At 38.0% G+C, this 72,089-nt stretch overlaps 3 protein-coding genes across 3 annotated transcripts; all 3 read left to right on the top strand.

Annotated features, from left to right (window-relative positions):
* Positions 1-2,190: 2,190 nt before the first annotated feature.
* Positions 2,191-3,377, top strand: LOC125231224 (enhancer of split mbeta protein-like). Its single transcript, XM_048136604.1, has one exon. It carries the CDS (start codon positions 2,214-2,216, stop codon positions 2,955-2,957), a length of 744 nt encoding a protein of 247 aa, XP_047992561.1. The 5' UTR covers positions 2,191-2,213; the 3' UTR covers positions 2,958-3,377.
* Positions 3,378-31,802: 28,425 nt separating this feature from the next.
* LOC125231104 lies at positions 31,803-34,794 on the top strand. The gene is made up of 3 exons (XM_048136453.1): positions 31,803-31,903; positions 32,210-32,354; positions 33,293-34,794. The coding sequence occupies exons 2-3, from the start codon at positions 32,217-32,219 to the stop codon at positions 34,361-34,363; spliced, it is 1,209 nt and encodes a 402-aa protein (XP_047992410.1). The 5' UTR covers positions 31,803-31,903; positions 32,210-32,216; the 3' UTR covers positions 34,364-34,794.
* A 2,321-nt stretch (positions 34,795-37,115) lies between these two features.
* LOC125231030 lies at positions 37,116-49,435 on the top strand. The gene is made up of 3 exons (XM_048136371.1): positions 37,116-37,454; positions 42,910-43,130; positions 48,289-49,435. The coding sequence occupies exons 1-3, from the start codon at positions 37,337-37,339 to the stop codon at positions 49,195-49,197; spliced, it is 1,248 nt and encodes a 415-aa protein (XP_047992328.1). The 5' UTR covers positions 37,116-37,336; the 3' UTR covers positions 49,198-49,435.
* Positions 49,436-72,089: the final 22,654 nt, after the last annotated feature.

The raw sequence follows: 72,089 nt of genomic DNA on the forward strand, positions 1-72,089 counted from the left end.
TTGAGTCTCACGCGTTCGAATTCAGGACGCGTGAGACTCAAAAATCGGCCCGGTCAAGTGTTCGCGTGGATGATGCGATGTCCTCGATCTTATAGATTCCGCATTTTATAGCTCCAGTTATAAACTATATACGTGATAGAAAAAATAAGGAGACAGGGTCCGACCCCATGCTTACGTCACCGTCAACAAAGGTGCCCACGCGCTAATGTATTCAACGCAGCGATTGATGAAGTATAAAATTTCTTAGTACCGTCTCACTCACAATGGAATTATGATAATTTATCGGTTGGCTTGTGCCGGCCGAGTGTGTGGGAACGCGCGCGGCACGGGCTTTCCCACGACGCCTGGCGGCGGCGCGGAACGTCTCAAATTGCAAAGGAAGTCACGTCTCTTACGCCTAATCGCGATTCGCTTGTTTTAACCTACTAATACTTAAAAGGACTTAAGAGAAGAGTGCTAGCTACTTCTTGCCGGCTTGAAAGGCGCGTGTTAAGACTTAAGACGTTTTAAGTCTGTGGTATGGTAGACAGAATTGGAGTAAGTAGCGTCACGGCGGTGTCGACCGCACAATGGCCGATGTCGAGCGACTAGCGGTCTCGAGTCTCACACCTCCGCGGTGATAGTCAATGTTATTGTTTTGACTGACTAATTAGGTATGTTTTATTTCTATCCGGTTTAATACTGGCTAATCTTAAGCTATAGTTACAATGTCAAATTTAAAGCTAAGTACTTACCAGACATAAAATTCCAGTAACATTGTTGCAGTAGAATCATGAGTTAGGTTTTATTAGTAGGTCACTCAGTTGTAAATGATTGAAGTGGGTAGCCTAGGCACAGGGCAGTAAAAAGTTAGTGCGTTTGTATTCGTCACCGTTGTCTGTATGCCGCGGAGGCGATAACGTAGTGTCGCGCGGACTTGCGCCCGCTGCCGACCTAGGGTTGTCATCTACCATAATATATTAAATACAAAGTTATAGAAGTGAAATATTATATTTGTGTATACCCTTAAAGCGTTGTATCTAACTATATGTTTAATAATATCATTTTGCATGTTTAATGTGTGGCTAGAAAAACATAATTATGTATGAATAAAGAATTATGCCACCTTGCCTGCAAAGGTGTAAAAGTAATAACAAACGTGTGTCTTAAAAGTACCATAAAATTTTATCTTTATTTTTTTTATATTACCATGTCCAAAAAAATACAAAATCGATCTTTCTGCCGAAAAATTATAATAATATTAAGTCCTATTTAATTTTTTTCGTATTCTTTAACTAAATTGTACTGTAACGTCTTTTTGTCGGTAGGGGAAACGCGTGCATTGTCAGTGCTTTAATAAATTGCCACGAGTCTGTGACGTCACCGTCTTGTCGTGAGTTGTGACGCGCGCGAGGGGAGCGCGCGCCGCTAGCGTGGGAACGCGTGGCCAGCTGAGCTTGACAGCTGCTTGGACTTTAACGGTACGTTAAGAAGGTTGGAATAATAATAAGTTTATGGCTTGATTTTAATAATAAATTTAGGACGTCTACAAAATTACAGCTAATATAATTACCTGTCCAATTATGCTCCACACTACGATCACACTTTGTTTTTAAAATGTGAAAAATAATTTAATTAATTACGTTTGATTTAATACTTATACAAGAGGTATTTATCATATTAAACCAGTATAAATACTGGTAATGTAGTAAACTACATCTGGTATTTTATAATTTATAAGTTTAATAGTACTGTAAGGGTCAAATTTAATTAACTTATTAATTGATACCTATTATACTTTAAGGTATTACCTGTAATTTTTTTTAAATATTACTTTAAAATAAATCATACAAAAAAATATTGTTACTTTTTATTCGAAAACCCTAGTTCATTTAATTCCGGTTTTATGCGGTATATAAAAAATACCCAATTATATACAGACAACGTATTTTTATTTCGCAAGCATTAATTATTTTATTATTTAAATCAATTATTTTAGAAAATTAAATACAATCATGATCATAGTTTATCGATGTACCCTGTGACAGAAAATATCTAATAATATTCCATAAGACAGCTGTTACTTAAATCTTCAAATAAAAATACTAATATTCTCGTGCGTGGCACCCCTGCTTTTATCACGGGCGTTTTGCCACAATCGGTGTAGGGCGCATAAAAGCGGCGCGATGGTCGGCGCGCGCTCCATTCGCTCACAGGCCGCCGCGCGCGCAGCAATGATCCTCCCGCGCACCATGTCCCCGCCGCACGGCGCCTTCCACCCGCCGCACGCGCACCCCGACGAGGAGCCCGTCTCCCGCACCTACCAGTACCGCAAGGTCATGAAGCCCATGCTCGAGAGGAAACGACGAGCCCGCATCAACCGCTGCCTCGACGAACTCAAGGATCTCATGGTCACGGCCCTCCAAGCGGAAGGAGAGAACGTCTCCAAACTAGAGAAAGCGGACATCCTCGAACTCACCGTCCGACACCTCCACAGCCTCAAGCGAAGGGGCCAGCTAGTGTTGAAACCCGAGATGTCATATGCGGAACGCTTTCGTGCCGGATTTACACAGTGTGCTACTGAAGTGTCACAGTTTATTGCGAACGCAACATTGGCCGCTAACGCGATGCAGCGTCAAGGCCCAGTGGATCCTCAAGCCGGGGCGAGGTTATTGCAGCATCTTAGTGGTTGTATCAGGAGGTTGGAGAACCCTCAGGTGGTGCAGCCTCAGCCGATCGCGCCTAATGGAGTGGCGCGGCCGACACCGCTGCCGGCGGTGGCGCAGGGCCAGCAACCTCAAGCCCCTCAGCAGGGTCTGGAGAGGACGCTGCTGCACGAGCGAGGGTTGAAGAGGCCGGCGGAGGCGCTGGTGGACGTGGAAGCGGCGCTGGCGAAGCGCGCGTACGCGCCGCCGTCGCCGCCCCACAGCCCCGCCTCCGAGCCTGACCCCGCCCAGTCGATGTGGCGGCCCTGGTGACGCTACCACCAACACCTCAGGACTGTGTGACCGTTTAGTGTGATACGAACGTTGTTGTTTATTTATTGTACGTTCCTAAAATCGATGTGTGTTATGGTTAATCTTTGCATGGTTAGTCGTTCTGCTCGCTTACGCTTGTTGAAGTTTGTGTTTGGAATAATAAATAAGGTTTTTGTTTTTAATTAATAATTTTGTTATTTGATATCCTACTTCAACACGTCTTCCGCGTCGGGAAATAGCATTTAATACTTGTTTAGTTACATAGACTCTTAATGGTAGACTAGAATAGTACCTAAGTTATCTCTGTGATATTAAATGGTCTTAAATCATGGAAATATTTTGATATGCAATAGTAATTGACTAGGTTTGATCCGCAAATGTTAATTAAGAAAGAATAAACATCCTGTTATGATTCCTAAACTTTTTGTTTTGTTTAATATCGATAAGATATGAGATACCCGCCATACCCAAGGCTCAGAAGGAAACAATTTAAAACTACCGACTTAATAATGATAACACCAAATCTTCTTACTCATCTAGTTCTGATATTTTTGTTATAATTACCTACTTATACAAAATATTATTGGTAAATTTTTTATCGCCTAAAGAAATAACACTCATCATCATCATTACCCAGGCTAGCTTTTTGTGATTGTTTTGATGGTTCATTCCTAACTTACAAAAATTAGACAACGTTTTAAAGATTAATTGGACGTAGTTACGCAGAAACGTTCCAATCCATCTGAAATTTGTCATTGAAATCAAAGACTTGTTTTTCATACAAGGTCTAAAACTTAATGACAATTTCATGTGGAATGGAACGTTTCTGCGTAACTACGTCCAATTACAAAGACTCATAGCTGGGCACCGTTAATCAAATAGTTAACTTCGTTAATCGTTAATCCGTTACTAAAAAAGTTAACTTCGTTAATCGTTAAAGCGATACATTTCGACAAATTTAACGGAAGTTAAAGTTAATCGATAATCCGTTAACACGTGATAAAAATTAAATTTTACTTTCATCAATAATCCATTATATTGTATTATGTTACTGTTCAGTACAGCAAAGCCTCTTAAAATATCCCTGATGTCAATAGGGCAAAACCCGAAATGTTCACAAATGTAAGCGTGTTTATTAAAACGTCCCACTTTTACCATTAAGGCGAAATTTACTTGTATATTTATAATATATGCTGACAAAGTGAGACGTTTTCCAAAGTAGGTACCTCACAAACATCGTTTTGAAGTGAATGTGGCCATAAATTGTGCTCCAATTAGCGGCCCTGACACAATCGCCATGGTAAAAACCTAGGATTCACTGAGTCAACGTTGGTAAAAAGCGAAGCGAAGAGAACAATAATAGCTTATATATAATTTCGTATTTTTAACGATCGACATCGGGTTTTTTCAGCAGCGTTCACAACGTGTTTTTCGCTGCGCCGCTGGCGCCTGCCATGCTAGATTAACGATTAACGGACTAGGATAAATTTAACGGAAGTTAACGAATCCGTTAACATTTTTTAAAGTTAACTTAAAAGTTAATCCGTTAATCGAAATGTTAACTTCGTTAATTAACGATTAACGGATTAACGAGTTAATGCCCAGCTATGCAAAGACTATAAGGTATACAAACCTATCGATCGCACAAAAGTAAAGTGTGATTTTCACATGATCAATAACTGTAATAATCTAATGATTCATCAATTAATTTGTCGGTTCCCAATGCTGTCATTTAGCAGCTTAGACACAATGGGCGATAAAATGATCAGTGCGATAACATGATCAGTGCGATAGATCTTTGATGAAATGGTGTAAGGAGTCATTGTGTTGGCGAAATGTCAGTTCTCAAGCACTGCCCTGAGGAGCGCTAAGATTGCGCTGAGCATCAAGATAATTCAGAATATTTCGTGTTGAGAAAGAAGGTGAAAATGTTTCATTGGCAGATGCCAAAGTTAATAGATACATATTACCCTGTGTCATGATTTTGTAAATGATGTTTAAAGAAATTACCTAAAATATAGTACTTTACTGACAGATTTTGAGGTAAATAGTAATTATCGTATGACAACATTATGAAAAACGTGTTTGAGGTGGAAGGGGAAAACGGAATCTAGAAGTAATGGTTGTGCCGGACGGCACTTTGGATCGAGACGGGCTGATGGACAGACGTAAATGGCACTAGTTGAGGCTGTTGATGAACCTGCCAGAAGGGGCTATAATATCTCAGAAGTGTCTAGAGATCTTCACGCTCATAACCGTCGGTCTATAAAAACAAAGTGTTTCAATTCTTGTGTGATTTGTGATTACCTACATCTTGGTTTAGATTTTATCGTTCAAAGTGGTTCAATGGGATGTTTAGTATAGTTTAGTGGCATATATAGTCTTATAATAATGAAAACGTGTAACAAAAAGTATAATTCAAAAATATATTCTAATTCTATGGGTACCTATTGATATTTTTACACGTACCTACCCGTTTTTAACTAACCGTTTTTGACTGAGTGACGGTTATTTTTAGTGTTATTTTATTTGTTTCGATTATTTGTAATAATGTTTTACCTAGAATACCAACTCGTATTTTAAAATATTTGAGGGTAGCTAACTAACAGTGGACTTTTTAGTAGAATTAAATGATAGCATTTTAATCTTAACCGTTACTGTCCCCACGTCTAGTTCTAATTTCCATCCATTTTATTTGTTTTAAATACGTGCCTAATATATTTGCTGTGCCAAACATCCCAACCATTGCAATAATCCCCATGCAATTAAAATCAACGACATCTCGTTTAATGTTTCGGGAATACATGGGTGGTGGTGATCGATTGTTATTAGGGATTTACACACAAAAAAATGTACATTGAAAAGTATTGGTCGGCATGGTATAACCGTCACCGTCACGTACCAAAGACAGGTGTCTTTTGTGTGACGCAGTGGCGTCTTATATGTGACACGGAGGTGTCTTCTGGTTGACGCGGTGGCGTCTTATATGTGACACGGAGGTGTCTTTTATGTGACGCAGTGGCGTCTTATATGTGACACGGAGGTGTCTTTTGAGTGACGCAGTGGCGTCTTATATGTGACACGGAAGTGTCTTTTGTGTGACGCGGTGGCGTCTTATATGTTACACAGAGGTGTCTTTTGTGTGACGCGGTGGCGTCTTACATGTGACACGGAGGTGTCTTTTGAGTGATGCAGTGGCGTCTTATATGTGACACGGAGGTGTCTTTTATGTGACGCAGTGGCGTATTGTATGTGACACAGAGATGTCCTTTGTGTGACGCAGAGGCGTCTTGTATGTGATACGGTGATGTCTTTTGTATGACGCAATGACCGTTTTATGTGTGACATTTTGTCTTTTGCGTGAGGTAAACACGTCTTTAAGAATCAATATGTCATTATTTCATTAACAAGGCAAGAAGTATAATTTCCTGACTTTTCGTGGATACACGTGTGAAGTTAATGTTTTTTTTGATAGTTTTGTGAAAGTACAACGTGTTTTTATTGATTTCCGTTAACTTTAAGGGAAGATTCTTTAGGTGAAGTAGAATCAAGTTTTTTAAGAAACTAGTGTCGTAACTCTGTTATCGAGTTATTCAAAGAAATAATTTATTGACTTAATAAGTGTTGTACGGCCTAAAGGTTACTACTTCTTAGGATTTTTTTGTTATGACGTAACGTCAGTTGCTTGACACTAACTTGAATGGTACCTATTCCTAAGGGTCTCTCACACTGGTTAATTAATTTTATTATGAAATTACGAAAATCATAAAAAGAAATCTTTTTCTCCAATTTCACAAAAGTGGCATGCCGAGTCGGATACTTAAACAAAAACTTAACCTCCCGAATGTCATGATTGTTTAGTATAAATAAATGTGTTCAATGTATATGTGAAAAATCTGTAATACTTGATTAATTGATGCCTCATAATTATATTCAAGTCTTTCAGTTTATTCTAGAACTGGTAAGATTTTGGTTGTGTGGGGCGTGCGCCAGGCGACTGCACGCTGTCGGATGGCCGAATGTCATGATTTTGTAAATGATGTTTAAAGAAATTACCTAAAATATAGTACTTTACTGACAGATTTTGAGGTAAATAGTAATTATCGTATGACAACATTATGAAAAACGTGTTTGAGGTGGAAGGGGAAAACGGAATCTAGAAGTAATGGTTGTGCCGGACGGCACTTTGGATCGAGACGGGCTGATGGACAGACGTAAATGGCACTAGTTGAGGCTGTTGATGAACCTGCCAGAAGGGGCTATAATACCTGCTACCTTGTAGTGACCCTGCCTGCTACGCCGCGGTCCCGGGTTCGAATCCCGGTAAGGGCATTTATTTGTGTGATGTGATGAGCACAGATATTTGTTCCTGAGTCATGGATGTTTTCTATGTACTTATACATATAAATATTTGTATATTATATATATCGTTCTCTGGGCACCCACAACACAAGCCTTCTTGAGCTTACCGTGGGGCTAAGTCAATCTGTGTAATGTCCTATATATATTTATTTTTTTACTTTATATTTCAAAATGAGCATCAATGATGATGATATTGATGATCGTATCATTAACTTATTTGCTATTATTGGTACTTATTAAATTAGTTGCATAACATTACGACAGACAGGAAAGAAATAAATAAAGATGGGGTTGTTGCTTTATACTGAATACGTACATACATATAAAGGCATACAGGACGTTCAGCGACCCCAATAAATAAGCTCAAAGCGATTTTTTAATAATTATAAGAACTTCTTAATGCGACACCATCCTCCTTGCGTTTTCCCGGCATTTGCCACGGCTCATGGCAGCCTGGGGTCCGCTTTGACGACTAATCCCAAGATTTTGCGTAGGCGCTAGTTTTTACGAAAGCGACTGCCATCTGACAACGTATTAAGAACTTTTTATTATGTTGGCAAAAATCTACGGGATTTCTTTCCACTCCATAGACTGTTTTACATCATAAAAATACCTGTGTGTGTGTGGATTGAGTGAGCACCTTCCGAAAATAAAAAAAAATATGCTGATCATTTAGTAAAAGTTCTAAAACAATTGTAAAACGAATCTCTGAATTTGTAAAAAGATAAATCAAAAGATACAGCCATTAACATGTGCTCACTCAGTTCTCACAAACTACCAACGAAAACAGTGAATATATTCATTTAACATATAATATTTATATACTAACATTTAGTAAAAAATAGGCCAACCTACCTCTATAAATATTAGATCACCTAGTGACGTATTAAATTTTTTACAAATAGTTTCTTATGCTCACTCAATCCACACACTTTTGAAAAGCCGAATTTTGATGAAAAACATAAGATTTAGACCGCTATTATATGTGTATAGTTTAGTAAAAGTGAAATGGGAATTTGTAAAATACAAAACGAACCACTAACGTGTCAGATTTTTTTACAATAAATTTTTGTAAGTGCTCACTCAGACCACACGTTTTGAGAAAGTTAAAAATGTAAATATCTTACGATTTGTAGCACCTAAGACACTCGAAAGTACTTCAACATTTAGTAAAAATTTTTACTAAATATCCACCATCTAATATTTTATATTCATTGTCTGGTTTTAAAGATATTCAGACATAACTTTTCTCATACAAATGTATCAAGTAGGGTTACTACACTATGTCGGCTCCTGATTTTCCCCACCTTCCCATTGTCATATTGAGATTGGGGAGTTTCGTTCGTTCAATTTTGATAATATTAAACTAATACCATATTAATTATCCATCTGCAAACTGTTTTTAGGTTATTATCTTGGCCTAGTGATGATGTGTATTGTGTAATTTTTATCGACGTCAGGATAATAACCATATCGACATGCATGCATTAAAAAGGACATGAATGATAAAGCTAGGAACATACTACGCGGACGTCCGTCGTAAAACGACCGCGACCGCGACCTATCAGTGTGCACGGAACAAAACATCCAGAGAGCCAGATTTCGATCGGACGTCCGTGCGCTCAAGGCCACGTCCGCGTCCGTCGACCGATAGTTTGCACGGTTATGTGTATTTCCATTGTCCAGATTCCCGTCCGCGGTCGATTTACGACGGACGTCCGCGTAGTGTGTTCCTAGCTTAATTGGTAAGAAACAAAGAATATAATACTTCACTAGTAAGAAACCAGAACCTGGTAATCTAATCGCGCTAACAGATGAGCGTACCGGATTTGTAAGTGGGAGCGAGAAATAGTTATTCTTTTCTCGCTCCCACTTACAAATCCGGTAAACTATTATCAAAATTGAACGAAACTCCCCAATCTCAATATGACAATGGGAAGGTGGGGAAAATCAGGAGCCGACATAGTGTGGTCACCCTACTTGATACATTTGTATGAGAAAAGTTATGTCTGAATATCTTTAAAACCAGACAACGAATATAAAATATTAGATGGTGGATATTTAGTAAAAATTTTTACTAAATGTTGAAGTACTTTCGAGTGTCTTAGGTGCTACAAATCGTAAGATATTTACATTTTTAACTTTCTCAAAACGTGTGGACTGGTGAGCACTTACAAAAATTTATTATAAAAAAACCTGACACGTTAGTGGTTCGTTTTGTATTTTACAAATTCCCATTTCACTTTTACTAAACTATACACATATAATAGCGGTCTAAATCTTATGTTTTTCATCAAAATTCGGCTTTTCAAAAGTGTGTGGATTGAGTGAGCATAAGAAACTATTTGTAAAAAATTTAATACGTCACTAGGTGATCTAATATTTATAGAGGTAGGTTGGCCTATTTTTTACTAAATGTTAGTATATAAATATTATATGTTAAATGAATATATTCACTGTTTTCGTTGGTATTTTGTGAGAACTGAGTGAGCACATGTTAATGGCTGTATCTTTTGATTTATCTTTTTACAAATTCAGAGATTCGTTTTACAATTGTTTTAGAACTTTTACTAAATGATCAGCATATTTTTTTTTATTTTCGGAAGGTGCTCACTCAATCCACACACACACAAATACCGGGCATAATTACAAATAAGTAGGTGTATAAAATATTCTCCACAATGCCCTAATTCACGGAGAAAATTTTACTACGTTTGTAAGTAGTGGTCTAAATATACCATTTTCAACCAAACGGGTGCCCGTTAGTAGGTTATCAATAAGACGCTAATTACACAGAACTTATCGATAACCGACAATGTTGAAAACATCACAAATGTTTTTATAAACAAATTTTACTTAATCACTAAAACATACAGGTTGCGTTTCCATGCAAATTAACATAAAATAAAGTATACAGCGACAATATTAAATACTGCTGTCACTTATCTTATCTCTCCGTGTAGATCAGCGCGCATGAATGATAAATCCGCGTCGCATATCGCATCGCATCGCTTAGGACTAGGTTGCATTTGCATCGCGTCGCGACGGCGCTTAATTAGGAAACGGATAACACGGTGGCCATTTGTCAAGAGCGACATTTTATTACGCCGAGAACTATACAGTGTGTATCTGAACGAAGAGCAAACATTAAAACTCGTTTATGTGTAAGTAGGTCAAACTAGTAGGTAGACCAATACTAGAATCGCGAAAAAAAATTAAGCTCCCATAGAAAAATTAAAAATTTGAAAAATCCCCCGACCGCGACATAGTGGACCGATTTTCATGAAACACGGCTAACACTTCCGACTAACTCAGCTTTCAAACAAAAAAACTAAATCGAAATCGGTTCATCCGTTCGGGAGCTACGATGCCACAGACAGACACACACACAGACAGACAAACAGACAGACACATCAAACTTATAACACCCCGTCGTTTTTGCGTCGGGGGTTAAAAATTTAGCTTCACAGCCAAAATGTAAGAAACAGCCAAAATTTTTATTCGTAATTTCGGGGTTGGTCCCATAGTAAAAGTCGCTCAACGTGAGCTAACCGTTTTTTATTTATTTATTTAAAAGTGTGTACCTTACTTACATGTACCTCATACAATTTATAATTCTAAGTGTTTTGTAAGTCTCTTCGTTCAGATACATAATTTATAAATTTTACTTACGTAACTTTTATGAGAACCAACCAAAAAATAGAAATAAAATGTATTATTTGAGTAGCAATACGTATCAATACGTACGCTGCTGCTGCGTGCTGAGCAGCATCCTCATTCATACAGCGTGTGGATTCCATACGGGCGAATAATGTACCCAGTTATAGTATCTGATCATTTTGTTGTGTTATTAATTAATTGTAATTATTTTTATAAATCTGTTCAATGTACGCCGTCCAACTTAATTTTACATGACATAAACGTCATGCCGTAATGACGTAGGTACGCTAATTGATGTCGACATAACACATTGCGTGCTGAATTTTATTATTATGTATGAAAAAAAAAATCTCATCTACTTATTTAAAAAAAACCATGTAGTTAGGCTCCTTAGGTCCGATACTAAGTAATCGTTATTAATAAAATGTTCGCCCGTACGGAATACACACGCTGTATTTGAAGGGTGTACAAAAAATCTATCTTGGCTCAAAGTACGCTCAAATGACGGTAACCCTGCAGAGCCATGGCCGTGATATCGCCGACATGCTGGAATTAGTTCGACGAGGTTCGACTCACTCCGATTGACGCCTTTGCGTGCGCGACCGTGGGAGCCGGTGAAAATGATCACTGTTATTACATTGATCATTCATTTGAGAGTATAACATTTAGTATTTATATGTATTACCTATATTTAGTTTGTAAAAGGTTCGAGATGGGAAAATTCTTTAATTTGTTACGACGAGTGTTTCATGTAACGGGAACAAAATTTATAATTGCTATAGTAAATTTGTTTGACTTTATGTACTTGTAACACTTTTACCATAATTATCTATATTAAAATAAACGGATGTCCATGGGCGGCAGTGATCGCTTACCGTCAGGTGACCTGTCCGCTCGTTTGCCTCCTATCTTATAAAAAACACTGTAAAGTTAAACAAAAATCAAAACACACAACTGAACTAATCCATGTTAGATTGAGGGGACAGTCTACAGCCTTACATTATTGTCATACTAGCTTTTTCCCGCGGCTTCGCTCGCGTTTGAAAGAGACAAAAAGTAGCCTATGTCACTCTCCATCCTTTCAACTATCTCTACCTAAAAAATCACGTCAATTCGTCGCTCCGTTTTGCCGTGAAAGACGGACAAACAAACAGACAGACACACTTTCCCATTTATAATATTAGTATGGAAGTATGGATTACATTTCAATCAATATGAAAGAAAGACAAAATGATGTACCTAAACCTTCCTAAAAATTATTCTATTCATAAGTGAAAACCACATGAAAATCCGTTTAGTAGTTTTTGAGTTTATTGCGAACACACACAAACAAACGCAATGGGTGGCGTTGTTTCATAATGTGTAGAGACTGGCCCTCTTATTCATAAATGTTCACTAAAGTTATCATATCAAGCCGATAAAGTCAGTCCCTTTCCGGCATATTGGTGTGATAGAAAGGGACAAACGAACTTTATCGGCTTGATAACTTCAGTGAACGTTTATGAATAAGGAGGTATAGGTGAAAAACTTAAGGAAGTCACCTGTTGTATATGTGAGTGACGTGTTCGAATAGGCGTTTGTTTTGTTTGTGTTACTAATTTTAAATATATGTGCTCTATTCGAACACGTCACTCACACATACAACAGGTGATTTTCTTAAGTTTTTCACCTATATGACTTTAATAGGCTTTAAAACTACGGTAAAAAGTTATCTTATAATCTTGACGAGATCATCAGTCTACCCAGCCTTGTTAGGAGCTTTCTCACCATTGTAAACCTTTCTGTAGTTACCCATCCCACTTACTCACTAAGATCTCGATTAGGTACCTTTATTTTCAATATTATTATACTTAATGCGGTAAGTATTAATTTCTATTTTCGGTAGCTTACTCACCGGATCGTCCCATATAAGGTACGGTCACATTTTGGGCCTGTCAACAAACCAGTAGCATATAGGTATTGAGTTGGACAGTAGTGCTGCAAAAGGCCAAGATACCGAACTATATTTCATAAGGATCGTTCGAAGAATGAGCATGCAAAATATCAAGTTTGGTTAAACTAAATTGATTAATAAATAAACATTAAATAAATGTCATATACAAAGAAAAAGTGACCAAGGCCTCCAGTGTTCCGAGCTGGAATCGAACCAGCGTACTCCGCTAACCGGGCGAATGCCTGAAAACCAGACATTCCCGAAGGCTCGTGGCCCCCTCTGCCATCCCTGGTACACAGTTAGAACAGTGTGGTTCGAATGTCATATACTTGGAAATTTCGACCCTTGCTTTCGTGCACCGTGGCCGAGTGGTTTTCAGGCATTCGCCCGGTTAGCGGAGTACGCTGGTTCGATTCCAGCTCGGAACACTGGAGGCCTTGGTCACTTTTTCTTTGTATATGACATTTATTTAATGTTTATAATATAATAGTAGTGTTACTACTTAAAAAATACAAGTTAAAATATTTTCTATGAAAATAATTTAATTTGTTCTTAGAGTGTGATTAATTATAACCTCTACTACAAACTACAAGTCAATAAGTGGTACAAATCAAGATCGCGATCCGCACTGTCTCCCGCGCACCTAGAATTTACTTCGGGCGTAATTGGCCGCTGTTGGTACCGTATCAATGTGGATGCGACATCTTGTTCGAAGTCCATCCATGCAAAATATCAAGTTTTCTTTTAAGCTGAACAGATTAATTATAATTTCTACTACGAGTCAACAAGTGGTACAAGTCAAGATCGCGATCTAAGCTCTCGCATCGACTCCCGCGCACCTAGAATTAGTTCGGGCGTAATTGGGCGCGTTGCGTGCGCCACCGTGGGAAGCTGGAAATGCCACGGATCGCCGCAATTTGAATTTAGTTATGGCCGAGAGCGCTTTGTTACCCTTTTTTCTGGCCTCTGGCCTTGTAGTAGTTCTTGGTCGAGTAATGGATCAATTTGACTTAAACTTTCACGATTTTTATACACATACTTAAATCGGTGATGTCTTGCCCGAATCCCCGGGGATAACGCCGTCCTTGAAACGTCGGAGTTTATTACATCGCTTCAACCACCAACAGAGCCGAGACCAGAGAAGTACATTCAGTTGAATCAATTTTATCAATCATCATCAACACCCAACAATGTCACGCAGAGAAAGTTATGGGCAGAAACCATGGATGGATCACCATCATCATACAGGTGGTCATGAACTTTGATAAATAAAATGAAATGGTATTGAAGCGCTGGTGGCCTAGCGGTATGAGCGTGCGACTTTCAATCCGGAGGTCGCGGGTTCGAACCCCGGCTCGTACCAATGAGTTTTTCGGAACTTTAAATGCGAAATGTCATTTGATATTTGCCAGCCGCTTTTCAGTGAAGGAAAACATCGTTACCCTTCGGGTTGGAAGGTCAGATGGCGGTCGCTTTCGTAAACACTAGTGCCTACGCCAAATCTTGGGATTAGTCGTCAAAGCGGATCCCAGGCTCCCATGAGGGATAGCCGGGATAACGCAAGGATGATTAAAATAAAATGGTATTATTGTGATACTGATATGTATAAAATTATCTAGTCCTTCCTCATTTATATGAGCACCTAAATTATAAAGCTCTAAAATTAGTCTACTAAGTCCGTTTTCACATGATGTCGGAAGTATTCCAAAGGCAAAAATCAAAGATGGCGGCTTAAATGTATGGGATATCGGTCCTACATCCGATATCGGATCGGATAACGTGTAAACGCACTAACAGTCTTAGAGCTTTCTCATCTCTCGACAAAGGTAGAAATCATAGTCATTCCAACTGACACGATTCAAATTATTTTAACTACTCCGATGGCCTTTGATGTCTAAATTAACAATAATGACGGGAAGGGCTTCGACGAATAGGTCATGGTTCTCCTACACAGCTTCACTTGACTGAACAATATCGAACAGGCCATTCCCAGACTTAAGTTATTTCGCAAATAATTTATTCTTACGACCTTTTAATGTAACTTAATTAGATAATTGTTGTCTAAGTTTATTTATGCATTCTTGTGCCCCACCTTGGTGCGTATAATTCTATTGTAAGGGCTTGGTCCTTAGCCCATTTAGAATTGTACGGTGCACGCAAAAGAAAGACAAAACGTAACTACTGGCCTAGGCCAAGTGACAATCGTTGATGCTAAGAGGCTATCGAACGAAACGCAGTCTAACTCTGTCACCCCTACAGAAGAGCGATAGGGAGAGAGCAGCTATGAAGCGTAAGCGATTGTGATGTTGGATAGGTATCTTGTACTTTACGATTGCGTGAACTTGTCAATAATAAGTAATCGCTATGATTATCGTGATCGAAGTTGCTAAGTTGATAGATGTCAATGTCAAATAAACAAAGTACAAAGAAGTAGATTCTAGAGTACACCACCTTACTGAAAATCGCGGACAATTAACACCATTTCATGTTATGTGTTCCTGTCGGTGAATACGGTAGCCGGAACTCAATGAGAGTGCAATCGGACTTATAATTATGTAGCCTCTGCTATACGATTTATACAGTTGGTTCAGGACCGAAAAGACAATGACTAACTTTATATTGCAACAAAGTAAGACACAGATCACTGTAGACGAACGCCTTATTACTTTTTACTATTATCCGCTGGACACGAAGTTTTCTGCTTTTCATAGTTGATGTATGTTGTGTTGTTTCATTTTAATATTTTATAAGTTATTAGTTGCAGTCGTAGTCACATTGACCAAACACAAATCTGTCAACCGGTTGAATTGTACTCTGGCACAACGATGTATGTTATTGGTTGCCGCGATACAGGCGTGCCTAGTGCGGTTACCAATGTTAATCAACTTGTTATGTACTCTTTACTATCAAAACGTATTTATTCAAAACCAATTCATGAATTACAAAACAACAACATAGTAAAAACTTACAACTAAACACTTATTAAAACACTATTAAGTAATAAATATTTTTTCATTTTCATTTTTCATTGATTGAGGGCCATTTCTTTTAAAATCTACCATTCTTTGTCAACAACTCTGCACGTGTCCAACGGCTATAAGGCCTAAGTAGTAGTAAGTAGTATGACGTCGTTTCACAGTGCGGATCAAGCTTTTCAATTATCAGGTATGTATGACTGTATGAATATGAGACTGAGGCGGTTATAGTAGTGATTATACTCCCCTTCACTTCGTTTTGTCAAAGCAGAGCAAAATTAGCTTAGATGGACTTCATTAAACAGTCGTTAAAATGTTATGCTGGGCAATCACATGATCGAAAGTATCTGGTTCAAGAGAGACTACCCGTCCTTTTCTTACTGTATTCATTAGTATAGGACAGGGTAGTCTATCGAGCGAGTGAAATACTCTCGCGCCTGTCATATGTGCTTGCGCTGTTCCTTACAAAGTTGCTAACATATCAATATATTTACACATTTCCGTACAAAGTTACATGTTCTATTAGTTACTTGAAGGTTAAGTCTATATAACAGTCATAAAATCACTTTATGATCCACAATTAGAATTTCTTGATGAAGTATTACTAAAGTAGGTTTAGTTAGTCAAAGAGAAGTGCACTACTTTGATGATGTTACATACACGTCATCGTCCTCTAGGGTTTTCTACAATCTATGTGTTTGTGTTGTCGCCATCGAAAGGTTCTGGACATCATTATACGAGCATATTTTCTATTAATTTTCAAGAGACTCATTATATGTTGAAACTTTTAGTAATACCGTCACGTATTAAAGTAGGTATACCTATAGTTAGCAAATAAATAACTTGAAGAAAAAGGGATGCAGCTCCCGGACCCTTTAGCGCAACTTGCCTTGTCGCGCGCGAGTCCAAACATCATCAAGCGCGACATCAAGTATGGACTCGCGCGCGACAAGCTAAGTTATGCTAGAGGGGCTGGTACAATACAGATACGGTTTATAGAATTTGACGACCGGTCTGGCGCAGTCGGTAGTGACCCTGCCTGCTGTGCCGCGGTCCCGGGTTCGAATCCCGGTAAGGGCATTTATTTGTGTGATGAGCTCAGATATTTGTTCCTGAGTCATGGATGTTTTCTATGTATATAAGTATTTATATATTATATATATCGTTGTCTGAGTACCCACAACACAAGCCTTCTTGAGCTTACCGTGGGCCTCAGTCAATCTGTGTAAGAATGTCCTATGATATTTATTTATTTATTTATAAAATGACTTTCATAACGTGGCTCATTTCCAACAATTAAGTAACACAAAGTATTTGTTATGCTATAAAAAGTAAAAGTTTGACTTGAACTCGTGCCCAAACAGTGCATCGAATCTGCTTTATGTAACTCTGTCAATACGCCTTTCATCTCGTCAGTGGAAAGATACCTTACATCAGCTTTCCTGCGCATCATAACTCGGTAACCATGATCGGTTAGCTATCCATTTCGGACTTTGTAACTTCGTCTACATTGTAATCGTTTAAGAAGTCATCAATGTATAATGAGTCATGAATTGCTGTGAGTTTACGGAAGCAGTCACGATTGCTGACGTCACGATCTGTTTTTGAATCATCCGGTAGCAATAAATGAGTGAGTTATGCTTCGGGGAACTGGCGCAGAGATTCTTAGATGCGTTTTGACACGAGATGTAAGCTCATAAGTATCCGTTGCTTGTTTCTCATCCTTTGTGGCCTTGCAGAATGTCCTTATGCTTCATGATAAGCGTCTTCTTATGAAAACCACGTTAGGTTAAAACGTCTTTTTTTCAGTTGAATTGAAGCATAGAAACGCTTTAATCATGGCACGCAACAAGTTCACTCTTCTGACGGTGCCTAATTTCATATGTATTGGTCATTGAAACAACAACGAGAAAATCGCCACGAGTGACAAAAGTACTCATTTTATATCCATGATGACTTATTTTCACTTATGTTGGAAACGTACAGTCTGACCATATGTAACCATTATTGTAACGAGCTACGATCTTCATTTGTGCCATTACCTGTGTTGCTTAGAACATCACAACAGATTATAATGCATACCTAATAGTTTTCCATCCTATTTTCCCGGAAACGTTCGTATTTGTCGTAGGTCCTACTAGCTCGATCAGTGTTACTAATTCTTGTACTAAGCCTGACTAAAATAGCAAGAGATATTCGTGAGTTTCCGTGAAGACACGAAGGAAAACATTGCGCGTTACATCTGTAAGTACCATGTGGGCATTTTAAAAAATTGGGACCCAAAACTCGTTAGCAAAAATTGACTCTATGTCAAGTTTTGTGTCGACAATTAAGCATGAAATTTCAATAAAAATATTGCTTCTGTGTTAATTACATAAACTATAAGCAATAATCTACATTTAGAACATGAAAAAAGTTGGTTTTTCTTTTTAGACAAATTTTACTCTTAATTGCCGTCACAAAACTGACATCGAGTTATTTTTTGTTAACAACTGTCACTAATTTTGGGTCCCCATTTCTGAAAATGGCCCTGTTATATTTTAAGAACTAAGCTAGAGTTTGCCACGGACGTGAACTCGTGAACGTATGAGAAAGGCACGACCACACTTGACCTTCATGTAACTGGGCTAAGAAGACGGCACGGCCAAAACTTACGGTGCACGGCACGTTACTGCGTTTAAGTTTATGATTTTATGATTACAACATTTACAACAGTACAGTAATAGTTTATTAGTTTATGAATTGTCCCTCTCCGCAGGTAGATCACGACTTAATAATATTGCGTCATCGTCAACAGACTTTTCGACCTTGGTTTACCTATATCAAAATCTGACCTGCTCTACAAAAGGCATAAATAGGTACTTACTTATGTGGGTACCTTAATCTAGTTCAAGTTCTGTTATTCACATCGAATGATACAGATAAACTATAACTTATAGTCTCGCATCTGAATAAAGTCCGCAGAAGTGAGACCAGCTATTATACACACCAAAAAGATTTTTTTTTTTCAATTTAAGTACTCTACTCGCATTCAATGCAAAGTTGAATCAGCCGGAAAATGTAACTTCTGATTGTGTTTGATTTAAATTACGTGCGGGACGATATTGGCTGTGGCTGGATTTGTAGTGGTAACTTACCAGCGACCCTTTCTTCGTCTGTCGATAGAGTAAATACCTAGATAGACAATTAAAGGCACGATTGTTGCGTATTTTATAAATTTGTGTTCAGTTAACCCAAAACAAAAGTGTCATATCCCGTGTATCGTCACAATTTTTCTATCAGAATGCCTTAAGGTAACGGAAAGATTTTTCGCATATTACGTTACTGAAGACCAGTAGCAATGTAATGATCAACATCAATCAGTCAATCGAATAATTTATAAAAAAGCTTCCCATACAATTGAACTGACCCTTAATTGCCGTAGGACTACGTAGATTTCAAAATCTTAAATTTATGTGGCAATACAAGGCAATTTATGTTCTGGTAGCGAAAAGGTTCTCACCCGTGAAAAGATTCTCCGATCACGAAAATAAAAGCATTTATTCGGGTTTTGGCCTCATTGTGTCAAAAACGTGATCGTTATAGATCCCAAGACCTAGTCTAGATATATCTAGATCTTTGTTAGCCATCTCCAAATGGTCTGATTTGACCTGATAACTTTTCGTGATAGTTATGGGATAGCTTGAGAACTGTAAAAGGAAAAGTGGAAGGTTGGAAGACTGCTGGCACACTGTTCAATTCTAGCTGAGGACATATTCGGGTGCTGTGCTGAATACAACCTAGAGAACTGGCCATGTTCGTAATCTATATTAGGGTTGTCGAGGCGGACATAAGGTCCAGACTACTAGAGTATATCAGGTACCTACTCACCTGAGATGCCGTGTAGGCGCATATTTGGGTTCTGTGTGGCATCAAAAAGTTGCGTATTGAATCGCCCCCTGCTGCAGATCTCGAGGCCCTCGAGGCAGTTTAGAGAACCTGCTACCTATGTTAGTAAGCTCTAGTAGGGTTGTTAACTATTAGAGTTTATCAGGCACTCACCTGAGATGCCGTGTAGGCATATTCGGGTTGTTGCGTCAATGAGTCGCGCGTCGAGTCGCACATGCTGATCTCAAAACCGTTCAGATAACCTAGAAAAGCTATATTAGGGTTGCCGAGGCGAACATAAGGTCCGGACTACTAGAGTTCATCAGGTACTGCCTCACCTGAGATGCCGTGTAGGCATATTCGGGTTGTTGCGTCAAGGAGTCGCGCGTCGAGTCGTGATTGCGGCGCGCGCCGCCGTCACGCGCCCGTGCGCTCTGCACGAGCGCCGGGGGACGGACTTGGCTGGATTTCTTTAGTTTCCGTTTTCCGTACTGAATACGTGCAAGTTATTGCTGCGAGTTTTGAAACAAAAATATAAAAGATTAATTAAAGCGCGATTAGAGCGGCGGCGGCTCGAAAGCGGGAAAAGTACGCGGTCCTCTCTAACTATGTGTTTGTCCCTCTTGCCGTGGAGACCACTGGCTGCTGGTGCGCAGAGGCCAAAGCTTTTATTGGGGAATTGGGCGGGAGGCTGTGCGAGCGTGGTCACGACCCTCGCTCCGGGTCGTTCCTGTTGCAAAGGTTGTCCATCGCGGTTCAACGTGGCAACGCGGCGAGCGTGTTGGGCTCCTTTGCGTCGGGAGGGACTCGGAGTGGATTTAGTTAGTAAGTAGGTTAGGTTATTCCTAGTATTATTTGTAATTTTTAATTTATTTAGTTGGTGGAATTATGTGTAATTGTTAGTAATTAAGGATTTATTGTATTAACTTTTAAATATAAAAGATATATTCATTATCCATAGTTGCGCCTCAAAACTTGCACCAATAACTTGCAGGTGTAAATTCAGCTTTAAGATCGCTCGCCAGGTGTTCTTATAGATATTTAAGTACATGTTTAACCTTATCCTAGTTATCTTATAATCCAAATTTTACCTTCGACCTGGAGCAAAGGAGGCAAATCTGTCTTTGAGGGCTTCATAAAAAATAGGTAAGTTTGCTTAAGTTTCTTACGCCCCGGTATTGTTTGTGAAAATCCTTGTTATACTTTAAGAGTTTAAGAAAACGGGGACGGGATCAGAGGAATGAAGGAACGTGTTTCATTAAGCACAGCCCCATTCGACTGTTTGGTTTGCAGTAAGTTCGTTACCATCTGAGGGCATTTAAAGGACACTGACTGCCCTAAACGTCAACTTCACCCATGCGCGGATCCAGCATGGTTAAATACAGGCACCATGAGGGTCATGACCCCCCCCCCCCCCCCTCCTGGAGCCTAGCTTGGCCATACAAATAGACCACGTGACCCCCCCCCCCACTGTGGGTTTAACAGCAAAAGTATGTCCTCGTCCAAAATACGGGTTGTATCTTTCGTTCTGACAGCTGATTTATCAAACGTCTTATATGGAGTTACTGTTTCTTCCTAATCCGTCTCTGCATTTGGCTCGCCACAGGCGATAGTTTTCCCACGCTCGCAGCCGACCCGCTCGGCGGCCGAGTATTATAGCTCTGCCATTTGCATTCCCCCCCGCCCCACCACTCCCCCCACACTGCCTACCGTATTACACTGCCGAAGAAACAAGCTCCAATCAACACTTACAACTGAAGACACGATATACCTTCTTGAACCGGACAGGTTGTCCGGTTACCGCGAGAAAACGATGGCCAATTCGTTTCTTAATAGATCAACCTCGTAGTGTCTACTGGTAAAACATGGCCAGAACATTGACGATCATTAGATTTGCATTAAATCGATTTGTTATCTACGCTTATAAAATAAATAACTATGGGTGTTTTTTGACTTTTAAACAGCAGTAATGGTAGCTCGAGAGTAAAGCGATAAGAAATTATTGTTATTGGTGCATGGAAATGGCTAATTAAATTAAGTAGAGAACATCACATTAGATACATTCACTTGACCTATTGGCAATTCTAATTCAAAATTAAACAATAAAGTAGTCAATTTTCAACTCAACATAACGACTGTCATTTAGTTGCTTGGATAAGCGGTCGATCGGAATTGGAATTCGTGGCACTGATTAGTTTAGCAAATTGTATGTGATTTATTTGAGAGCGGATAATATTTAGCAATAACTTATATGCCTAAGGTTATTAACCTGCAGGGCAATCATGGTCGCGCGATAAATGATAAAGCATCAGGTCGTCCCTATCGCACTATTTGTAAGTGCGATAGGAATGGCCCGATGTTTTATCATTTATCGCGCGACCATAATTGCCTGCCTGATTCCTTGATTGTATTACATATATATGCTAAAGCAAATAATAATGTAAATAGTTATATTATATAAATAACTTAAGTAGTGAAATGAATAAAAGATAAATAAATACATTTTGTAAGTGAACATTAAAATTAAATTAAATTAAGTTTGAACCTTCTTTTGCCGTACCTCTCGCTTGAAACACAGGGTTTCCCTAGTTCGGGCAAATGTAAATCATCGATAATTTTAAGTATTTGTTGGATGTAATGTAAATATGCAATACTTGTTTTCAATAAAAAATATGTTTATGTTTATATTTTATGTTTATATATGTAGGTATGTATTTAGGTAGGTAGGTAGTAGGTACTACAAGTCTAACAAAGAACTTTGTATCAGGTAAAAATGAGATGGAGAACATGTTACGTATCAGTTGGGACCAAATGGATTTTAATAACGACATTTTTTTGTAACCCGTGGCAGGGGCGTCTCACTCATTCCGGCGGCCGCGTGTTCGCGGCCCATAAAGTTTGACGACCTTGTCGCTGCGCAATATAACTCAAGATCGTATGCAGTCCGTTGACAGGTTGTTGACAGTGAGCCTTGTGCCCGTGGCTAATAGCACACCAAGAGGAGGCCGTATATAATAGTTTATTGTTATGATATTTTTTATAAACCAAAACCTTTATGGGTTGCTGATCTCCACATTTATATTTTTTTATACATAAGTAATCATAATGTAATAGTTTAATGTACCTACATATAATATTTAGAACTAAACGTAATAACAGGCAATGAAAGTGCTGAGCTAAGGCCACGTGCAAATGTAATAAGGAGGTCAAATACCTAATACCTAAAGGAAAAACATTAACCGTTATTTGCAATATAATTTAGATCAGAAATGTGAAACGAGTGCAATCGATCAATATTGAAAGAATCCAGTAAAAATCAACATAACGGAGATCGAACTACAAACGGATTTGAACAAAAACATTTACTCAGTCAAAGATAGTGAAGGTTTCCTGAACATGGAGGTAGTGGACATTGTTTGCTCTTGATTCCAATAAAGAAGGCGAACCACTTAGAGTTCCGCGCATATTACATATAATATCTAGGCGACCGAGCTTCGCTCGGTTCTATTTTATTATACGTCTTTAGATTTAAAAAAACTCATACAAAAAAAAAACTATATTTCTATCCGGGATTCGAAACCCTGACACCTGCGATCTGCCTGCAAACATTAGACCGACCACTTACTACTGAGCTACGCGGAGCCGACGCGCGGTTGGCGAAATTAACGACCATAAAAAGAAAAACGCATGAAAACTCAAAAATTCGCGTTTTCCGGGATCTAAGGCTATGCTAGATTGATTTTTCACCCCCGAAAACCCCCACATAACAAATTTCAGCGAAATCGTTAGAGCGATATATACATATATGCTTGCATAAAATTGCAAATAAAGCAACCAAAGATCCAATACTGATCTAATGGCATCGAGATTTATGTTTTCTTAGTTTTGCCCCTATGGTTAAATACAACATCTAACAAATACGCAAATGAAATGAAATCTTTCCCTATCAAGAGTCAATCCCAATCGTCTGCAGAAAGAAACGAAATTGTAAGATAAACCTAAATAATGCATGATAGAATAGATAGCGTTTTCTACAAACGAATTTCCCAAGAAACGAATTTCGAAAGCCCTCAGAAACTTTAACACATCATCTTAGTACATGCCCGGCTTTTTCAATAGACGGCCATTTGACCATAATATAGCGCAAGCACGCATAGCCATCATTGGAGCGATAGCCTCCCGCGAAGAATGGAGCTGTCTATTTAAAACAGGCGGCGCGATTGAGAAAACAGCCCGCCTCCCGTTCCCACGCCAAGCTTCCGCCGAGGCGAATTTTGACAGATAACTTCGGATTACTAACTATATTGGTACGGACAGCAAGTGCACTTGATTTCATTTAGTTCGCTTAGCGAGTCGCGATGTCGCGAAGCTCTCGAATGGCGCGGCGTTGTGGGATTGGCAAGTCCGCGTTTGCGTTTGAGTTTGGTAACCTACTTGGCTTCTTCACTTTATGCTAATGCAGCAAGAGTGTTAAAGGTAAGTAGCCTTTTGGTAGTCTTAAGAGGAGCACGACCACAGACTACCAGTTCTCCGACGGTTTTACTAATAACCGACCGGACGTTACCGTCTGGCGTGTATTCGTATAATAGAACTGCATGTGTAGTGTAAAGAGAGAGAGAGAGTGCTTTAATTGTCCTCTATTAGCATTTTGCAAGTGTAGGTTTCTGTGCTAAAAAGTTTCTCTCTGTCTCTCTGTCCATTAAATTATTTTTTAAAACCTTGAACCTGATTTTAAATTTTTGCTCCTTTTTCCAAAATGTGATTAATGACTATAAAAATATATTTTGCTCAGTTATTTCAAAAGCTCATTAGCACAAATCGGGGTTTAGGTTCCCACGTGTACCGCTACGTCAAATAGGTACCTAATTAGTATCCAACTCTTTCAGCACAAGGGAAATAAAGATTCAGAATAATCTTGATCAGCTTCTTGTATTCAACACACGTTGGTGTTAATACCTTCGATACGATCTTTGAATTTCATACTTTGGGTTATTCGAGTTTCAATATTACTGCATTGACCACACAAGTCACAATTTGTGTTCCATAAAAAGTTGACTTTAAGTTACATTTAGTTAGACGAGAAATCATTACTAAAATAAGGACAGGAGTATTATTGTAAAGCACAATAATGACTTATAGGGGTTTTATTAGGTACCCTTTACCTTGCCCGATTATGGGATTTGCTTTCTTTTCGCGTGGCCATATCCGATTTTTACAAAATATGTATTACAGTTTATAGCTAATACCTATTAAATTTAAGAGTTGTAATCAAACACTTCCCTGCTATGTCATGCAATGTCAAGATAATATCAATTTACACTCAACAATTGACATTAAGTATGCACTAACAGCACTACGCTTTACGAAAGAGACTGTCATGTCATCTAACCGCTTAAGTCCTATCATTCCTAGGAGAGAAGCCGTGTTACTCCTTGAACTTAAACATCGAAAATTGTATGCAAATTCGCGACTCTTCCCTGCTGGCGCTACCGGAATGGTCTTCAATTAGCCCGAGCGGGCTAGTCGTAAGCCTTTATTACACGTCGATTTATTCGAATCTCTCGAACTCGAACCAAAGCGATTCGAACGCAAACTGTTCTTAGTGGGCGGAACTAAATGATATTGTCTTGTTTGCGATTTGAGGAACTTTCTTTGTACTTTTGTGCTATTGTTTGAGAAGACCGTTGCATCGGTGAGATCCAGAAAAAGTTCAGTTGGGTTATTAGGTATTTACAAAGATATGAGGCATGAGCTTAAACTTCTGGGCTTAGAAGTACTAGTATAGAAATTGGTAGATAGGGTAGGTAGGTAAGGTAGGTGAGACTGTTCAAATTTCAGTGCGATTCTTATTCTTATCAATTAGGGGGTTAAAAGAAAACGAAAAAGAAAAAGCCTACCACCCTCATCACTACTGATATGCCCACGGAAAGTTTCCAAAATTCTGAAATTTTCACATAGGAAAACTTCGGAAACTTTCCATACTTTGTATGGACAATTGTATGGATGGAAACTTTCCATTTCATAAATTTAAATTCCCTTTATTTTTCGTGAAAGTTTCGTGAATTTTTCAAGAAATTTAAGATTTTTTTGGAAAGTTTCCGCAATTTGCACATCATTACTCATCACAATCGAATTAAACCAATATCCCACAGTCGACTTTTACAACAGCCAAAAGTATTCGTGAAATTCTTAATTCGTCACCAAACAAAGAATAAAATGTTAATAAAATCATAAAATGTATCTTTATAGTATTAAGGGCCACTTGCACCAACGAAAATCGTGGTTCAACCCGAGGGTTAACCCACCATTTTATATGGAATTTGACAGATGACATCCCACTAACCCTGAGTTAAGTGGTTGGTGCAAGTGGGCCTAAGTTATAGTTATCAATTACTGGTACAACTTTTATCTCTGCCTTATTGTTTACATTTACAGGAAACATTCTAGCACGTGCCATTTGTAATTCTTGCATTAAGTACAAGATTTCCAATGCTTTGAAGATTAACTGCACTACCTATTGTTTACTTTAATGTTCTAAGGATTAAGATCAGGTAAAAGTTTACCATTGTTGTTTCTATAGAAAGAAAATAAAATCTGCCTAGATAGATGTCTGGGTACTATCGCGTTCACCGACGATTGAGCATAATATCATATCGTAACGAGAACCGTTTTTTCTCATTTATAGAGTTCGTATCGACGTTATGTCTGCATATTACCTAGTTCGGCCCGTCGGCCATTTTTTTTCTATAAGGTTTTTAGACACTAACTTTCCTTAAATTCTGAAGGCTGATTTTTATATGATTAGGATTTGATTAATTCTATTAGGACGAGCTAAGGTTACAAACTAAAATGTCGCTTCTTACCGCTAAGCTACCAACAGCACTTGACTATGTATACCTACCTAGTTACATATAGACTGAAGTGTCGCAATGTCGCGAACTGCGGCCGTCCATATGAGAACAGTACCGGCCGCGGTTCCCACGCCGCGATAAACAAAAACGCCCACCGCTGGGCTGTCGTCTTTAATTAATGGTAATGAACGTTACGCGTCTGATTTATCAGTACCGTTAGACCGTTCTCACATTGTCCGATTCGATTTCGGATGTAGGACCGATATCCTAATAGGTATATGTATTAAAGGCGCCGGCGCCTCTGACAACCTTCTTACATCCGATCTTCTCTTCTTCTAACTTAAGAGCTGTGCTCTTGTCGGTGGAGCAATCTCCAACTCGTCCGGTCCTCTGCCAAATCCTTCACCTTCTGGTACGACACGACCTGAACCTTTTCTTTAATTTGGGTGAAATAGTTTCTCCTAGGTCTTCCTCTTCCCCTCTTTCCTTCTACTTTTCCTTCTACGATGTTTTTGAGAAACAGGTCGTGTCGTAGCAGATGTTCAACTAGTACGCCTCTTCTGTTTTCTATTGTCTTTAATATATTTCTTTTTTCTTTAATCCTATCTAGAACTCTAACATTTGATATTTTTTCTGTCCAACGAATCCCTTCCATTCTCCGCCAGCACCACATGTCGAAGCTTTCCAATCTCTCTCTATCTCTTTTCATTGTCCACGTTTCACAGGCGTATAAGGCGATGCTCCAGAAATAGGATTTAATAAAAAGTTTTTTGTGGTAGTACACATTTTCGATTTGAAAATGTGTTTCTTCTTGTTGAAGGCTTGTTTAGCTATTGCGATTCTAGTACTGATATCTTGGCTACATCTTGATTTATAATTAATAACATCCGATATCGGATCGGATAATGTGAAAATAATTTTACGCTTTTTACCTCGCTTTACTTCTCGGTTTACCTCACTAGGTGGTTTGACTTGCGTTGAAGTGGTTAAGAAGAGGGTGAATCAACTTTTTCTTGCCTCTTATTGCCATGGTTACGGTCCCCTAAAAATGCATAGTTTAAGTAGCATAATTTTGCACAAAACCAGCGTGACTCAGGGGACCGTAACCATGGCAATAACAGGCAAGAATAAGTTGATTCACCCAAAAATATTATTATAGAAAATTACTTAATGTAGATTAAAAAACCGGCCAAGTGCGAGTCGGGCTCGCGCACAAAGGGTTCCGTAGCAGCAAATATAATAAACTTATTATGTCAATTTATACACCTGCCAAAATTACAGTTAAATCAACCTATCTCAAAAACTATAAGAGATACTTTGATCAAACCAAAAATCGTTGAAAGAGTTAATTAGCATGCATCACCTCTATTTTTTTTAGAATTTTATACCCCGTAGTTATAAAAATAGAGGGGGGGGACATACTTTTTACGACTTTGAGAGCTGATATCTCAAAAACCGTTCACTTTAAGAAAAATGTTTTTTAGAAAACTTTATATCATTTTAAAAGACCTTTCCATTGATACCCCACACGGGTATGTACATCGAAAAAAAAATTTTCATCCCTCAGTTACATGTATGGGGGGCCCCACCCCCAATTCTTTTTTTTACTATTTAGTGTCATAATTTTGTAGCGGTTCATACAACACATATTCCCATCAAATTTCATCACTGTAGTACTTATAGTTTCCGAGTAAATCGGCTGTGACAGACGGACAGACGGACAGACGGACAGACGGACAGACGGACATGACGAAACTATAAGGGTTCCGTTTTTGCCATTTTGGCTACGGAACCCTAAAAACGTAAGGATCAAGTGACCATGAGATTGATTTTCGAATGCAGGGATCAATTCTAGCTACTCATAAATGTATACATAGGTACATGTTTTGGTCTACATATACATATTTCATATAACATACATAGGTACACATATTATATAAATTCTCTATACTAATCCGATCCACAAATACGAATTTTAATTTTTCAAGATTTGGATTTGAAATAGGTCCTGCTGTAGTTACCACAAGCATACAACTGTCGAATAGTTCGACTAGACTCTGCATATTTTTTATACCACAATTAAATATTTTCAATATTAGATTTCAATCATATCATTATCATATATTTCTTGAAAGAATGATGTGTGAATGAATAATCATAACATTAAAATATATTTCTTGAAAGAATGATGTAACTAGCGCCACCTATGATCGTGTAGTACGAACCATTGATACGAGATCCATAGTTCATTCGTACTGGTAGAACCAGACGACTTACGTCTTAAAAATAAATATGTACATATTAGAGGATGTTTATAGCCATTTTAATAGTCATTTATGGGTATTTTCCGTCTCAATCACAACTAACACGATATTGTTATAGCATTAAAACCAGCGTTTAATTTGATTAACTTCTTGTCTGGGTATGATAAGGATATTGATCGAATTTTAGTCATCATATTTAATCCATTTTTTCTAAAAGCTATTTGTTTCTGCTCTTTTCTGAACATTTTTTTAGATTCTATAAGAAAAATATTAGAAAGATAAATTCTTATAAGAGTCAGAATAAATAAAAAACTACTTTATCAAATTTGTAAAAAATATTATTCGTAATGTCATAATATAGTACCTGCCTACTCATAGTGTACCAAAAATTAACACTTCGTTTATAGTGATGGTGAATTGAACGTCATCGGGGGCCGATTTTTGAGTCTCACTGTCACTAAAATACCGGTTGAAAACGGTGAATTGCCTATTATTTTCAGTGACAATTTTCTGAATTCGAACGCCGTGAGATTCAGGCCCCCAGGGCGATTTTTGAATCTCGCATACGGGATTTTGTCACTAAAATACCGGTTGAAAAGGGTGACTTGCTTATTATTTTCAGTGACAATTTTCTGAATTCGAACGCGTGAGACTCATAAATCGGCCCGGTTCAATCACACTCGTCTGACAGTTTAATGTAATTTTGATTCGTTTAAGAGTTTAATAAGTGTCATGTAACGTATTTATTTACATTGATTAGATGACTGTTTGTTAACTAATCTGTATGCGTCACTGTGAGTCAGAGGGTGGGAATTTCATTGTTTGGTCTAACCCAGGGTTCACATACTCGTAAATTCTTATAAGGCACTATTGTAGACATAATACATTCTTTCACTAAGAACATACTATAGGTACCATCTTGATAAAGGGAAGTTCAAATGATGTGGAAGTTAGTTAAGAAATTAAAAAACCGGCCAAGAGCGTGTCGGGCCACGCTCAGTGTAGGGTTCCGTAGTTTTCCGTATTTTTCTCAAAAACTACTAAACCTATCAAGTTCAAAACAATTTTCCTAGAAAGTCTTTATAAAGTTCTACTTTTGTGATTTTTTTCATATTTTTTAAACATAGGGTTCAAAAGTTAGAGGGGGCGGACGCACTTTTTTTTCCTTTCGGAGCGATTATTTCCGAAAATATTAATATTATCAAAAAACGATTTTTGTAAACCCTTATTCATTTTTAAATACCTATCCAACAATATATCACACGTTGAGGTTGGAATGAAAAAAAAATCAACCCCCACTTTACATGTAGGGGTAGTACCCTAATAAAACATTTTTTCCATTTTTTATTTTTGCACTTTGTTGGCGTGATTTATATACATATTGATACCAAATTTCAGCTTTATAGTGCTAACGGTTACTGAGATTATCCGCGGACGGACGGACGGACGGACAGACAGACATGGCGAAACTATAAGGGTTCCTAGTTGACTACGGAACCCTAAAAAAGGTAATGTATTATCTTGACGTTATATTAGGGTATGTAGAGATTTATACCTAAGGTTAAAAATACCACTAGTGTCTAAGTAACATCCATAATAAGACCATACACAATTTGTTTAACAGGAAAACGTTTAAAAATATCTGTTATATACAATTCCGTTATATTAGTAGTAAACGATTATACTCAAAGTCGCAATAAAGATAACGAACCTTTTGATGTTGCCGTGTCAAAAAACAACGATAATTCCCATTGTGTAATAATGGTCAAAACGTTAGAATGGACCAAACTAACCCCCATGCACGCGCGCCATATACCTGGCTTCACTGCCCCAACCTATAGTCCCAATACCCACAAATCCCAAGGAACGGTCCATGATCTTTTCGGTACGTGCCATTTATTACGAATTCCAAAAAATGTTGTCTATGCCCTTTGTAAATGCCGCCATAGACTAGCATCAAATTTTATTGCTAAACAGCCATAACCCATAACCATAGTTAAATCAGACATTATTATACAGTTATGAAGACTTTTGTTTATAACAGTGGTGTTTATGCAGCGGTCAAAGTAATTGTTTAAGGGCTGTTGGGGCCATAAAAGTGATAAACAAAACAATTTAAGAAAGGTTAGCGGTACCTTTTATTGGTGTTTGGCGGTACTTGTTTTTGATGATGTTTGTTAAAGCAGGGGTTGCCTTTTTAAAATGTTTTTAACTATATGATATTTGTGGAATAAACGGGGAAACTGTAAACATACTTATGTATTATTCTAAATTTCAATATTTTACATAATACAAAAGTATGTTTACAGTTTACCGATATTATTTAAAGGTGGTAAGTACACTAATTGCTTGCACATTTCATACGACCATTATTTGTTGCCAACCTATGTCACCTAAACGACAATTGGAGTATTTTGACATACTAGCACAGAATATATAATAGTACAAGTACAGAAGGCTCACTCCTTTGATGTTCACAAAATGCCGCCATCCTAAATTCTTACCTACGTTAACAAACGGACCGAACGCGAGCAGCCGACATTGAATTTTATTGCGCCGCGCGAAGGTCGTCACCACTGGATGGGCCGCGAACTCGCGGCCGCCGACATGTACTTGTAGCGGGACGATAGAATCGCGGAGTGAGCCGCCCCTGATACTAGGTACATATCCCTAATGAAATCATTTCATAAAGCTACACATTACAATTATCTTATCTTTCAGACATACAGCCTGACATAAACATACATATAGACAAAAACGCCGTCTACATTGCACTTCAACATAAGTACTTCCCTAATTACAAAAGCCAAATAAACCTTATGCATTCCTGGCGATAGTCGAGGCATGGCAGAAACCCGAGCCACACGTGGTCATGAATGGATGGGCCTGCGCGGGCGCAGGGCGCGGGCGGCAGGCTTTTTTCTTTTCAGGCAGTGCATTCCGAGACGCGGACGCGAGCGGGCGTCTGTGCGTTCCAATTTTGAATTCGAGTTGTGTTTTGTTTTTTGTTTATCTTGGTGTTGTGAAGTTTGAGGTAAGTTTTTGCAGGGATATGGGTTGATTCTTATGATAGGTATAGGCACTTATGAGGTTTCGAGGTTGTGCTTTTTGACAAGTGCCCTTTTTTTTCAACAAACTTAAGGTAGTTAAAGTAGGTAGTACAGATAAAATCAATTAGGTATATTACATAGTGACAGCTATAGCAGATATTTGATATGTAGTTATTTCTTATATTTATCCAGCTAACCCTTAGACTCCAAAGAAACATGTCGGGCATGTTAAGTCATTTTAAGAGATATTTTCCCCAGTAAATTCACAAAGTTCATCTTCTTTTTCTCAGGATCAAGATGTCATTCGACCCAGCCCCGCTGTCGAAGACAGCCAAGTACAAGAAGATCACGAAGCCACTGCTCGAGCGCAAGCGGCGCGCGCGCATCAACCGGTGCCTCGACGAACTGAAGGACCTCATGGTTGGAGCTTTGGAGGTAACGATACCAATATTACTATAGCAATATTTATAACAGTTTTTTTTATGACAGACAATTATTTTTATTAAACTGAAATCGATATGGATAATACATCGCGATTATCTTTTTGTTTACCGTCGAGCAAAAAGGCAATCACGATATTATACCGGGCGATATAAGATTAGCTTACTATATTTACTAGGTTATAAAATTAACTTTGAAGTAGGGTAAGTGATTTATAAAATCAGTTTTTAATAATAATTTACCTTAGACAAGATAATTGAAGCTAATCTGTGATTGAAATGTTGGAGCTAGGAGCTACCTTCTTATAAAAAATAAATGATCAATCCATTTACTGGTTCATTTATGAGGTAGAATAAAAGTTTGTACTTAGTCTTTTAATTGTCTTGCAACGCCTCCCACTAATAAATAACTACATAATATGTATTATTATTAGATGAGAAAGTTTGGAAGTTTAATCCTACCTTGTAATAAAGCTATACCTGTTAACTCTTAAAAATAAAAAGATTTTAATGAGCTAAAAGAAATCTTGAATGAACCGCTTCAATGTGTTTATATGGCTACCTAATCACTTTCATTAAAATGATAGCCTATTATAAGGCAATGTTTTCGTACTAAGATCGTAATTACCGCGATGTAAATTAGCATCGGGCACCGGTTCCCATATAAGCGAGCGTCTACGGTCGTCGTTTACTGATCATCAATGTGCAATCCATCATGCATTCACACGCCATTTATTTTTATCGCGTCCCGTCGTCCTTCTGTTTATTACACGCGAGATCAACCCAAGCGAAACTGGATATAAAAGTACAAGTTTCATTAAAGAACAGGAGTAGCGTGGCTCGGATAGGTACAGTTACAATGTTACGTTTGCCCGCGCATCGTGAGAACCACGCAACGCACCTGCTCATATTGTCTTTTTGCTTTGTCCACAGATCGATGATGACAACCTGAGCAAGTTGGAAAAGGCTGATATCCTTGAATTAACCGTTAATCACTTGACTAAGTTGCACAGCCCGAAAGATCCAGTTATGGAAGCGAAAAAGTTTCAAGCCGGCTTTGGACAGTGCGCGGCAGAAGCGTGCCAGTTTATCATGTCCGTTCCTGATTTAGACTCAAAAGTTAGCCAGAACCTTATCAGCCATCTGTCGAGGCTTATTACGGCGCAGCCTTTGACTATTCAAGTGCCAGAGCGGCCACCGTTTTCGCCTCCTACATCGCCATCGTCGGTAATTTCCGATCGTCATCACTATTATAGCGACCACGATCGATCATCCTCTGATGCGGAAGATTCGGTTTACTCCGGGGAAAGCGCATCGAAGCGGTGGTCCAACCCGAGACCGCCCGCTAGGCAGCCCAAGTCCGTCTCCCCGCCGATGTCCGGTCTGCTTACCACAGTCGATAAGCTTCCCGCGCCGCAATACAATGTTTACGAACAATTGAATGTTGGCAACGGACAAAGGAGCGGCGCGTACTTCAACAGAGTCCCGGCCGAGGCTAAAGACGTAATACTACAAAAAATCCGGCAGCATATAATGGACAAGCGAGGGAACGACCACGTCGATGTTAACATTAGCCCGGAGATGCCAGAGTCGAAATATTTGCATAGGGATGACGCATACAGGGGCGATTACGCGTACCACTACCCAGCGGGAGTTCCGAGCAACAACGAAACGTTGGACCTAAGAAAAGTGAGGTCACCGGCGAAATCTGTTATCAAAGCCGGCTCGCCAGAAAAACCCGTCGCGTACCGCGGCTCCAATCAATTAGACGCGACTCCTTCGGCCGAAAACAAAGAGCCGGCCAATCTTCCGGAACAGTGCCAATTGCCGATGGATTACAACAACTTACCACCTAAAAAGAAAAGGAAGTTGATTGAGTACCAAGAGTACAAAAAACAAGAGGAGGCGAGACGTCTGGCCGAAGGTTTTTATGCGGAGAAAAAAGAGTATTGCGACGGACCTTCAGGAGACGAGCTCGACGCCAACAAGTGGAGGCCGTGGTAATTCAAGGCAAACAAGGCCCCATACTGTAGATCTACACAAAGCCCTATTTTTTACTAGTTTTGACTGAATGTGTATTAAAACATAGGGCCCTAATTGTGATATTTAGTCTCTTCCATGACAAAGCTTTAATTTGTTTTAATTTATATTATGTACTGTTGGATAATTCCAGTTGTGCCTTAGCTATTTAAGTAAAAATTGGTATGCGTATTGTTAAGTCAGAATATTTGAAATTATTTATGTGCCATTATTTTGATCTCGTCTTCCGAATGTGACGCGATGTCTTCCAAATGCATGAGATGTTGTAATGCCCGAGTAGGTATCATATGTGTCTTACGGGCCATGTGTGGACTTGGTGCTATTTTTAGATGCGATTTGTAACAATGAAGTTTGTTTGTTAATGTAACGTAATAATTAAATTTATTGATTGAGTATACTTGATTGTTTAATAAAATGAAATCCCTCCCCAACTTTTGATCCCAAATTTAATCCTAAATATGAAACCTAGTAAAATTATTTAAGCAGTCTACGGATATCATCGGGAGCGAGCGAGAACTTGCAGACAATTTTCCTAACATTTCGGTACCATTTGATTGGTGTGATGTGTGTGTGACCTCAATAGTCCGCGCGCCACCTAGTCCTAAAAATCTACTAATTATCCGGGTACAGGTAGGTAAAAGTTACTTACGGGGTTCGACTTCAGGAAAATCCTCGTAATATCACTCGTTCATTAGACTGAAAAAACATATTTACAGATGAGCACGTGGATGTTGCGAAAAGTTTGCAAAAATTGGTAGTAATTGGAAAGAGAAAATTTTGATACCCCAAAGATTTCCCTACTAAAATATGAAAATTCCAAAAGATTTTCAATTCGACAATTTGGTGGTGATGTACATACAGACAACAATACAATGAGTGCTTACCTTACCTTCCCATTGCACAAAACTATAATTATTTTGAATCGTCGCGGTTGTAGGTATGTCATCATTATGCATATATTCACAACTAGCTTTTGCCCGCGGCTTCGCTCGCGTTAAAAAGAGACAAAAAGTAGCCTATGTTACTCTCCATCCATTCAACTATCTCCACTTAAAAAAATCACGTCAATACGTCGCTCCGTTTTGCCGTGAAAGACGGACAAACAAACAGACACACACACTTTCCCATTTATAATATTAGTATGAATAGTATGAATATGAATTCACAATACTCGTAAAATAAAAATCGTGCCACCACTTTGACAAAATTTGAAAAAAAAAAATGTCAAGAAATGGTCAAGAATTTACATGTTGTCATAACTTAAAAGAGTATATATTAAGGAGGTTAGTATTTATAATAGTTAATTTTAATACTCTTCGTGACATCTATGTGGATGTAAAGTAAACTTTTTAAGCACGCCATCTTTTTACATTTTTATGCTTTTGTTTCAACCCGACCCAAAGATCGCCCGTAAGCTTGATCGTTGTCTACAACTACCGATAGAGGGTAGAAATGTAGAAATTAGTAAGGATATCCATACCAAAGAGGATAGTATTAGATTACGGAGTTATTATAATATTATATGTCTTTGTCCATACTGTATTGACTCCATATCCAGAAAAGTTTACGTAAAAGAGTTATTTTGTATAAATGTCTAATTACCAAACTTAATTTTTGGTGAAATTAAATGTGTTTTCTCAGTTGTAGCGAGACTGTATACTCTCGGGGTATTCATAGAAATTTTGTATTGATTGTTTATTTATATCATTTAATAATATATTTCAGTTCAAGGCCATCTTCCTGACGGATTCGTCACTAAATAACTTTAAATGTGTAACAGTGCCATCTGGTTTAGAACTTCGTCTTCTTTACAACTACTATAGGTATGTAGAAAACAGTGCCATCTAGTTTCCGTATGTGGAACTAAATCGTGTTGTTGGAAAGTGCCATCTAGTAACTATATTTGGCACTAAATCCATGTGTTGAAAACAGCGCCATCTAGTTGAAAAATGTTGCATTCCGATGAAGAGTGACGAGCTTAGCTACATACACCTACTGAACAAAAGGTGGCGTTAATAAGGACATCTTTTTTCAAGTCTGTAACAAAACTTAAAATATTCTACTCGGCAACAGATGGCGTTCATATTATCATTTGTGTACGAACCATGTACGAATGTTTCCATTGTAGTCCGTAATTTTATTAGTCTGCTTGTACATATTTGTAATGAAATAAGATTATTATGTGATTTGATGTTTAGACTAAATGGGTACAAACCTACGACACTTAAAATTTATTTCGATATAATTTGTTTATAGGTACCATGGACCATTTACCTATCAGAATCAGACTAAATGCCCATTAGAAAATAGTAAAACAAAGACACAAATATATATTTTTGGTTTTTATTACTATAGTTAAACTGCTACTTTTTTTAGCTTTAGCTTACTTTTACTAGACAATGGAAAATCATACAATTATAGAAATGATCTAAACGTTCTAGGTTTCTAATTTTTTAACTTTGTCTTTCAATTCCACATCCATGAGTTTATCCGATCAAGGTATGTCTGTCTCATTCACCAAAGTTCCAAAATTTAATAATTACAAAACATATGTAAATTAGTAACAGACAGACCGACCCGAATTCGTATCCGTCGTACCAGTGTCGCACTGATAACGACACACATTTATTTATTTGTATACAATGGAAACGCGGTCCGACTCGTAGTAAAATAGTAGTGGGGCTTTGCCGTCGGCTGCAGGGCGAGGGCGAGTCACTTCATTCATTCTCTGGCGCTGTGCCGGCCGGCCGGTCACTAGCGAACGGAACGGAGCGACGCGCGCGCGTAACGAACTTTTTCGACGTTTAAAAATAAACGAATTTGACAGAAAAATTTGAATTCATATTCCATGTTTTAGTGGATTGACGTTTGTGATTTTGAAGTGTGCCGTGTGTTTTGGTGTTGTAAAGATGTTTATTTTGAATATGTGCTGCTGAAATGCTACTTGGAGAACAGTCGCCGGCACCGCGAGTGGTGGCCGGCCTGAGGAAGTTACGCCCGGAGCTTACGCCAGGACCTTTTCCTACTCCTACGGACCCTAATTTGAGGATATCAGGTTAGTTGTAACTTGTAATCTTTGTAAATTTTCCCAACCCAGTTTTGTTTGAATTTGATTGAAGTTTTCGTGGGTGAAACAGGATAGGGGATAGGATGGGAGTCAAGGGAGAAGTGCTCAGCTGTGTAGCTCTGTTAGGTATGTTTTTTTAGTAGTTTTGATAAGTTTGTTATATAGGCATGTAGGTAGGATTAACAAAAACAAACACCGTAAGGTATAAATTATTGAAATGAAAATCAAGAAGCTAATTAGCATAGCTTGGAATAAACCTATTTTAAATATTTACATAAATACTAATACGATAACGAAGGTTATTTCCGTTTATTTCATATGATAGACACTTAGACACTAACATAAACAAAAAAAAATTAAATAAAATAGAATGGTCTGTTGATAGGTAGGTGCTTACTTGAGTGTAACTTGTGTGATTTAATAATTGAAAGTTCAAACTTAGATTTCGTTAGGTATTTATTCTCTTACCTTTACCACAAAATCGGGTCATCAACCTGGACAAAGTTCAAACTTTTTATCATATATAAAGTACCTAAGGATCAGGTTACATCGCAGGTTCGCAGATCGAATGATTTATTCAAAATCTTAAACCGTCAAGGTCGTTTTGGCGGGAAAGATTTAAATACTTATAAAACAGCTCATATATTGCTCTATGTCATACAGTGTCTGCCGTCTCTGGTTATGTAAAAAAAAACTGTTGATATATTTAAAAAAAATAGTGCAGAAATATGATTTTTTAAATTTTTATTTACTATTACTACAGTGTAGCACAGAGGAACAAAAAATACATATAAATACGTGATATTACACATACATACATACATACAATCACGCCTGTATCCCATAAAGGGGTAGGCAGAGCACATGAAACTACTCAAGTTTCAGTGCCACTCTTGGCAAATAAAGGGTTGAAAGAAAACGAAACTGTGACATTGCAGTGACAGGTTGCCAGCCTCTCGCCTACGCCACAATTTAACCCATATCCCACAGTCGCTTTCTACGACACCCACGGGAAGAAAGGGGGTGGTGAAATTCTTAACCCGTCACCACAGGGGTATAAACACATGTTACACGTGATATTATAAATTGATTAATTTCATATAAATTTTATAGTAACATAACGTACACCGGCGGCGAGGCTGTCAAAATCGCTGCCAACTTAGTTTGGTATGGGAAAGTGTGTGTGTGTGTTTGTTTGTCCGTCTTTCACGGCAAAACGGAGCGACGAATTTACGTGATTTTTAAGTGGATTTAGTTAAAGGGATCGAGAGTGACATAGGCTACTTTTTGTCTCTTTCTAACGCGAGCGAAGCCGCAGGCAGAAATTAGTGTTTCTATTCTACATATTTATGAACTAGATTATATTATGTCAGCCTCACCGAGTAACACAAACTGGTTTCAATAATGACATTCTTAGTAGCAACCTATTCATGCTCATTGCTCACCTATTAATGGGATTTAAAAAGGCCTTTCATTGATGCCTTTCATAGAAGTTTGTTGACTCACCGAACCATGGAGATTAGAAGTCTTATCTGATTAACTGATTAGATTTTTTAAGATAGGTATTGACTAAGTATACCGCCAAAGCAGAAGTATGTAGGTAGAATTAGCTATCTATGTTTGCGCTTATTATATATCTGGATTGGATTATCCTTTAAGACTTTTGTTGATTATCCTTTAAGAATTCAAATCTTATGCTGAAAAATTAATGTCCAAAAAAATGCAAAATTTGGCAAAAACATCGGCCAGGATTGCCAGGAACGTCAGGATTCATATCAAATACTCACGCCCAGCACATATAACATAACACATAACTCACATTCTTATCAAATTTACTCCAATCATTTCGAGTTACATATACTTAGTATTACCTACATAATTTTAGGTAATGTTCAGCGTATTATGTTATTAACTATTCTGGATTTACAATAACCTAACCACAAAATTAAAATTTTGAAAAAACCCCCGACCGCGACCTAGTGGACCGATTTTCATGAAACATGGCTAAGAACACTCCCGACTAACACAGCTTTCAAATGAAAAAAACTAAATCGAAATCGGTTCATCTGTTCGGGAGCTACGATGCCACAGACAGACACACACACAGACAGACAAACAGACAGACACGTCAAACTTATAACACCCCGTCGTTTTTGCGTCGGGGGTTAAAAACATACATGGGGCTTTTTTTCATGAATTTTAATAAGTAGGTAGCTATAACTACTTATGAATCCATACTAATATTATAAATGGAAAAGTGTGTGTGTCTGTTTGTTTGTCCATCTTTCACGGAGCGACGAATTGACGTGATTTTTTAAGTGGAGATAGTTGAAGGGATGGAGAGTGACATAGGCTACTTTTTGTCTCTTTCTAACGCGAGCGAAGCCGCGGGCAAAAGCTAGCTTATTATATTTTACCTACTAAGAGCTAGATTTACGAACACACTCAAAAGGTAAACAAGTAACTCGAGGTAATAAAACAGTTACTACCTACTTGTTACACCTGAATAAAATATTACAGTTATTTTACGTATTTTCCTGTAATGTAGACATAGCTTATTGTACCAACCTAGGTGATATCTTACCTAAATTGGTCACATAGTCTATGTGCGATGAGATGCCTATGCCTAATGATGGCAAATATTTATACAACTACCTACAAGACCCTATTTATTCGTATGTCATGCACTGAGTCGCTTATGCTAATATTATTTATTACAATACTATACTATATCTAGGTTTAGGGGCACCGGTGCAGACTATACCTACACCACATCATACATGTCCAGAACGAAATTGTTGGGGAGGCCCTAGATCTTCACTAATCATCATCATCATCATCATTTCAGCCATTAATCGCCCACTGCTGAGCATAGGCCTCCCTTCGTGTACGCCACTTATCTTTATCAATACTTTCACTCACCTATTTTTGAATTGGCTTTTTTTGCTTTGCTTGTTTGATTAATTGCTTGGGAGCACTCTCTGCCCGCAGCTCGGCCTGCGGCCTCGCGTGCTTGGGAGCCTGTCAGACACGCTCCGGGCCTTCGGCCCTCCGCGTAGTTACTGTGGGGGTTGTAGGGAAGTTGGAGCTTAAACACGACCCAATAGTAAAAGTGTCTTGAGAAGCTCACGACGGGCCTGCGGCCTGCGGCCTCCGGCCCGTCGTTTCGCTTCTCTAAGACACTTTTACTATTGGGTCGTGTTTAAGCTCCAACTTCCCGGTCCGCCGGCGAGCCGATCAGATCATAGGCCTCCCTTCGTGTATACGCCACTTATCTTTATCAATACTTTCACTCACCTATTTTTGAATTGCCTTTTTTTGCTTTGCTTGTTTGATTAATTGCTTGGGAGCACTCTTAAACTTAGAAATCTCATGGCGTTCGAATTCAGAAAATTGTCACTGAAAATAGTAGGCAATTCACCGTTTTCAACCGGTATTTTAGTGACAGTGAGACTCAAAAATCGGCCCCCTGGAGGGCGATTTTTGAATCTCGCTTCATCGATTTTATCACCAAAATACTGGTTGAAATCCGTGACTTGCTTATTATTTTCAGTGACAATTTTCTGAATTCGAACCCGTGAGACTCAACTGTTAAACACAGATCGCATCCATGATAACGGGTTCCCAACATCTGTTGAACATTAGGAGCTGATGGCAATAGCAAGTATGGCATAGCAACACATGCCTTGAACCCGCCAATCCTGTGCCCGCCAGCCCGCCAGGCATCAGTTGCGGGCCGATTTTTGAGTCTCACGCGTTCGAATTCAGAAAATTGACACTTTCAACCGGTATTTTAGTGACAAAATCCCGTATGCGAAATTCAAATATCGCCCTCCTGGTTTACCCACACTCTTCATTTGCGATTCGTGATCTTTAGGGTAGCTGAATAAAATTCAAAATTACATACATGAAGAAAAGTGGTATTTTTATTTACAATGTAAACTCGCCAATGTTTAAGTTTATTTTATTCTAATGATATTTACCTAAATCTTGATACTTACCTAAATCTTGAACATGGACGCATTAACATAACATCACAGAATATTATAATAGTTGATAATGATAACCAGTTAAATCATGAAATGTAAAAAATCGCACAATACTAAATACATTATGCATACATTGTTGCTGTGTCAAATTAACCTCCACAAGCTCATAACAGTCATAACTTTAAGACGTAGTGCCGTAAAATATAATAGGTAACATTTTTCCTGTTTTAACTGAGTACCTACCTACCTAATTCTATGTATGTAGATACTACTACTACCCATACATATGACAGAGATAAGTATCTATGTAATTCAATTGTACTCAATCCAAATGTTCCAGTAACCATGGAAAGCTTAAGGTTATTTAAGGTTTTAAGCCAATGGAAACGTACAGTGCCCACGTTGTTACCTACTTTCATATTTGTAAACAACGCAAAAGTCACGGTCAAGCGACCGCGACACAACACCTTTTTGCACACCAGCAAACAATACGTAACACCATAAATTTCTGATAGTAATCTACTTATTTTTTCCTTACCTTAATGTTTGTTGACTATACTAGTTATACTACCAATTTGGTTGTTTGTCGCTTAGCGGTATTGATGTTTCGACTATTATCGATACAAATTATTTAGCAGTATCGCATTAGGTAGGTTTAATATTTGTTGTGCAACATTGTTTGAATTCTTTTTTAGTAATGATGTGGGACGTCGTTAATAAGCATTAAAGATCAAGGTACAAATGGCAATGGTTAAAACAACCACAGGTTATGAGTATTTATAATGTATATGTTTTCTCCAAGGAAAGGTTCTTAATCATGTTCTTGGTAAATAGTTTACTTGCTAAAAAAATTGGTTTAGCAAGAAAAGTTGTCGGTTTTATACAATATGGAGCTAATTTTGCCACGGAAGCTGACGTGATGATTAAAGAATACGAATATAATAACATTAATAGCTCTGTAGGCTCTATACACACCCGTGTTGGGTTTTTTGTACGTCTTGTTCTCCGGTTGGCATTTCTATAGAAAGTAACAATTACAATCAGCGCACGGCACGGCATTTACCGAAGGCCAAGGTTATAAGCCGAAGCTGACTAACATAGCTCAAGACTGTAGGTGCTACCGCCGACGCCACTTACCTTAGGTCACCGCCGACGGCTTTTGCTCTATCGACATGACAGTCATAGCTGACAAACTTAGCTGAAGACTGTAGGTAGTCCACAGTTTCTTCTAGTAATCTGAAAACTTCCAAACAATAACCCTTCCCCTGAAATTCAAAAAGATACTACAAGTGTTTGAATTCGTAGGTCGATCAAGTCCTACGAATTCAAGAGCTGTAGTAGCTGCCAATCACAATAGATCAGGAATGGTCGCAGTGATACAAAAGGCGCTAAGAAGCCTTACATAGCCCCTAACAAAGAATGAACGAATGAAAAACTCTTCCCCTCTCCCACAGGAGTCCTCCGCCAATACTACAACGATGACCTGGACTCGTACGCGTGGGTCCGCGCCGCTGTCCGCGGCGGCTGCTTGCTCGCCTGGCGGGACGGGACCCTGCCCCGCCGCCCTGCCGCCCGCCTGCCCCTCCGTCACCTGCACCTGCGTCCAGCGCAGGCCCTGCCCAATGCTTTCCAGCTGTCCAGATTGCGAGATGACGCTGCCGTCGCTACATTTCAGGTAAGCTCCTAAGCTGTTCCTCGCTCTTAGGGCCAGTTGCATCTACCATAGTTAACAGACACATCAACGTCATAGAGCAGCAGCATAGCAAAAAATTACGAATGCTATATTCGGTAACAGACGGTTTGGTGCAGCCGACCCTTAGTCTCATTTGGTTGTTCTTCCACAGGTCACTTGGCTCAAAGTAGTGTTACGAATTTATGATTATCTTCGGTGCAGGTGTAATGGTCGTCTTTTAGCTTACGCGATTATGGTATATGATGCTATTGTCTAACTTTCGCGGGTGTTTAAGGCGCGCAAAGACTTTATTCAAGCGTGAGATAGAATCAAACTATGAGACAATTAGAATTTCCCTTAGCCATATACATACACAAAGCATTACTTATTACAAAGTGACCGGTAAACTATCAAACAGTGAACCCCCTTACTGTCCTCAAGGATAAAACGAATGTGCCAATACAGTGCTTATGAAAAACATTACCAATTAGCGACTAGTCGGAAAACCCGATTTCCTGGCGCCCGCCGTGTTATTGTTGATGTCGACATAAACTATAACTTCCTTCCTCCCCACTTAGCCCGCTCAGTTCGCGAGACACTTGCATTTTATGGTCTCCTTGAAGTGTATATTTGTATTTAAATGGCCTTAAAGATACTTGGCCAAGGACAGTACAGTCGGTTGCTTTCATTAGGTATTCCCTGTGGGTATTCCGATAATCAAATTGAAAGTAACAATACTTTTTCACATGATCAAATCTTCTCATGTAAGTAAACTTAGCCATAAGAGTACCTAATTATATATTCCACAGATGGACCGCTACGGCTACATTTGTCTATTTGGGATTAGTTAATAATTTATCTACAGTCATGAATGTATAAGGAAAGAGATTATGAACTGACACACTAGAGAAAGTAGTGGTGGTCTCTAAAATTACGGCTGAAGCTAATACTAGACGTTTTATACCTTCCAAGACAACCATTGTGATACCGACTTGGGTGGATTTGTTACACACCTAACCAAACTGTAATCGCAACATGCGTGAGAGACGTTTCATTGTCTTGTATTTAAAACTCAGACTCAGATCAGTTACAAAATAAATAAATATTTGGGGACACCTTACACAGATCAACCTAGCCCCAAACTAAGCAAAGCTTGTACTATGGGTGCTAGGCGACGATATATGTACATACTTATATAGATAATTACATACGTAGAAAACATCCATGACTCAGGAATAAGTATCTGTGTTCATCACACAAATAAATGCCCTTACCGGGATTCGACCCCACGACCGCGGTAACAGGCAGGGTCACTACCGACTACGCCAGACCGGTCGTCAAATTATCGAAAGAAGATTTGGTTTTAGACCATGTTTGACCCTGGGTCTCTCAATTACCGTTTTTTTATTAAAGATTGTTCTAGCGCGATACTCATTTACATAAACAACAATGTTAATAAAAAGTTATGCGCACATATAAATATTATTATTTACCGACATTTATTGTACCAGTTCGTAGTAAACAAGGAAGTTAATTGTTATAAATTCTAACTTATAATTGATATCGAAGTTGCACAATAATGTGGAATTATAAGTCACGCCAGATTGTACAGCATTCCGACTTTAGTGATTAATTACATATTCAATTATTACTCGTATAATATAGTTAAATTCATTATTTACCTCAAAGATGCATAATTTGTCCCTATAATGCAAATTGTTATGGTTATGTTAATACAATGAATGTTGTAATCGATATTTACAGATATCTACTATAGAATTTATGGATTATCTCGTCTTCAACCCCATACATATAATACCTATTCATATATACCCACAACTACATAAAAAACGTAAATTTGGACATTTTCGGGTTACATACCGTGGTATGAAAATACGTGTATTTTGTCGGTAAACCAACCAAGTACTTTGAAAATGAAAATGAAATATTTATTTTTCAAGTAGGCATATTACAAGTACAATGCGCATATGAACGTGAAATAAAACTACGCCGGCTCTAACCCTGCGCCTCAGCCTCGAGAAGATTTCGGTCCCCCTCAGTTGGAGGTGGATATCCATATCCACTATGGGACCGGCAGGAAACTCAGCGGGCCACTTCTTTTCAAAACATTACATCTTATAATTAACATGCATTAAATAACACTAGATACAATTTAACATGCAAAAGTATTTATCAAAAAATAATAACAGACTAGGTACTCTAACTCTATAGAATAGTACGTTACGATACAAGTGCGTACGTGAAAATTAAATTCTCAGTACAGATGATGTTTTTTTTACGCACTATTGCGTTGCACTAGTGGTTCATTGTATGTCAGGATCGGAGGTCCGTCTGTACTGAAAAAGGTCGTAGGTACGATACACGTGCGAAATGGAAATTCGGTCGTGTTTTAATTTATCGCCACTCGTTTCGAATTTACTTTTTTACGCACTTGTATCGTAATGTACTATTCAATTACAAAATTATATTATAATTTTTCAAGCACATTTCTCACTCAGCGGCCTGTCTTTAACCTATTTATTTGGTCGTGCAATGCAATGTTTTCATTTACATTCGTGCTTTTGCAAGGAGCCATAATAATCAATGGAAGAATACGAGTAACTTCGAAGTTTCTCAAATTGGGACGTGTAAACCCCAAGACGTTTGCTTATTGGAATGCCATTCTGCCATTATTGGCACATAAAAAATATTTGAAATCAAATTTGTACCTACATACAAATACGAATACGAATACGAATTTTATTAGGGCTACAAAGGTTTGTACCTAAGCTTAAGAAGCATTGAACCGTTTGAGCCAAATCATAAAATCCGGTATTAGCCAAGATTTCCGATCGTACGACTGTCAACTTTGAAGTATACTAAGGGCCGGTTGCATCAAACCGTCTGTCACTGTGAAAGCGTTCCTTAAATTTTATTGTATGGGAAGTTCCATAGACGTTTGTTGCTTGACGATGATGTGTCTGTCAAATGTGGTTGATGGCGTTGATGCAACTGGTCCTAAATCGCACACCAAAACCCCGTGACCATTTTTTGTTCTGCATCTTGTAATACACGCCAACATTTACAATACTGTGACTCGTACGACAAGCCAGCCTCCTCTCCAGCTGATTAATGGTTATTTTCGGCAACAAAAAAAGCTAAAGCTAGGACATTAACCACAAAATCGCCGACGGTTTAGTTTTTGTATTCACAATGAGTATAATTACAGTAGTCACGTAGCTGCCATTGTCCGAGGACACAATGCTTTCATAAATAATTAACAACAGTTATTGTATACATATGTTATGTGACCATAGTTGCGAGGAACTAATGGAGAAGCGACAGTTTTTACATGGTGATAAACAATTGAATTGTCTGAGATCAATCGCGCATGAAATGAGCTGATAAATTGCCGATGATGTAGACCGCAGCAGCGTGATCCATACAAGCCGATTCCCACAGGCTTGCCTTAAATTGATTACTAGTAAGTACCTAATGTTATGGTAGGTTTCTTTTTGCTCAGTGTTACCTAGCAGAAATATTCACCAGCCGCCACTGGTAGACCTTACGTACATTTAGCATCTGAACGCAAAGCGAAGCTTGGGAAAGCAATTGCGAATTTTTTTTTTCTAGTAGAAGCTGTAGAAGATAATAGTTGAGTTTCGGGACTAACACTTAGTTATCGTCCCAAAACTCGTAACATAGTTTTATTAAGAAAACGAAAACCCTTTTGTTTCAGTTCAAGTCGTCAATTAATTCATTTCATGTTCAATCTATAAGTGTCGTGATGGTGCGTGATGTAATGCGATATTATTAAGGGCTAAATACTATGTTTAATGTTGTCAAAAACTTGTGAATACATCGGTTATACAGTGATTTAATATCAATGTAACGTAACTTGTGATTTAGTATATTAGATTAGAACAAGGATTTATCGCCTAATAATACCGTTCGACTTCAGCTGTCAAACTTGCAATGTATGATATTTTGTACTACTATATAGTTTTATTCAGAATAACTTAGTCTGCCTGTTTCTTGTCTTGGATTTGCCAATAAGTATAAAACCCGCAGCCCGCGAAACTAACGTTTTTATGCTTTAATGAGATTGTTGACCAATATCGGATACGTGCTCGTGTAATTTTACTCGAATCAGGCAAGTAATTGACAAGCATTGATCAATCCGCATCGCACTACTCACCAGGGGGCGTAGTCGAATGGCATTTCTGCGACGCGAAACGCCACCGAATCGCGAAATGTAGTCTGGCTCTGTCGCGCCAATCTGCAAGAGCGATAGAGATAGATAGCTACGAAAGAGATATCGTGAGCGTTTGAGCAGCTGTTTGTAAACTAGCTATGATTAGGATTTCTACACGTTTTCTGTTGAAACATAAGATTTGTAGGTGTTGGGTTACCGAGGTTGTCGGTAGTAAACAAAAGTGAGATGCCTATCCCATTATCCCTTTATGGGTATTACAGTAAGGTTATTTTATTTCTTAAGTTTTTTTTACCATTATATATCATAATTATATCGTAGCAAAGTACGAGAAGCCTAAGTAAAGCCTAATAGCAGACTGAATGGGCTGGCACATTGACCTACAACCGGCGAGGTTATTTCTTATGAATCATACTTATTTTATTGATTAGTTTATATCGGACAGTAGGTGCTCGTTTATTACTCCATATTTAGAAGCTTAATTTTTTAGGTATCGTAATTACTAACTGGTAGCAGCCATTTACGTTATTATAATTACAATTCAACGGACTTTGTGTACAAAGTAGTTTTTTTTACCTTTTAGAGGTCATAGTAAATACAAATCTTGTAAGACGTTCGAGACCCCTTCGGGCCCGCCTTTCTCACGATTCGCTCTTTAATAGACGTCTATAAAGAGCATCACCCGTAAATCATGCTTTTGTGCCGAGCGACCTTTCATGTGACTATTACCGAAGGGCTAGATGCGCGAAGGTGTTGACACGTAAAGGAAACACGTTTCGAACGTCTTGGCCAAACATAATAAATTAAATGCTAGTAATGCGAGCCAGAGGTACCGGTAACTCTTCTATGCGATTAGCATATGAATTTTCGTAACACGATATAGTATAAAGTTGTAGCTGTCATCGTGAATCTTATTGCGAGAGCTAACGTCATGTTTCATTGTTACAGGCTTGCAACGCAACGGAGTACGCACGGTGGGTGCGCGCGTTGTGTGTCGAAATCCTCGGCCAAACGCCGCTGCCACAAGTCCGCTTTCTGGACGTGCTCTCCGCCGCGGACACCGCAATCCGGGAGCCGAAGAAACCTATCCAGGACACACCTTCGTGCCCGCCCCGACCCCCGCCGCGCGCCCGGCGGAGGCTCATATCCTCGCCTGAGACGCAGCTGCCCCGGGACCACTCCCCCGCTGCGACGGACGAGGGCATCGTCGTCGAGGACGACGACTACGACTCATCGTCCGACCGCAGCCTCGACCTCTCCCTCTCATTGTCCCTCGACGCCTTGAAGACCACAGACGTGGTCGATGCGCCCGTGAGGAAAGCGGAGGTCGTCAAATGCGACAATTGCAGCAAATTGAGCGCGCCGCAACATCACACGCTGCCGCGCGCGCGATCCAGCGAATCGGAGCAAGGTCGCCACCGGTACCTAAAACGTTGGGAGGGGACGGCGGGCGGCGCGGAGCGCGGCCGCTACGCTCTGGAAGCGGCGAGACGGAAAACTTCCTCGCTGGAGCACAGAGCGAGGTCCTGCTCGCCTAACGCACATGAGGCTGTCGCGCAGTATGTTCCAGTGAAGGAGCGTAAAGCGCTCTTCGAGTCTTTATCCCAGAGTGGAACCAGTTTAGCGAGGAGTACAGAACAGCTGACGCGATTGGTTGTTGTTCCGGAGACGACTCCTCGCCGGGCGGCGTCGCTTCACGATTTACAAGCGCCGCCGACGCGATCCGTGAGCGATCTCAGGCAGTTCTTCGAAGCGGTCGCTCGAGGGTCTGGCTCCACTCCTTGCGCTTTCATGCAAAGACATAGCGCACCGCCTAATACTGGACCTAGGGGATTCACGTCACTTACGTGCGCTTGAGTTGACGTATTCGGTCATTTACCCGTGTAGTGTAACAGTGAAAGTCTTGATAAAAGAACTGAAAAGATATTGAAAGTTACAAGTGCTCGGCCCTTATCTCCTATTGTACATACTATTGTATTGTAGATAACTCACGGCGTTGACCGCCGGCTGTCTCACTAAGTCGTTCGTTTTAAGACTGTTAAAAGTATTGTTATAGAACTACATAATATAAATAAATGAAATGTATCTATCATAATAACTTTTTTTATTTACACTTTCAAGCCTACCTACAATTTTCTTAGACACTAAAGAATAGTTATTTGTTATACAAGGGGGCAATGTGGAATTGAAAAACGAGCAAGTGAAAGGATTCTATAGTTGAACCACGAGCGAAGCGAGTGGTTCGAGAATAGAATCCTGAACTTGCGAGTTTCTTAACACACGAGAAGTAAAATACATTTGCACCCGAGTGTAACACAAAACTTTTCCCCTCACTATAGCGAGGAAACTACAACGCAAAAAATGCGTTTATCACTGCTTCCAGTAGTTCCACAGGTGGTAAATCATCTTTATTACTAGATTCACCTACTTTCATCAATTTAAAAGCAGTTAATTTGACTTTATTCAAGGTCAAATTACTTTACCCACTAGTGGATAAAATGCGTTTTTACCCGCTGGTATTAAAGGACAAAACACGTGTTTCCGAGCTAGTGAGGGGAAAAGATTGTTTCATCACAGTGGAAGAACAAAACCCAAGCTATATTCCATAATAGCATAGCAAATTGTAATAAAACTGATAGCCTGCGGCATCCAACACCGAGCTTACAGTAGTTGTGAAACATTACAATAACTGCTGCCAAACATGCGAGACTTCTTTAAACTAATAGAGGAGCTAACATGCATTCATTGACTCATTCCAATTTCTGCAACAAGAGAACAAGACCTTTTTACTCGTAATTTTATCAAAATGCTAGTTGAGTTCTTGAATGCAAGAGTTTTATGTATATTGGTACATATGGTACGCTGTACGCCTAAATATCAAACCTCTACTTAAGAAAACCAGTTTCGTTGCGTGAAAAAATTAAACTAGGGTAGTTTTGAAAATCTGAAATCTGCAAAATAGAACAAGCGTGTATACTTTAGCAACACATGCAATCCCAGTGCTTGTAAAGGGAGTACCGTCGAGTTAGTTTTCATAAACGCACTTACGTGAACAAAAATAACTGAACAGTGAACACTCATGCCTATTGATGTGAAAATGGCTCGAAACATGTATTTATCGTGAGTACATCTGTATATTTAAATATTTGAATATGTCTCGCGAAAGTTTAACGTCTAACTGAGCACGTTTATATGCTAATAGCACTAGATTTGTGTTCAGATATTTTTGTTCGCGCAAATGAACTCGCTGTACAGTCAACCAATTGGAACCCTATAGCTAGACCATTCTACAACCATATCAAAATAACAAGCAGTAAGAGATTTCTTACAATCTGATTTATAACGTCACTATGACATAGTTCTACAGTGGCCTAGGGTTTTAATTGGTTGACTGTACCTACACTACATTACCCAGACCGGTGTGAGCACCAAACATTTCGAAATTCGAAATGTCACTGATTCGGCAAAGGTCGCTTCGGGCAACTTCGGGTTTAACTCGTCCTCCACTTGCAAAACATTAGAGTAGGTATTATCGACTGTAATTTTGTATCGTATTCTTGGACATTAAGGATGAAATTTGTGCGACTGGTAAACTTAAACTTTTCGTTGTGCGCGCGATTAGGTTATAATAATGATATTGTTTGAAAATACTTCGTAAGATATGTTCATGCGATGAAATTTGCGCTCCGATGGAAACGGTAATGTTTTGAATATTGTGAAGCATTACGAGTAACACCACACGTCTTTCATAATTCGATACCTTTGGGTTCAATTGGCGTAAAGGACAAAATGCAGGTTTTCAGGAGAAGCAAAAAACAACTTTTTTTTTAGAAAAATGTTTATATCTTTTTTGTTTTTTGACCTATATTTGTGACGCATATAGAAAAATATGTAGATTTTTAGTATCCTTCACCTAGTGTAGCAACCGTAGTGATAAACTAAACGGTTTAGAAGTTAGATGGTTGTAAAGGACACGTCAAAATGCTATGGACGTCCTTTACACCCACGATTTTTTTGAACAATTAGAGTTGATAGGGTCGTAAATGACGGTCTTAGATGATTTTTATACAAATTCGGGGCGTAAATGTAACCGGAATGGTACAAATGGCAACTGTTTTTAGCTTAGTTTACAATTGAGAAACTTGAAAAATGTATCAAAACGTAGTTAATATGGCATAGAATAGCCACATTAGTGTTACAGTGTATATTTATCTAAATATTTAGCAGAGACAAAGAACAAGACTATTTTATATCCAGTTTTGCAATAAAGAAACAACATTTGCTTAAAAATTTTCTAATATTTTGGAAAGTTATTATTTTAGTACTCGCCGCTCGGCTGTCTCAATAAGTTACGCATTCAGTATTTAATTCTAGCAGGGAAACGCTTTCGTAGTTTAAGTAAAACACTAATTGTAATCACGTAAACTTTAATCAGCAACTGTGAATAGTAGACTATATTAATACGACAGTAATTTTAAGTCTAAAGTAGAAAGAAGTTTTAAGAATAACTAAGAATTAAGTACTTATAAACGCAAGTTAGGACGCGTATACAAACTGTAGTCAAGACTACCTACTATGTTGATTCATATTTTTGATAATTTTAAAACAGAAAATTGTTATTTAGTCTTAAACCTGTTAAATAAGAATAATCTTAATTATGAGTTCAATCCTAGAAATATTATAGTCAATGCTTTAAGTACCTGGGTACATAGCCAAGTCACCAAACGCTAGCGCTCATTCGCTAGCGAAACGCACCTGTTATTGTCGCACTAAATGTTAGTATAGTCTACTGTTAAAGTTTACTGCCGGCGTAGCTGAATGGCAATCGTCGACGCCAGACGCCGACAAAAATGCAGTCTGGTGCAATACGCAAGAGCGATAAAGATATATAGCTACGAAATAGATATTATCGTGAGCGTTTGTGCATTTGGGTACGTACCCTGATTACCATAATGTTTTTTTTTAATTACCTACATCTCGCCGCAATATAATAATACTACGAAAGCGTTTCCCTGCTAGAATTAAAGACTGAATGCGTAACCTACTGACTATTCAGACAGCGGCGAATACTAAAAAAATAACTTTGAATTTGTTGCCAAAGTATTATAAGTAGATAGTTTTTAAGCAAATATTGTTTCTTTATTACAAAACTGGATATAAAATATTAGTCTCGTTCTTTTTTGTTGCTAAGATAGCTTAGATAAATAATACACTGCATTAAACTGATGTAGAGCTATTCTATGCCATATTAAGTACGTTTTGATACATTTTTCCAGTTTTTAATTGTAAACTTAGAACAACATTTGTACCATTTCGGTTACAATTACGCCCCGACTTTGTATAAAAATCATCTAAGACCGTCATTTACGACCCTATCAAATCATGGGTGTAAAGGACGTTATAACATTTAGACGTGTCCTTTACAACCACCTATCTTCTAAATCGTTTAGTTTATCACTACGGTTGCTACACTAGGTTAAAGATACTCGTAATCTGCATATTTTTCTTATACACGTCACAAATATAGGTCAAAAAAACAAAAAAGTGGGTTTATCTTTCTCTTGGAAACCTGCATTACATGTCCTTTACGACAATTGAACCCAAAGATATCGATTACAGTTGCGGATAAAATATTTTTACTGCTGGTCGTAAAGGACGAATAACAAAAAAACTTGTCCTTTACGCCCAACTTTATCACACTACTATAAAAAGTGATCCTTAGAAAGCAAGGGCTTAAAGGGCAACAATATATAACAAGGTGACTTACGACTATATTTTTATTTGTAGATTTCCTTTACGACACAAATAATAATTTATAATTAATGACTTGATATTTACGCCCCTTCAGAAAAGCCGTTTTTGCAAGTCCATAGTAGAAAATCTTGGTCGTAAAGGCAACTTTTTAAGAGATATCGAAATTTTAACTACACAGATCGATAGCGCTTGAAATTCTGAACAAAACTGTATATATAACTCATTTTCGCCAAAATGTCCTTTACGCCAATTGAACCCAGAGGTATCGATATGTAAGTATCTAAACTATTGCAATCAGCCTATACATAGGTACCTAAGATCTAAGCGATCGGTTATGAGTTGTGTTGTCTCACTGTTTCAAAGTCTGTATTATTTAAATTCTCAATTGTTCTTTTCCCATTTTTAGTGTAATTTCTCCATTCCTTTTTTTATGTAATATTTGTTCATTCCCATAAATTATGTGTGTAATTTATTTAATTATTTGTCTTTCTGGTACCTTGTTGTACATGTTGCTGCATCTGTCTCCCTCATCTCTTTTTATCCTCTCATTCACTCAAAGGTTAACTGGAAGAAATCCCTCAAAGGGATAAGTTCGCCTTTGTACTGTTCTTTACTGTAATTACTGTGTTTTTTGTTATTAATTGTACAATAAAGAGTTTTTTTTTTATACTACGTCGGTGACAAACAAGCATACGGCCCGCCTGATGTAAAGCGGTCACCGTAACCTATGGACGCCTGCAACTCAAACAGTGTCACAAGCGCGTTGCACCCTATTAGAAACTTTACTACTACTACTACTACTACTACTACTACTACTACTACTACTACTACTACTACATACCTATAAGTAGTAGAAAAGAATGTACAAAATTACTAAACCTACGTGGTAGTTGACTTACACATCACATCATATAAAAAAATGGTTGATTGTTTTGAAACCCAGCTTCTTTTCATCATATCGCACAATCAAATAGGTATGTAAAGAGTGTAGGTAATCGAAATAGCTATGTATATACAGGGTGTAAACCTAATACGGGCGAACCTCTTAACGGTGGTGAGTATAGGACGTATAAAATGTAATTAGATAACTTTTACTTAAAATTCAAATATTTTTTTTATCCATACAAATTAATTCGGCCCGCAACGTAATGCAAACACACTCCCGACACTTTCGCTACCAAGAACCCGACTGTCGGGTACACCGCTCGTAGAAGCGTAGCCGATTACATGGGTTTCCCCGTATGTAGCGAAAATGTCGTAGCGCCGCGTAGAGCCCGGTTTCGAAAGTGTTACGCTCGTTGACAGTTGTCATTGATTGTCATCGCAACCACGTTTACAGTACATTGCTGCTGAGATTTTTTCAAAAATTCATTATGGGGTGAAAATTAAGAGTAAATCAAAAACACCTCTTAATTAATGATAACAATATTGAATTATACGCCTGGTTTCATTTATCGCCCTTATTACGTTTACGCGCTGTATACCTAAAGTATCATTGCATTTTTGATCTGACCTATGCCACAGTATAAGGACGACTGAGTAGTTAAGTTACTCTCCGGTAGCGGCGACGCGAAAGGCACCTACTGTGTTCGAAAGCACGTGGTTGAACAAAATTACCATAAATGTTATTCGACATCTTCCAAAGTAAGATGTTGTTATTTAATACTATGAACTATAAGTATTAGTATAACAATACCACATTATATCAGTCAGAAAACACAAAAAAATATCATTACGCATATTATTCTTATCCGCGTTTATCCAAATCCGCTTGCATGTGTTGCGTACGTACACGACGCGCTTGTGTGCACCCCGCGCGGCGTCGGTTTGTTAGAAGAGTTAAATTATTACTGGTTTATACTGTGCATAGGCAAATTATTGAAGTGCCAAGCTGGAACACTTCAGGCTCAAAAGTAAGCAAGTTCCGCCGTTACGAAATAGTATCCCTAAAAAACCGATGACCCTAATTCTCTAAACAGTGACACACATACCAGAGCAAAGGTAATAATAATAAAGACTAGACACATTGGACAATTGTGCCAACAGAACAATTAATTACTGGGATCAGAGGCGACATTGCAGCGAATAAATCCTCAACAGTGGCCCTAATAGCACGTCCATTACGATGTCTTGTAACTAGTGATGTGCAAGTTGCGGAAACTTTCCAAAAAAATCTTAAATTTCATGAAAAATTTACGAAACTTTCACGAGACTTTTATGTCTCGGTGAGAACTGCTGTGGAGGTAAATGCATGTTTACCATATACTTAAGTTAGTTTTTATACAAAATTATGTACATTTAACTCTGTTTGTTCTCCTAATAAATAAATAAATAAATAAATAATAAAGGGAATTTAAATTTATGAAATGGAAAGTTTCCATCCATACAAAGTATGGAAAGGTTCCGAAGTTTTCCTATGTAAAAATTTCAGAATTTTGGAAACTTTCCTTCGGCACATCAGTACTTGTAACTGTTGATAAGAATATAATTGTTGTAGATAATTATGTGATTTTTTTTCGATCAAGTCAAGGAAATGTATAACCTCCGTCCATATCAAAAAATACCCTGAAGTGATTAGGGTAAACTCGCCTTATTCGGTGACACGCCTAATTCGGTGATACAAGCTTTGAAGCACTATTCCGAAAGACGATTTTTGGTTGTTTCACCGAATTAGGCGTGTCACAGAATGAGGCGAGTTTACCCTAATTCTAAAACATCATGTCACGAAATGATCAAAATGTATTATCTAAACTTGATGCACACAACATTAAATATACTTACTCAGCAGTTACAATGATAGAATATTAATATAAGCGCCATCTAGCCGAGCGTCCCCCAAAAGTGTAACGCCATCTAGGCCACCGGACCTTTTCTAATATGACTCATATGGCTGAGGTACGTTTTTTTCTGCTGAGCTGTCTATACTGAGTTACATACATATGTCTTTGCTCATAGGAAGAGTAAAACAAAACTGCAGTAGAAAATAATCAGTTTAAGTATGTACCTATAGGATGGAATACTCTAAGGAAAACAAATTGCTTTAAGGTACAGCGGGACAAATCTCGACTGGGGGGCAATTGTAACTGATCCATTTTTTCCATTATTACCTACGATGTTGAGTTACACGTATCCACAACACACCTATCATATATAACTTGTGGACACTCCATTTAATAATGCAGACATTGTAAAACATGTAAAAAATGGACCAGTTACATTTGCCCCCCAGTCGAGATTTGTCCCGCTGTACCTTACTATTAAGTACTGTTACTTTTGCAGGATACCATTTTTAAGGCTTGAAAGACTAAGTCTGGGGCATCCAGGCAGAAAAACACTTTGGTGTTGTATATCATGTGTTGTAAAAGTGAAATAATTTAGACTCGGTAATTTATTTCAATGTTTGCTCCAATGCAAGATCAGACCAAACATTGTTGACAAGACAATCAAGTTGCATTATGCATTACTCCCACGCATGAACCAAATGCATCGTAATATCAGCACTAATGCTCCATAAAGAAAGATTGCACCTCATTTACACTGATTACCGAACAAAGTTCGTCATAGCCCAAAGAAAAACTTGAATCTTATGTTGCATAGACGTAGTGCTTTATATGATGATTTCAGAAGTGAGGATAACGCAATTCATATAAAGGCTGACGAGATATTTGTTACTAAACGCCAAGTTGCACAATTTCAAGAGAACTATTTTTTTTATAGTAGTTATATTGAACTGTCACTGAACTGGGCAGATTAACAGCGGCCACTCGACAATGCTCATATATTCCGATCAGGTAATGTCGATCGAACAGAAACATTATTTTATTTTATAATACAACTGTTAGAGTTAGAACGCCAAAACGCGATTGGTTGAGTGAGAAGTTGAGTTCCCATTACGCCCGCCATTGGTCTTATAGACTGCGCGCTTGGCTCGCATTCGAAATGTCGTGCACAGAAGTGTTAGGAGTAGGACGCCGTTTACAGGCGTTGTTTTTGATGCTCGTTATGGCACGTCCTTACGATATACATATAAGTCAATGGCTATAATGTTGTGTGCAGTGTAATTAACTCATTTGCTCATTGGTTGATGTAGATGTTACCACATTTTGTTCTCATAACGGCATCAATTAAACATTTTGTAGTACTTTGTACTGTATGAACGATTACGGATAATTACTGTAACAACTCGAATAACGATAAACAGAGAAATAATAATTTTGAATAAAAGCTGATGTTTAGTGGAAAATACAGAAAATATAAAGGATTCAAAATCAAGTTCTATAAATACGAGACTTCTCGTAGAGAAGTAAGAATTCACAACATTACGTGTAGGTAGTATGTAAGTACTTCTACCTAGATATTAGAGTAAATAAGGTATAATAATTGTCATGAAATGAAAAAAAAAAGAAAACAATCTTGTAAACATTTTTTACATCAGAATAGTGAAAGTGGCGCCCTTATTTTTTTCTAATATTTAATGTTGCTCTTAACTCTTAAGGTCAGCATAAATGCACGTAGTAACATTTAGAAAGCAAACGTAAAAATGTCGTTAAAACTTGCAGTTACTCTGTTATTCTACAATTTCCAAGATTACCTATGACATAGAAAACAGAGTCGCACCATAAGGGTGCCTTTTGAACCTCTTTGGCACGAAATCCTAAAATATATATAGACGGAATGTTTTGTTTTGAGCAAGATCTAAATAACATTACCCTTTCATGAAACATACTATATTGTATACTGAAAGATTATTGTTATTAAGAGCCTGCGATGTCCCACTGTTGGGCAAAGGCCTCCCCCCCGCTTTTTCCATTCCTCCCGGTTTTGTGCAGTCCTCGGCCATTCTTGCAAAAAGGAGTCCAACTCGTTCTGCCATCGCATACGTGGTCTGCAAACGTGGTAGTGGTACGCATACTGAAAGAGTAAGTACATTATATTATAAGTAGCTACTATACTCGATCTTCTATCTGCACCGGGGTACTGCTTTTTCTCTCCAAATCTATTAGTTTTGATGATAAACTGGCTATCAGTCATATCATACATGTATTTTCGTGCCATGATCGAAAATTGATTGACGACGTTACATATCCGTCATCCATAGACAGTAGACACGTACTATCAACTGAAAAAGTGCATGGCGAATTTATCAATGAATTCATTCATAATTTTACATGCACTTTTGCAGCTGATAGTACCTATCCGTCCAATCTGGTATCAGAAGAAGACCGCAATCCATCCGGATGCAACCACAGAATATCCTTACGTATTACTGGCAACCTTGATGCCATAAGATTTAGAGGACGAGCAAATAGAACAAATAAGATAGGTCCAATGTTATTTGATAGATCGTGACTTCGCTAATCTTGACATAACCGCCTTATCACGAAATTGTCTTATTTGAGGGGAGATATTTTATTCGAATAACGATCAACGTCTAAAAATGATAGATGAAGGAGAATTTGTTTCAGAAAAGAATTATATAGTATTGACTTATTTCAATGAGAACGAAAGATTTAATATTCTAGTAGTGGAAGTAGGTACCTACCTACAAAAGCTTACTTTCATATACATAATTGGACTGAAAATAAAAATAAAGTGTGGAATATCAAAGAATATGATCGACACGAAGTCTTTGACAGAAAATCTGGCAAAATAATATGTCGCCATTACAAACTGACTGATCGGACAACTAATGTTACTTTCTATAGCAAATTACTCGTTCGTCAACCACATATAGGTCGCTTTCAAAAATGGGTTAAAGTTCAAGTCATACCAGTTATTTCATTCAATTCTGTACAGTCAGCTGTTCCTCATTGTTAAATAACTCCTTTGTACAATCCCTACCAGTCTCTCCCTTGTACACGTGTTTGTTTGATCCAACCAAATTATAGGAAGGAATGTGGTCGTATCTAATAGTGGCTGCACCCTCACAACCCGTAATTTAATCGTAACAAAAAACTGGACAAAAGGAGATAGAAAGGCAAAAAATATCACAAAGGAGCCGGGGGATGATACAGGTAGCGGCGGTGTAAGGGAATTTTTGATTTGGACATGGTGTGTTATAATAATATTACCAAGACACATGTGAAAAGAATAAAGAGAAACCAGCATAAGCACGCTCTTCGATTATATGGAGCTTTTAAGGACTTGAGACCGAAAATTCCACTGGTTTATATAAAATGTTAGACTCGATTATGACCAGTCTGCTATTGAAATTACATGACATGAGATATAATACAAGCGGACGTCTTTGATGGTAATAAAACTGACCATTTGGGAGAGCAAGCGTCAGAACTAAGGCGATTAACTTTGTAGTTTTATTATCCATTAATTAACTTCATCAAAGCACTCCATTTTCATGTTTTACGACATTCATCAGGGATGTCCGCTGTTCCCAATGGTCGTACATCAATTTGCACTTTTCTAATGGAAACATTAGCAACAAGTACATTAAAGGCGGTATTTAGTTCACTGGAGCGTGTTGCCAGTCAGTTACTAGTCATATTTATGATATATCTAATGGTTAACTATTCCGTGCTAATGGTAGAGTAGAGAGATACAGCAATGCGTCCACTTCTGATGCCGAAAGCCTTTTGCCATTGGCAGAAAGGTAACTATCGCTTGGGTTTACAGATAGTTTTCGTGGTTGTTTTTCTACTGCACGTAACCGCATATCGGTATCTATCTCGGTCAGTGAATGCCCTGGCCTTGAACGTGACTGACCGATGTTTGAGTCCCGTTGATGCCTGTGCTTGTAACTATTACTTTATCAAACACATTTTATGTACCAACGTAAGAGTGGTCTTCAATAGTGCTTCCTTGTTATGGATCTGGAGATGACATCTAGATTGGCTCGTCGGTTGAGTGGTTATTACTTATTTCAATACGAATAACATTATTGGTATGATAAGTAATTTAAAAGCAAGTCGTGAGAATTCTTGATGACCCTAATGTGGCGGTTCAAAGGGTACAGGGAAACGTATAAAAAGTCTAATAAAAAGTTCATTAGAAAATACTTACTAGCACCACCATGTGATTAGCGCCGTGCGAATGACTTAATGATACGAAAAGATTTAAAACCAAATCAGTCAAATTGTCTGACCCTCTAGTGAACATAAGAATAACAATGATCTTTAGAATTAGGTAGGTAACCAATAAATATAAAAACCAATAAATGTAAAAGTAATATAATAAAATAATCTTCCATATTTCGATATAGAACAATCAAGGTAAATTGACCTGAAATAGTTTTGAGGATACCTAAGTAGATTCGAATGCAAAATACAAAACAATTGACGTCCAAACTGACTTACAAGTTGGGAAATAGCGACTAATGATGATTGCTGTCAAATTGCTGTAGTCCATTCTAGTATCACAAGATTCTCAAGACTTTTAAGTAAGTAGTAACATCAAGTATACTTACAGTTACATCAAATTTGTATAGGTATACATCCTTCCATCACAGATTAAGTCTTCTGCGTCAAGTACAATAAAGACGATTTCATCCGTAATTCTAACAGAAATTCTGATAGAAACATTCTTATAGCAGATGATACTAAGGCCTCTTGAAAGCCACATATCTTAAGATCTGAATATGATAATTTTAAAGGACACATCGAAACAATAGGCAATTTGCACGGACTCCATCAGATATATCGAAGCACTCGAGGTGCTCAGAATATCTGAACACGGCTTGACAAAAGACGCGCGTCCAGATATTTGTGAGAACTATGGACAGTCCGATATATCTGTTGGCGACTGTATAATGACCATAATGGGTATGCTCATCATGAGGTCTAATCACGCATCTCGAACTTGACCGGATTTCGGCCGGCGGCGCATCAGAGTGCAAGGTCGGCCGGAGGTTGTGGTTATGACGTTCCGTGATCGATTTGGTGAATGTAAGTAAAATACGTTAGCAACTTGTTTAGAATGTTAAAAATTCTCTACAGTGTACCAAATACTTAGGTAATTTTATATTGAAAAAAAATTGGATTTTATTATTGTTTGAAGTGAAGGAAATGGTATTACGCATGTTTCCGTGAGTTCACTAATTTTGAACATTCTTTTGCTTTAAAATAATTTTCACCCTTCATCATATTATCTTTTGTTTTTATTTAGGTAGCAAGCATACCTACTTTAAACGAATGAGTACATTTCATTCGTGTTCATAATTGTATAATTACTTGACACTGCGGATAAGATCATATCTTCAAATACAGAGAACTAGAAATTACCCGAAGGAAATGACACTTGCAATATTTCCTTCCTTTACAAGCTTATGTAGAGAAAGCTAATAATAATGCAAGAAGCATTTTCGAAAGTATAAATAAAATGATTACTACATATACATACCTGACCACGACGCGGCAGCAAAAGCGAAAATTACCACTTTTGTTATTTCGCACCCATTCAACGAATGCTAAAAAGAGTTTAAATCAACAAATAAATAATAAAATGTACCCTCAGAAACGTGACCCCTTCTTTGCAACTTTTCACAGGGTAACCATTACTCTCAAAGGATTCAGATGACCCGATTAAATTCTTTCAATAGTTTCCCTTGCTTGACCAATAACTAGATCTCCATTGACTTTCTCATCAGACAGCTGTATTTTTCTAGTTTACCGGTTCTTTCGTGTTATTCCATGAATTATAAACTATATAAAGTAAGTATTAAGGGTAAATATTGTTTAGTCTTTAGCAGTAAACAAGTTGTAAATAGTAAATGTATGAAAAAACGTATAAGTAACACCTTGTTGGTAACAGGTTTGAAACAGCTGGCTAAACGGGCGAAGGCCCACATTTGCTATGAAACTGTGTCATAACATAATGTACAATAGTTCGCTGCAGTTGAGTAATTTGCGATTAAATTGCTGTGGTTACAATTAGTGGCCGTTGGTCAAATCAAATTTTATATTTAGCATTGCGAAGAATTTCTATAATCTGTCATGTAGTTAGGTATTGTAGCAAAACACGACACGTATAAATATGTATACTTACCAAATATACCTATAACGTATATAAATCGTTTTGGATATGGAAATTATTGGGACACTCTTGTATGAGATCACTTACACTTTTTTTTCTGTAATCCATATCCATACTAATATTATAAATGGGAAAGTGTGTGTGTCTGTTTGTTTGTCTGTCTTTCACGGCAAAACGGAGCGTCAAATTGACGTGATTTTTTAAGTGGAGATAGTTGAAGGGATGGAGAGTGACATAGGCTACTTTTTATCTCTTTCTAACGCGAGCGATGCCGCGGGTAAAAGCTAATACTAAATAATTTGCTAATGATAAAACTTAAGACTCTAGTTTTAACATAAAAACGTTGACTGTGTATTTTTAAGGCCTCTAAACGCATTGGTGTGACAAGACTTCCTGAGTCCTGACAAGGTTATATCAACAGAAATGTGTAAAACGGCCCAGGAATAAGTGTTGCTATAATAAAAAAAAATCATTTCTACTCTTTTTTGCCAAGCTTTATATTTAAGAAGTGTATTCTGCAGCCGTAGCTTTTCCATCATATCAGCATTATCAGCATTTTATCTCCCATTGAGGAGTACGTCCTTGTCCTAAGCTATCATCCAGAATATTAAGTCTTTAAATAAAACACAATTTAGTTAATTTTATGATTGCTTTTACTCCAGGCAATACAATGACAGTTCTTTGTAATGCGCTAGCACTGTGACAACCAGAGGGTTGCCAGTAGATATTAAATCCGATACATTACATTCGTCCCCCTTTTCAAAAGTTTAACTTAAAATCTAATAGTTACAAATTTAACCTATCCGGCGCTCTTCGCGGTCTAACAGACCTCCTTAATGTTGGGCTGGCCGGTGTTTCGATACTAACGTCCTTTTCCCTTTCCCCTTCTCCAGCAGCTGGATGCTCTGGCATTCCACTGCTAACGTTTTCACCCATGGAAACATTTCGATCTACTTCTAAAGGTGCCCCATTATTTTCAAAACCCACTTCGCTAAAAGGCTGAACTGGTGGCTCCTCAGACAACGTTTCAGGCCTAGTTTCTTGTTCTACAGATATGTCCGCTTGGTGTTCTAAGTCAGAGCTAAAACAAGGCCTTAGAGAGGATGCATGGTAATACTTATGAATACCCTCCACATTAACTACATACCTAACCACACTCAATTTTTTCACAATAGTTCCTTTGACCCAGCCCTTTCCTTTGCTCAACTCCTTGCACCAAACTCTATCCCTCTCCTTAAAATTTATTAATACTGTCTGTCTATTTGCTTTCTGATTTTTTCTCGAAATTACATTATATGGCTTCATTAAATCAAATCTGGTTCTAGGTTTTTGTTTGAACAGAAGTTCATTTGGTACATTCCCGTTGCATTAGGTGAGTTCCGGTAAGTAAAAGGAAATTCTGTAAACTTATTTCTCTAGATAATTTAGGGTGAAGATTTTCTAATCTAGATAAGAACTTTTTAACAGTAAATACGGTCCGTTCCGCTAATCCATTGGATTGAGGATGGTACGGAGGAGTCTTGAGTGCTTCACATCCATTAGCATTCAAAAAAGTTACAAATTCACTAGAGTTAAAAGGTGGGCCATTATCACTAACTAACTGGGCTGGTATCCCTATAAAGGCAAAAGTCTTACATAATTTTTCAATAACTTGTGGGGCTGTAGTGCTCTGCATAATATGTACATCTAACCATTTAGATCTAGAATCCACAATTAATAGGTAGTTAGTAGAGTTTACATAAAAAAAATCAATGTGAACTCTTTCAAAATTACTCTCTGCGGTCTTCCAGGAATACAGTGAACATGTATTAGTAAAACTTCTAGAAGATTGGCAGATGTCGCAACCCAAAATTAAACTTTCAATATCCTGACCCATGTTTGGCCACCAGCAAAATTCTCTCATAAACATTTTAGATTGTACCACCCCTTGGTGTGATTCATGAAAATTGCTAAGTACTTTAGACCTTAATTTTAATGGAATTACTACTCTACTACCCCATAGTAAACATTTTTGTTCTACACATAACTCAGCTCTCTTTACAAAATAGGGCTTTAGCGAATCCTCATTTACACTTTTAGGCCATCCTGTAGTCACAAATTCACAAACTTTACTGAGTACTGGATCAGTCTTAGTACACAATGCAATCTCTTTATAATTCAATGGTGAATCTTCAGAAAAGTTTAAGTAGCTTATTTCTTCAGACTCCACTGTTACTTCAGGCAAAGGCAAGCGAGATAAGGCATCAGCATTCGCCAGTAATGTGCCTTTTCGATACCTAATCTCATAACTATAACCAGACAGTAAAAGAGCCCATCTCTGAAGCCTGGCATTAGCAGTTACTGGTATTCTCTTTAGAGGATCAAAAATGAATTTCAAAGGTTGATGATCAGTTACCAAAACAAACTTACGGCCATACAAAAACTTGTGAAATTTTTTAACAGCAAAAATGATGGCCAATGCCTCTTTCTCTACTTGTGAATAATTTTGTTGTGCACTATTCAAGGTACCAGATGCAAAACTAATTGGCTCACCATCAATTTTATGACTAAGTACCGCTCCTACTCCATATTTACTAGCATCTGATGTCAAAAACAACTCTTTACTACCATCATAATGTACTATTAACTGATTTTCTAATAATAATTTCTTACTATTTTCAAAAGCTCTTTTGCAACTCTCTGTCCAGTTAAAAGGAGTATCCTGTTTCAGTAAATTATAAATGGGTGTCAAGCATTCTGATAATCTAGGTAAAAATTTCCCATAATAGTTTAGTAGACCAAGATAAGCTTGCACCTGAGTAACTGTTTTGGGTTCCGGTGCTTTTAAAATAGCTTCCACTTTCTCCGGTAATGGTTTCACCCCATCTTTGCTAATAATATGGCCAAGAAATTTAATTTCCGTTGAGAAAAACTGACACTTTTCTAAATTTATTCTTACATTGTAGCAAAGTAAACGTTTCAAGACTTTTTCTAAATTCTGGTAACAATCCCAAATACTCTTGCCCTTTATTACTATATCATCAATAAAACACTTGACATTTCCTAATCCTTCTAAAATTTGGTCCATAACACACTGGAATACTGACGGTCCACTTGAAACCCCAAATTGCAACCGGGTTGGTCGGAATAAGCCTAAATGGGTGTTAATTGTCATATACTCACGAGACGTCTCTTCTAATAATAACTGTTGATATGCACCCGATAAATCCAAAACACAGAAAACACTACCCCCTGACAATTCAGTAAAAATGTCCTCAGGTAATGGGAGAGGATAATGTTCACTATCCAGTACTTGATTTAGTGTTACTTTATAGTCCACACAAACACGTATTTTTTTATCAGCTCGTTGCGCCACCACAATTGGACTAGCCCATTTACTATGCCTCACTTTTTCTATGATTCCGGCCTTTTCTAAACTTAGTAATTCTTTTTCCACTTCCATTTTCTTTGAATAGGGTATAGTATAAGCTTTGTGAAAGATAGGTTCTGCTCCATGCTTCAGTTTTAGACTTGCTTTTAATTTCAAAATATGGGAGGACCTATCCTTCTCAAAAACCTTTGCATATTTCTTTTTAATGTCTTGAATTAATTTTTTCTTATCTATACCTTCAGATTCCAGCAGTTTAATCTGAAAATACCTCTGCCATTTAGGAAAAATAATTCTTAACCAGTTTCTACCAACTAATGGCTCAAAATATTTGTCACATTCAATCACTATTAAATATAATTCTTTTTTTATATTCTTTACCCATAATTTAACAGCTCCTAAAATTTTCAATGGCTCCCCTGACACAGATTTTAATTTAGTACTACATTTCCTTAAATCACTTTCACTAAAATACTTCTTAAAGTCCTTACTATGTATCACTGATTTACATGCTCCCGTGTCCACTTGCATCTTCAGAGAAATTCGATTTCCTAGTCACAAGGGTAACCATGCTGCTTCTTCCTCGTCCCTGTTGATATTTTGAATACTTCCTAGAATTACTTCTTCACCATCCTGTTCATCCTGGCCCTGATCTTCTTTGTCCTGCTCCACAAGCTGTTGCAGTAGCTTCCTTTCCCCTGCCGGCCGAAAGTGACACTTTGTGGCAATGTGCCCTTGTCTTTGGCAATTGTAACAGGTCCAAGACTTCTTAAAGCATCTGTCCGCAGTATGACTGCCTCCACAACGGCTACATTCTCTGGTATGCTGAGCATTATCTTCTTTTGAGTGTTGTTTCATTTGTTTTCTCTGGCCTGTGGATAGCTTCATTATTTCCGACTGACAGACAGACCCGACAGGTTGGATATTTTTAGTCTCCTTTTCTGCACTTTCATAAGCCAAAGCAATTTTTACAGCCTCCTCGAAAGACAAACTGTCACCCACCGTTAACAGCTTTTTGACAAGATGCTCCCTCATGAGTCCACACACCAACCTGTCCCGCAGTGCCTCCTTCAAAAATGTACCAAACTTGCATAAAGCCGCTTTCCCTTTAATTTCCACCACAAAATCATTCACACTCTGTCCCTCCTTTTGTTTGCACATATAAAACTCGTATCTGCCCGCTACAGCAGACTTACTCGCCACATAATGATTAGTTAGGGCTTCTACCAGCTCCTTATAACTCTTCTCAGCCGGTTTATCTGGTGAAACAAGGTTTTTCAAGACGTTGTACGTTTCTGGTCCTATTAGGGTTATAAGCATCGGAACTTTCATTTTCTCTTCAATGGAATTTACTATAAAAAACTGCTCCATCCTTTCATTATAATCCGCGAAATCTTTTTGGGAATTATAATGCTCAATGTTTCCAACTAAAGCCATCTCGTCGCCAATATTAAGTCTTTAAATAAAACACAATTTAGTTAATTTTATGATTGCTTTTACTCCAGGCAATACAATGACAGTTCTTTGTAATGCGCTAGCACTGTGACAACCAGAGGGTTGCCAGTAGATATTAAATCCGATACATTACACAGAAGTGACCCAATCTTCCGAATTTCGATCGTCCACTCAACAAGCTATCTTCAATATCTTACAACCGCTTATAACAAGTGCCATTCACGATAATGCATGCTATGGTACGACATTTGACGAATTCTTGCGACATTGTGAATGACTCGCACCTAGTACCTATGTAAAATCTTTATTAGGGAATTGGGCCATCTACATAGCACAATTAAGTAACTAGAACATCTTAAGGTCACTTCCAATCACGAAAGGCCTAATAATGTCAATGTATAAGATGATTATAGGAAGTACATTCTTTGTTCGAAGTTCCGTTAGGACAAAAAGAGCACATCAAACAATGTAGGAGGTCGGCACCAAATTGTTAGCGGTGTAAAAGCAGCACAATGCTTTAGTTAATTAATATAATTTTTTTCGCTGTCAACCTGTTTTGCATGAGTTAATTTCATAGACCACCTTTGTAGACTCCGCAATTTATTCAAGAACCCTCGTGCACGTAGGTGAAATGCAACTCCTTACCGTTTAGCCTCAGACACTTACATAAAGTACGTACCGCGTATGAAATATAATATTAGGTATTGGTACAAAGTACCAGAATATTGTTACATCTTGTATGTATATTCTGAATTTCGTAATCGTTCTAATACTTTTGACATGCATTTTGATCTGCGAGTTTTGAAGATAGCTGTACAAAACGCCATTAAATTCAGTAAGTATCCTTTTCACAATAGTCTATGCTAATCTACGTAGCTAAATTCTCACTCAATTATTTTTTTTATATTCTTAGTAGGTTTGTCAAAACTTATCACCATTGGGAATCTCAATCAGAAGGCCTATCGATTCCAGCGCTCAGCGTGACAGTGCCTCGCACACTATCATCTTAGCACTCACTAATCATGCCCGGTCTATTAGGTAAGTGATCAGTTGTTAATTATGAGATAATGGTTTTCTGCAGCTTGATACTGGCAGATGCTAGAGGCTATTTTGATCGACACACGTGGCGGCCTGAGTACTATTTATAACAATTGTTTAGGACACGACAAGACATTGTCGTGTCCTATCTGTGGTAAACGCTAGAATAAAATGATGAGTATTCTTTTATACGATTTTAAGTCCAACGCGACTCTCTTGACTCCTGTCTAGGTAGTTCGACGCTCGTGCTCCCTGAGCTGGTTCACGTAGCCAAACTTCGAGGAATAAAATAGGTAAAATAAATTTGATAGTATTTATTTATTCCAATAAGTTTGAATGGGACGTAATTTTTAATAAACAAAAAAGGGACGAAGCTAGTCCTCCAGTGATAAACTTCAGAGTCAAACAGGCAGCGTAACCAACATACTGATCGTTTACTGTCTTTAGCGTAGCCTAGTTATCGGTATCACTATCTATCACATTTCTATATCGCGACAGACGGAAAGACACATTGACTTGTCGTTCGATACGAGCATTTTGACTACCCACCCTGAGCTTGCACTTTAACGTCTTGATAATATGTACATAGAAGCTGAATGGGCCGATCCAAAATGTCTGATAGCGACTCCACTTATACATAAAACTATAAACAAAAAATCTCTGTATCCTCACGATGTCCTTATACGGCCTTGTGTAGTGACGAGTAAAAATGTCCCAAAGCGGAAGCGAGATTGAATCACAAGCTTAATTGTGAGCCTCAATAAATTAGCTAACATCAGTGAGTCACTGGCCAATTCACACAATTACAAAGAAGTTTGCACTCGGAAGGGCGTTTAATAAATTAAACGTTAACGGTATAACGTGATCAGCCGGCTAAGCCGAAGAAACAATTGTTGAAATTTGACGCTTCGCAGCAATCGAAACATTCGTAATCTCGAATCGAATTTGAATCGAAACTCGTCAATACGGAAGAGCAATATAGAGATAACTACGATACGCTATGGAAGATGAATCCGAATCTAAACGCTTATGTATACTATACATTCAGAAACCAGAGCCCATACATAGACAAAGGGCCAAAAGGCCAAACGCTAAGGCAAAGGCACCAATAATAGTGGACAGAACATCACATCAAAAGTATCTGACATCCTCAATAACTTTTTCTAAATATAAATCTGTACCTACAATTCCCGGTCAGAAATATCTATATTTTTTGGTTAAAACATAATACATTTGACGGCTTTTCGAATACAGAGATCTTAATTAAAGACAAATAAAGGTTCGATGTACGCAATTAGGTTTACCAAAAGCATCTCCATTAGTTTAGTGTATTTAGGACTTTTAAGTAGGTAAATGTTTTTGTGTCTTGTTTAGCCGCGTTGAAAACCATCGGAGTTTGACTGTGTCTTTGACATGGTCAGAGGAGTTGAAATGACAGTGTTTTATGATGAGTCATTTTGTTAAGATTTAATTATTTAGATTAGTTTTTGGGTTGTTTAAATTATCGACCGGTGTAATTGAGTTCTCTTCATAAAATTCGTTATTAATTCTACAATATTCCATCTTCCTTACAAGTTTCGAGTATGAAATCATTTGGATAGACTCGAATAAGTCAATTGGAAGACCTAGTCAGAAGTAGCTGAATAAACTGGATGTCTTCCTGGAGTAGTCAGACACAGCCATTGAACCTGTATAGACATGTGTAGAAATTCGGAAGTCGTTGCCTAATAGAAGGACAAGATTTACTCCAAACTAGGAACTACTGTAAATATATACTAAGAGAACAGTACTTATAGCTCAGTCCTTAGTTACTGTACCTACTCGTCAAATTCATAAGTGCCGCAATATTCTTAAGTGCGTTCCGTGCTCCATCTTTCAAACCGTCCATAAATTCATATGCACCCTTTAACGTAAATATTTCTACGTTAATTTGGAGCAGGAAACGGATGTTTGGACAAGTATTTGTATGAACAGTCTTATCGATGAGAAGTATCGATCTATTTGTACCTGGGTGGCTAGCCGAATGGCACAATCGCTCACGAAACGCTCACGAAACGAAGCGCTAGTAGATATCTATCTCTATCGCGCTTGCGTATTGGCGCGACAGAGCCAGCGGCGTATCGCTTTCGTTTGGCGTCGGAGAAATGCCATTCGGCTACGGGGCCTGACCCCCTTTAATGGACACTTCCTTTCTTTGTGACTTGTATCGTCTTTATTAACTTTCTGATTGGCTGTTTCATGGTAAATTAGCTGATATTGTTCTACTAATTTTAAATAGGTAATTAACAACGGGTACGGGCAAAAAATGCACTGCTCCACTAAAATGGATCTATAAATTTACGCTTGTTTTGTTTAGCAACTTTTTCGAATGTTCGCAGTTAACGCGGAGTAATCTGATAAACCATTTTGCATGACAGATTATAAAAAAATCACAATGATCACCTCAATGAGCTCTTTTAACCTACATGACATATTTTTCTAAAATGTGCGAATGTTTCCATCTTATCTGTCATTTTTTACATGCCTTACACTTACACAAATTAAACTGTTAGTCAGTTCTGTTAATAATCAATTAAAATTGAAATTAATGATCCATTTACACGAGAACTGGACCCTACTTTCAGAACAATCTCACTTTCACAACTCAAACTAAAATGAGACAATACAAAAATCCAACAAACTTTCACACGAAGAAAAAGATACATTCCCCAATCAATACCCATGTATGTGCCGATGATCTCTGCCAAAAACAGTCTCTCCTTTATTGGTCCCAATTTAACCAATCGTCTCATGACTCATCTCAAGTAGGGTAGGAGTACCTTCACTTTGTTTTCTGACATTACATGAGCCTTACTGGTTTGACTTAAAGTTCATCTTTGATTAGGTTCATTGTTGAAGTACTAAGGATGGGCCTAATACGGGCTCCGCTGGATACGAAACGAATATTCGGCCGAACATTTGGTTCAGCTCTTACCGAACATATTTTCACTATTTTCAAAGCTGATGTTAGTTTACATTTTTTTAATTATTGATGGATACATATGTTTAACTACGGCTCTTAATGAACAATAACTTTGGTATTTCTTTCTTTAGCTACAGTTTTTTTTACATTAAAAAAAAAGTATTTTATAGCATATTTATTTTATCTATTTTTTAGCAGTTACTTATACATACTTAATGCTAAAATACTGTCATTATACGATGAATTATGAGACAACTATTTATTTACTTTGTTTATTCGGTAACTGTTGAACAACTTGCCGAATACCGAATATTCAGCCCATCTCTACTGAGTACATTAATCTTGAACGCGACAGACTGTAGATGGCACTCGGCGCCTGCTGATTACTCATTATGTACCTACATTCATTCATTATTTTGACTCTTGAAAACCAAAACAAAGTCTACCCACAACCAACCTTCATTTGGTTTGGAGAGGGTTCCAAATTATTTTCTTATATCGTTAAATGAATGCTATTGGAATATCGTTATAAATTATGATGTTGCTATATTTATGAAAAAGTGTGAGTAGATGATAATATGAAACGAAAGCAAGTGAATGATCTTGATCAGATAACAGCCGATAAAGATATGGAAGAGGAAGATATGCTGCGGGCAGGCAAAGCAAACTATGATATACATGAAAAATTAAAATTTTGAAAAAACCCCCGACCGCGACCTAGTGGACCGATTTTCATGAAACATGGCTAAGAACACTCCCGACTAACACAGCTTTCAAATAAAAAAACTAAATCGAAATCGGTTCATCCGTTCGGGAGCTACGATGCCACAGACAGACACACACACAGACAAACAGACAGACAGACAGACAGACAGACACGTCAAACTTATAACACCCCGTCGTTTTTGCGTCGGGGGTTAAAAAAGAAGTAATTTATCGTTATGCATTCTCAGTAAAGTTCAGTTCGAAATTATTTCAAAACGTCATTGAGTTAGTGAGTAGGTCTCTTAGGTACTTAAGCTGCAAAAGTGCATAGAGAAATTATGAATGAATTCATTGATAAATTCGCCATACACTTTTGCAGCTGATAGTACCTCCCACTCTGAACTTCCATTCAGTGGCATTTTTAAGTTAATACATTTCGGTATCAGTAACTAATAACAAACTATGATTTATTTTGCACTGTCT

The sequence above is a fragment of the Leguminivora glycinivorella genome, chromosome 11 (genome assembly GCF_023078275.1).
Source record: "Leguminivora glycinivorella isolate SPB_JAAS2020 chromosome 11, LegGlyc_1.1, whole genome shotgun sequence".
Lineage (NCBI taxonomy): Eukaryota > Metazoa > Arthropoda > Insecta > Lepidoptera > Tortricidae > Leguminivora > Leguminivora glycinivorella.

Bases quoted from the DNA above. Each gene is read 5' to 3' on its own strand.
- LOC125231224 (XM_048136604.1), top strand. From the start codon at position 2,214: ATGATCCTCCCGCGCACCATGTCCCCGCCGCACGGCGCCTTCCACCCG.
- LOC125231104 (XM_048136453.1), top strand. From the start codon at position 32,217: ATGTCATTCGACCCAGCCCCGCTGTCGAAGACAGCCAAGTACAAGAAG. The intron at 32,355-33,292 runs GTAACGATACCA...CTTTGTCCACAG, and splicing joins TCATGGTTGGAGCTTTGGAG to ATCGATGATGACAACCTGAG.
- LOC125231030 (XM_048136371.1), top strand. From the start codon at position 37,337: ATGCTACTTGGAGAACAGTCGCCGGCACCGCGAGTGGTGGCCGGCCTG. The intron at 37,455-42,909 runs GTTAGTTGTAAC...CCTCTCCCACAG, and splicing joins CCCTAATTTGAGGATATCAG to GAGTCCTCCGCCAATACTAC. The intron at 43,131-48,288 runs GTAAGCTCCTAA...TCATTGTTACAG, and splicing joins CTGCCGTCGCTACATTTCAG to GCTTGCAACGCAACGGAGTA.